The sequence below is a fragment of the Apodemus sylvaticus genome, chromosome 20 (genome assembly GCF_947179515.1).
Source record: "Apodemus sylvaticus chromosome 20, mApoSyl1.1, whole genome shotgun sequence".
Classification (NCBI taxonomy): domain Eukaryota; kingdom Metazoa; phylum Chordata; class Mammalia; order Rodentia; family Muridae; genus Apodemus; species Apodemus sylvaticus.
The window spans coordinates 18,890,561-18,953,201 of record NC_067491.1 but is presented as its reverse complement, the minus strand read 5'-3'; the positions used below and the strand labels follow the sequence as shown (position 1 = coordinate 18,953,201).

Here is a 62,641-nt window from a genome sequence, read left to right as displayed (position 1 = left end):
AAGAAAGAAGATTGAATGGATATTGGGTAAACATCATGCTACAAATAGTATACCCTACGAACAACTGAGATTTAAATCTGCATAGGAAATTGCACTCTATTAACCCATTATATACCAAGCCCTTGCCAGCTCTCACACAAATTGGTAGAAACTTCCTTGTCTACCTACCTACTTGATAACTTCCTTATTCTTTCTCCAGGATGAAGCATAAGATCTTGTATCCTTTCTTTTCTCAGTTATGACCTGTCATTGACTCTAAGACCCAGCATAGATGATATAAAGTCTGGGCTCCTTCTCGGTCCTAATGGTTCAGCCTATATTCCACCAGAATTTTATATGTTTACAACCCCAATTGAGCTCTCTCTCTTTGCTTATGAAGGCTCTTCAGTGACCTTCGCTATGCACTCAGAAGCTTAACCTTATCAGCTAGCTAACAGTTCAGTCAATCCTGGGCAGGAGAGGTGACTCAGTGGTTATGAGCTTTACTGACGTTCCAGAGGACACAAGTTCAGTTTGCAGCATCCATCTCAGGTAACTCACAACTGTCTGTAGCTCAAGCTCCGAGGAGATCAGACGCCTCAGGACTTTGTAGGCACATTCACTTCGGTGTGTATATATATCCACACAAACACATACACATACAACTAATTAAAAATAAATCTTTTAGGGCTGGAGAGATGGCTCAGCAGTTAAGAGCACTGACTGCTCTTCCAGAGGTCCTGAGTTTCAGAGGGTCTGAGTTCAATTCCCAGCAACCACATGGTGGCTCACAACCATCTGTAATGGAATCCGGTGCCCTCTTCTGGTCTATCTGAGATAGCAACAGTGTACTCGTAAAATAGATAAATAGATATTTTAAATAAACAAACAAACAAATCTTTTAAAAAGTAAACCCAGATTAGGGATTTGGTGATACACAACTGTACTTGGGAGGTAGATGCACTGCTGGAGTTGGATCAGAAACCTGGCAGCCTTACGAGCTGAGCTTGGCCACCACAGAAAGCACTCGTGAAAAGCAGAGAAGGGAGTTTTAGTCAAAGTAGCTGTATTAGGAAGAGGTGCAAAGAGGTCCAGAGATGCCCAGATTCCTTCTTCAGGGTTTTTAAACTTTTTTTCCCTTTGTGTGTGTGTGTGTGGGGGGGTGTTTGTTTGTTTTTATTTTGGGGACAGGGTTTCTCTGTGTAGCCCTCATTGTCCTGGAACTCACTCTGTAGACCAGGCTGGCCTCGAACTCAAATCCGCCTGCCTCTGCCTCTGAAGTGCTGGGATTAAAGGCGTGCACCACCACTGCCCCTCATTCTTCAGGGTTTGATGTGAAGTTTCCATCATCTTCTTACCTATGTAAAGTGGTCTGACAGAGTTGGGGGAGGGCGAGAATTCACTTTCTGGAAGACCAGCTCCTCCCTCTGCCCCGTGGCAGGCAGCCCTAGGCTCTGACCCCTTTCCTTATCCCAGGAAGTAACTCATTTCAATGTCTTGGCATCCATTATTTCAATAGATGGATAACCAAAGGAAGGAGAACAAATGTCTCTTCTCAAATGCCCGTGTTTCTGCCAGGACAGTTACAGACCTGGCAAGATCAGGTCCCATAGTCAGTGCTCACAGAGCAAGCTAGAAGGCAGCCTGAGCAACAAATGATGCTGTCTCAAAACAAACAAAAAGAAAAAGGGAGGGAAAATTAGCCTAGATCTGGGTATGGTAGTATAAATAAGCTCCTCCTGAACCCAGGAGGCAGAGGCAGGAGGATTCCCTACAGTTGAAGCCATCCTGATCTAGATAATGGATTCTAAACTAGCTAAGACTACATAGTGAGATCCTGTCTCAAGGGGAAAAATAAAGATTAAGTTAGAACATTGAGTCTTTCTCTTGGCCTCTGGCAACAGATTATAATTCTGGATGCTCCTTCTGAAAGGCATACCATACTTGAATCTATTCTTTATCAGTAGTGAGGTAAACACACAGTGCATTTAATGACCCTCTAGTAAAAATATTTCAAGTATTAGAGTTTCCCAACCATACAAATGACTCTGAAATAAAACCACTGTTTTTCAAAAATTTAAATTATCTCTTTTTTTAATGGTTTCAAAGCTTTTTTATAGAAAAGTAGGAAAAGGAAAAGAGATAGAGAAGTAAAGAGAGAAAGAAAAGATAGTGGGGTGAGAGCTGGTCATGACCATGTGGAAAGAGGGGAGAAGAAAGGAGAGGGGGGAACAGGGGACAAGGGAGAGAGACAAGAGAAAGGGACAAGAGAGAGGGGGCAAGAGCTAAATTATCTCTTCAAATGAGAATGAGATGATCCCAGTAAATTCTCAGTTACCATATGGAAAATGAGTGGGTTAGAGTAAGGTGTATGGTTAAGAATATGATTTGGGGGAAATGTCTGCAGCATCTCAGTCTTCTTTAGGAGGAGATTCATTCTACACAATCCTTCCAGAGTAACAGTGACAGTCTCTACTGATAGAACTATAAGACAAACAAGAAAATAAAATGAACAGCATACTAATGTTTTGTTTTAAAAGTTCAAGCTAGAGGCATGGTTTAGTATGTACGTGAAATTTGAATGAAAATGCTTTTTACTTAAAATTTTTCGGGCTGGAGAGATGGCTCAACAGTTAAGAGCACTGACTGCTCTTTCAGAGGCCCTGAGTTCAAATCCCAGCAACCACATGGTGGCTCACAACCATAAGTAATGAGATCTGATGCCCTCTTCTGGAGTGTCTGAAGACAGCTACAGTGTACTCACATGTAATAAATAAATAAATCTTTTAAGAAAATCATACAACATATATTGATCATATTCTCTTTTTCCCCAAGATCTTCCCTGACCTTCCATGTTCTTTCTTCAAAGGCAGAAAGAAAGGAAGGAAGGAAGGAAGGAAGGAAGGAAGGAAGGAAGGAAGGAAGGAAGGAAGGAAGGAGGAAAGAAAGAAAGAAAGAAAGAAAGAAAGAAAGAAAGAAAGAAAGAAAGAAAGAAAGAAAGAAAGAAAAGAAGGCAGGAAGGAGAGAGAGAAAGAAAGGAAGGAAGGAAGAAGAGAGAAAGAAAGAAGGAAGGAAAGAAAGAAAGAGAAAACAAAAAATTAAAGCAAACAAATAAAAAACAAACAAGACAAAAATGCTAAACCAAAGTGGAACAAAAAGTATACACATATATAAACACACACATGAACACACATACACCTTCACACATGCATACACACTAACACACACAGGTCCACATTCATACACACAAACACACACACAAATATATACATGGACCCGTGCATACACACACTCACACACACATACACACATGCACCCATGCACACACACATACTCACACTCACACACATACACACACACACACACACAGGATTCTGTTTTATGTTGGCCAACTGCTCCTGAGCATGGGGCCTGCCCTGGAGTGTAGCTGACAGGCTCAGGGTCACTCCATTGGAGCAAACAGATTTCCCTTTCCCAGCAGGAATCCATTGCAAGAAGATTCTTGGTTAGGAACAGGACTTTGTCTCTACTTCCCTTTGTCAGTACTGGGATTCCCCCCCCCCCCCCGTCAGAATGTACACATTGAATGGAGATAATTTTCATGGCAGCATCTATGTACCATATGTCTCCATGATGCTGTAACATTTAGAGATGAAATATCTATTTGGAGATCAAAGAAGTAGTTAATCATTCATGAGATGCTTCCTTCCTCTCTGAATCATAGCAAATAGAACTGTTGTGATATAGAGGTATCTTATTTCTCACCACCGAGCACAGAGATGTCTAGAACCAACACCTTTTCAATTTCATTGCTGGCCCACCCACACTTCCTCTCCTCCCAGGACCTCAAGCTTTATTCTAAATGTCTTTATAAACAAAGAAAAGCAGAAAATTATAAGCTATTTGGAGTGCAAAGGAAATATCTATGTAAATACTTTAAAAGTACGTTGGCATAAATTTATGGCATTTTTGCCCTGATGGAAAGGGAAAGCCAGCAAATGCAAATATTTGCATAAACCGAATCCTTGAAAATAACAGCTATTAAATACAATCTCATGAGTCCTCCCAACATCTGACAATGTTTCTTTTCCTACAAAAGCCGTTTTGTGCGTTAGAGATATGAATAGCCTCTAGTTAGCAAAGACTGCATGCCTAATTAATGTAGTTCTCCCTAATCATGTCTGTAACTTTGGGTCAATAGTACACATTAAGAAAGGAGGTGAAATGCACAGGAAAGCTGATTCCATTAGCTGATAGGACACACAGCACATATGAACCTGATCCAATCAGCTGATAGATGGAAGAGCTTCACCTCATTCTGTTACTGGAGACTAAGCTTGGGAACCAACCATTTAAGTGAAACAGTCTATTTTTCTGCACACCATGTTTTCCTATGTGATAAAGACAAAATAATATAATAGAGGTAACCCATGAGTCTACAGTGTAGACTCTATACCAAACTCTAAACTTATGGGACTAAAGGAATTCTATTGCTACTTTAAACAATTGATATAATAAAAAGTTTCAATACAATAGGTATTACTTCCTTCAGTCCTATCTCTTTCTAGAAAGTTCTTCTGGGTATTATACTGAAACAATAGTTCTTGTTGGTAAGGGAAGGTAGCCAAAAGCAGTACTATATAATCTTAGGTGACTCATTACTACGTGTATAACTATACACAAGTGACTTACTTTCATGGCATTTGAATTGAAGGTATGAGTCAGTAGGCCACCAGTACCATTAAGAAGTCCAATGAGGCAGCACTGCCATTAAGAAGTCCCAACCAGAAGCCTTGATGAATCCCTGGGAGGCAGGCATGTTGTAGGCTCCCGTGTGTAGACCCTGCCCCCAGTTAATTGTGATTGGTAAATAAGGATGCCAACAGCCCATAGCTGAGCAGAAGAGACATGGGTGGGGCTGAGGTTTTGTCAGCTTGGGGAGAGGGGACCACAAGGAAGGAAGGAGAGGAGGAAGAAGCAGCCCTGGAATAAAAGAAAAACATGAAGGAGAGGAGAGAAGAGAGGAGAGAGGGGGAAAAGGGGAGGGCGGAGGGGAGGGGAGGGGAAGGGGAGGGGAGGGGAGGGGAGAGGAGAGGGCAGATTGTCCAGAGGGATAGAAAGAGGAGAGCATGGCTCTGAGGCTGCCCAGTCGGAGCTAAGAGCAGCCCAGATAAAACACAGCAAGTAATAATTTGGGGTCATCATTAGGAAATAGATTCTAACAGCATGGAGGATGGGCACCTGCCCAGCTATTGTGCTGCCAAAGGCACATTGTAAATAGAAAGGCTGTGTGCATGTTTTTATCTGGGAACTCAATAACCAAAGGTGGGGTAGAAACCCTGGACTGGGATTTTTAATATTTTTTTTACTACAACTGTACCACTCCTAAAAGCTATAGCCATAGTGGATATTTTACTCCAACCCTGATGGCTTTTCCTACAAGAAAACCACCATATTCCTTAGGGTTGTAGAATGGAAAGACTCTTCAGAAAGCTTAATATATTACATGACTCTCAAAGTCATCACGCAATAGCATATGCTTAAACCATTGTGCTCAGTGGTTCTGCCGGTATCTTCTTTTACGAGAAGTGTGGAAAGACTGAGGTAACCCAACCATGTAGACCACTTCTCCCATCAGCATTTGGCAGGGTAGCTCTGAGTATCTCACTCAGAAAGGTGAGAATACAGCCATCTATCCTAATGTGTTTACTTAGCTCTGTGTCATGAGAATAGTTATTCCTTGTATAATAATGGCATGAATATTATCGGGATAACCACCCACTCTCTACTTTAATTTGAGGTCTGCTCCACAGGAAGTGTCTCATACCTGGTACTGTATATATCTAGTCAAAAGTGCATGATTGGAAAAGTCATAGACCCTACAGGAGAACTACTGTCATTGTTTTACTAAGTAGATATGTTGAGAACTTCTTTCTATACATTTATATTGATACCCATAGATTAAGTGCTACTCTCAGCCTTGGTTAAAGAAGCTGTTTTGCAGTAAGAAAAAGTCCTAACTGATCAAAGTACAAGAAGAAGTGACTTTTGAGTCCTCAGTCTTAAAAGGGACACCCATGCCAGCCAGGCTCGGGAACATTGGAAAGAACACAAAAGCCAGAGGGTAGGGAGAGGGCCATGAGATGCTGTCTTTGCAACAAGAACAGGTGTTGGGCCTCATGAACTCACAGCAGTTGTGAACCAGGTCATGCCAGTCAATATTCCAACTTGGATAGACCATCATGAGGCCCCAACCCTTTAGGCCACTGAAGGCTTCTGGAGGAGAGGGATCATTTCTCTTCAGGGGTGGGACCACTGCGCTCCAGAGGATAACCCCAAAACCTGCTCAAGCAGGCACTACAAACTGAACTCAGCCAGTTATCAAACAAAAAGGAGGACAGGGAAGTGGTGCAGGGAAGAAGTGTAGACAATGTCCCAGAGGAGCAGAAGGAGGCATTTGGGAGTGAATGTGGTCAAGATATATTGTATACATATGTGTGGAACTGTCAATAACTAAATTTAAAATATTCTATCTAAATGTCTATGTAGACACTCATAGACACACAGCTGTTTCTCCTTCACTTGTCAGCGCCTACAGTATCAGTTGTGTTACTGTATCAGTTGTGTTACTGTGCTAACAATATAATAGGAATCAGGAACTTCTGGAAAAAACACTGAGTGGCACAGCAAGGAAATTAGCAACTTAGCAATTGCTCTCATGCAACCTAAGTCGCACAGAGGATGAAGGAGGAGAAAGCATCAGGAGGGTACTTGTTTTCTTCATCTGCTCATATAATCCAATGAAAATGTGTGTGTGTGTGTGTGTGTGTGTGTGTGTGTGTGTGTGTGTGTGTGTGTGTGTGTGTGTGTGTTGGGGGTTAAAGCCTCATTAGGTACAATACTTACAACTGATAAAATACACTTTTTACAAAAAGATTTGTCTCAAATTTAACACAAATGAAACAATTACTATGGTTCGATTTTTTTTCTCACTCCATTAGATGTAGAAGTCACTAAGAATGATCTACCTTGGCCATAATGAATTAATGACCCACTAAAGAAACAATTAAAATGAGCTGTTAAAAAATTATTTTAGCCTAATCTTATTTAAATGCAGTCTCATTTTTCCATGTCCTGATCTCATTCCTTTACTACCGTGTCTAGAATGAAGGGCAAAGTCATAGTGGGTTTGTTTATTTTTATTTACTGACTTGTATGTTAAAGCAACTTCTTTTAATAATCACTTAATATAGGTCATGTACCATCTGCTAGTGAGAGGAATAAGAATGATGAGAAAAACAGATGTGTTGTCATTGGTTTTGAAAGTTAATCTCTTCTGTACTGCATTATGTAGGATGCCTTCAGAGTTAAAATATGTAAGTACTCAGAAAATGTAATTACAAGAGGAAAAGAAGTCAATCTTTGTAAAACATTGCAGGCAAATTAACTCCAGAAAGAAATAGAGCTTCTCTGTGGTTAATTTGTTTCTACTCCTAAATTAATACATATTGATTGTAGAAAATTTGAAAAATGTAGAAATGGATACAAAGGAAATAAAATCACCTAGAGGCAAACAATATTAGGATTGTGATCTTGAGAGCCATGTATTATTATACCTCATTATCACAGTAGATACTAATTCAGCCTGTCTTTCGCTTTTAACTTTGGAATTTTATTCACCTCCATTTGTTAGGAAAACACCTATTTATACATACACACCAAAATATAAACATTTCTTCCCTCCAAGAACAATTTGAAAACAAGTTTTCCTTGCCTTGGAAAGAGAAGAGCTTATATTAACAGTCTCTAAGAGTTTGGAGTAGGGCTGGAAAGATGGCTCAGCAGTTAAGAGCACTGACCTTTCTCTTCAGAAGGTCCTGAGTTCAAATCCCAGCAACCACATGGTGGCTCACTACCATATGTAATGAGATCTGATGCCCTCTTCTGGTATGTTTGAAGACAGCTACAGTGTACTTACATATAATAAATAAATCTTTAAAAAAATAAGTTTGGACTAGAAACACTTGTCTGTGACCTACAGCGTAGTAAGATTAAGAACTAAAATGGAACAACAGACTACTTGGCAAAGCCAGAACTTGGGACAATGGGTTGTTTAAATAGACAAAGCTCTCATTTACCAGGCCAACATTTGCTTTTAAAGACTTTAAAATTCTTACTATGCTATATCCACCAATAATTAATCTATTTTAAGATAATTTTCCTCTATCCTATTCAGGATACTGATAACCCAATCAAATTAGTAATATCTGCCTGTAGCTTCTCCATCCCAAGATCAAACCGTTACTCTTTCAAGGTTACCTTCCTTACTGGACCAGCAATTAACTTAGATTTGCTTAATCTACATGCTGTCTTGTGAAAATGGGGGAGTTGAGCCTGAAGTTCTGATGGACGGATAAGATCTAGAGTAAAACTGGGATTGAAAAGATGGCTTAATGGTTAAGAGTATTGGCTAATCTTCCCGAGGACCCAGGTTTGATTCCCAGTACCCACATGATGGCTCACAACTGTCCTAACACCAGTTCCAGGGGATCTGACTCCCCTCTCCAGGAATCTTAGGTCACTGGACAATCAAATTGTGCACACACACATGTGCAGAAGATATATACACAAAATTTAAAAATAATTAAATAATATGATTTTGAAAGAGATCTATAGTAGAATAAAAGAATGTGGACTTATAGGATTGAGAGATGAAATTTGGGCACAATTTTCATCAGATTGTGATAAATATTGATGAATAAGAACTCAGATAAATATTGATGAATGGTTGAGAGGACTTGTGGTTGCGATAATTACACCAAGAAACAGAGCCTACAAAATTAGCAAGACAGAGGGTTTACAATGTCTGTGAGGTATCAGGTAAGGTGTAGTATTCAGTTGAACTTCTAGATGTGGAGAAGCTTTCGTTTGAGTAAAAGTTTCCCATTGCTGTATCAAGAACATAGGACAGTTGCCCTTCAGCCCACTCACTGGAGAGAATTTGTTCCACTTAATTATGTGTGACTGGCTCATGCCTGAGTGGGATGTCAGGAGTTTGCTCCTTCTGATTTAGTCTGTCTCATTAGGGGAACCCTCTCTTATGATCCAGAATATTTGAACACATACAATTTGTCACCAGTCCTCAGGATATTGTACCACTGGCAGAGAACATAAGGAGGCTTGTTCTTCAGGTTTTAATTTGGGGCAAAGATATGCCAGAGCTAGCTGGTCTACACGTCTGCCGGAAGGCATATGTGTCCACTTGTCTTTCTTCTAGAGAACTAAAATTATTGATTCATTTGTTTTTGGCTACTGTGCATTATAGAACTCTCCGTCTGCTCGCATCTAATAGATCTAGAAGCATTTCCTGTTGTTCTAAAAAACATAAATCCCAACCATTTGATTTTCTCAACGAAGACTCTGGAGCCAGATGCTGGGGTAAAAACCTGCTAGCTTAAAGAGGAAAAGGCTCTTTCTCGCCCATGATGTCTTAATTACCGTTCAACTCAGAGGCTTCCCCTTCTGTTTACTTGTGCTCACTCTCTGTGAGCCTGTTACTTGCTCTGCCTTTTGACCTAGGATGACTATATTTAGCTCTTGGATTAAAGGTGTGTGCGAGGGCTGAGTAACACCACTTCACGATTTTTCCAGCTCACAATGTTGGGGTTCACAAGGTGATCAAATATCCGGCAACACTTTGCCAGAGCAATTACTTCATTAGCGACTATCAGCGGGTCTATTTAACCTGTTCTTTCTTCATCATGTAATAGCCAAACACTTCAAAATAAAACTTGCTTTCATTGAATAGTCAGAGTTGTTGTTGTTGTTGTTGTTGTTCTTCTCCTCCTCCTCCTCCTCCTTTCTTGATCTTCTGGCCCCACGTCCAGTGTGCTGGATTTAAAGTGTTCCCCACCGTGCTTTGTTTATTCTGTGCTAGTCATTGAACCCAGAGCATCTCAAAGCTTTTGTGTTTGGGGTCTCAGAGTGTTGACCTTAGTCTGATATCCTTTCTGTATTTTGTTCATTTCCCAAAAGGAAGTTGTGCCATTTAGACTGACATGACATTGGATATGTCATTTCTCTTCATTTCCTTCTGAACCTGGTTAATCAGTTCTCTGGATTTCCAAGCACGTTTTAGCATCCTAATCCTACAATACTATTTGTAACAGCAATAACATATGATCAACTTAATGATCAATAAAGAAAGAACTGGATAAATAAGCTGCAATTCAAATGAATAAACTAGAGAGATTTGTAAGAGTCTGAATGGATTTTTAAAATGATATTTATTGGAGCTGGAGAGGTGGCTCAACGGTTATGAGCATTTGCTGCTATTCCAGATGGTCAGAGTTTGGTTCCCAGCACCCAGGTGAGGTGCCTCATAATTGTTTAAAACTCCAGCTCCGCTGGGTGGCGGTGGTGGCACACGCCTTTAATCCCAGCACTCAGGAGGCAGAGGCAGGTGGATTTCTGAGTTCGAGGCCAGCCTGGTCTACAGAGTGAGTTCCAGGACAGCCAGGGCTACACAGAGAAACCCATCTCAAAAAAAAAAAAAAGAAAGAAAAGAAAAGAAAAAAGGAAAAGAAACTCCAGCTCCAAGAATTTAGATATGTTCTTGATCTCCTTGGACGCCAACACTCACATGCACATAACCATATGCAGACACACACCAGACATAATTAAAAGTAATTCTTAAAATCTTTAAAAATAATATTAATCTATAAAGAATTTTGTAACACTTTCTTTTTAGGATGCTTTTAGGGCCTGGAGAGATTTCTCAGAGATTAAAAATACTGGCTACTCTTCAGAGGACCTGGGTTCAATTCCCAGCACCCACATGGTAGTTGACAGCCATCTGTAATTCCAGTTCCAGGGGAATCTGAAATCCTCTTCTGTCTACTTCAGACACAGCCTGCACATGTGCATAGACAGGCATGCAGGCAAAACAACCATGTACATACACTAAAAACAAATACATCTTTTTAAAAAATGATGTCAGTTCAGACAGAGTTGTAACATGCCTTTAATCCCAGCAGTCAGGAGGCAAACGCGGACAGATATCTGAGTTTGAGGCCAGTCTGGTCTACAATTAAGTTCCAGGACAGTCAAGGCTACACCAAAGAAACCCTGTCTCAAAGAACAAAACAAAACAACGCAAAAAAAGCCAAAACAAGTTGTCAGACTGACAAGATGACTCAATCAGTAAAGACACTGGTCAGTAAGACGAATGAGGTGCGTTCTACCGCCGAACCCACATGGTCGAAAGGAGAATCTGTTTAGTTGTTCTCTGACCTCCACATTTGATCACACACTCCCAGCCTCTTGCCAATAAATACGTAGAAAAAGTCTTTTAATTGTTCTATAAAAAAAATGCCTGCATCCCTTAGTTTATTCATTCTAGAAAAACTGAAGTCTTTTATCATTTTACCATCTCTTCTTTTCAATTGCTAGAAAATAATTTCCGGCTGCTATTATAGACAAGAACAATACTTGTTTCTTGGCCTGTTACAAGATTGTATTTCCATTCACAAATTGGTCACGGTGTATTAAAACGCAAATGAGGTAGCCACAATCGACAGCGGTGGAACTCTGAGATGCGATTACAGTGCTTCGGCTTTGACTGGAAATGACAGATTGTAATTTGGATTACAGAGTATTACAATTAATTCTAAATTGCCAGCCGTGAATGCATTTAACCCTTCTTTGCCCTTCTGTTTAGTGAAGCACAAGAGAAAGCATTTCCAGGAAGAGAAGTCATGACAAAAGTGTAGGCACTTGTGGAAGAAATGCAACATCCATTTCTGTTTTAACTTTCATCTAATGCTGCTGCTTGGGGATTTCAAATGCAATTCTCATAGCACACTATTTTACGAACTGGTTAACTTGAAGAGAACAGTTGGCATAGAGTTCACAGAAATAGTGTTATTCTTTATAACAAGCCAGCTTAAAAGAAGTCATTTTTTTTTTTCTTTGTGGTTTTTCGAGACAGGGTTTCTCCGTGTAGCCCTGGCTGTCCTGGAACTCACTCTGTAGCCAGGCTGGCCTCAAACTCAGAAATCCACCTGCCTCTGCCTCTCAAGTGCTGGGATTAAAGGCGTGGGCCACCTCCACCTGACCTAATTCATTCTTTACATGAGTTTTTGTAACTGAAATGTATTCTTCAGAAATAAAGTGCCTATGACCAAAATTTTACAACCTTTGATCAATCACATTTATCCTTTAGGAGGCAACATACAGCTCCATTTGTTTGCTTGCCTTGGCGGTATCAGAACTGTATATTTACCCTGAATCATTATGGAATCAGAAACCACTGGAGGTTCCTCTGAGAAAAAGAATATGATACCACGAAACCCAGACACTCTCTTTCCAGGTACAAGACCTCGCTTTATGAATTTGAAACTGCATTTCAAGAACAACGAATTCTTTTCCGCCTCGGTTTGAGGCTGTCCTAAAGATTCTCCTTCGACATGTGATTATCCAAAATTGCTCGGTATGCAAGCTCAGAACAAGGATTAAGTTAGCCATTCCGGGGTGAAAAACGAACAACAGGGCGCCATTTAATAAGAATTAATGTCCAGAGGTAGCACAATCTCCTAATGGGATTCGGGCCCTCTTTCTAATTTACTCTCAGAAAGTAATTTAAGGGTTGAGAGAACTGGTTGATAATTAACCTTTTAAAATCCTTCAGGGAAGAAGGATGTTTCCTTGATTTTTCTCAGTAGTTATTCACATTCCGTAAACTAACCATTAAGTATGTATGTCTTCTTCTCGTGTCCCTTCAAGTGTCTTGATCCAATTAATGGTTATGGTTACAAAAAAAAAAAGAAGAAGAAGGAAGAGGAGAAGGATGAGGGAGAGGAGGAGGAGGGGGAAAGAGGAGGAAAAGAAGAAGAAGAAGAAGAAGAAGAAGAAGAAGAAGAAGAAGAAGAAGAAGAAGAAGAAGAAGAAGAAGAAGAAGACACTAGCAGTGACTGTCAGTGCCCCAATACTACAAAAGAGAGCCTTAAGCAGTTGTTTGAGATTCTCACGTCTCCATCAGATTTGCTTCTGTTTTACAATGTAGTCCACCTCATTTCTCAAGGATTACCTAGTCTACTCATCTTCAACTGTGGCTGCTGTTGAAGCCCGCCCCCTCTTCTTTCCCCCCCCCCCCCAGCATAGCTGCAGCCATTTTGTTCCATGTTTGCTAGCTATTTCATATTTTTGCTGTAATATGCCTGCCAGTCATTGACACAGAAAAATAACTTGACTCAGAGCAGGGTCATGACCACATACCCTGTTATGTTCTGCATGTTATGAGGTTTGTTAATCTTAAGACATTCCACAATTATAAGCTTCACATACGACCCATCAAATTTAAGGTCAATATGAACTGTTATGTCTAAAATGGCTTGAGTCAGGGCTGACCAGCAGGCAGCCCTTCCAGCCCCTGTGTATGAGCTCTTTGTGTGTGTTTGTTTGTTTGTTTGTTTGTTTGTTTTTTCCATTTTCCAGTCTGAGATTGGTGTTCCTGTGACTTATGGGGTGACTCCTGAACCCCAATAGCTGCAAATTAGGACCGTCTGAAAATTTATAAACTATATATAGGTTTTGTTTCTAGTCCCAGCCAGTATTTCTGAGAGTCAGGCACCAATATCGCTGACTCTAGAAGTCCAGTGTGTGGCCCAGTGCACCGAGAGCTACCTGGCCCAAATGACTCCAGTGCACACTCCGCACGGAGAACTGTGCCCTGTGCTCTGTGGGTGCATTTCTTTCCTTTACCAGCTTTGGTTTACACGGTCACTTGGAACTTATTTTAGATGTTGAACTCTTAAAGAGATTCCAAGAAAATGATATAACTTAGATGCATTAACCGTTACTTCAGCACCTTAAGCCTTGCCGTTATCAAATTCTATTGCTGGGCTCTTTGGAGATCTGGAATTACACTGAATTTAAAAATCACTCTTTATGCCTTTCAAGTTATTAAAGCAGTGAGTGATGGCTATTCTTGATTGTCAACTTGATTACAGTGGAATTAACTAAAGCCCAAATGGCTTTGCACGCCTGTGAGTGATTTTCTTTTTTCTTAGTGAAATAATTTGAAATGGGAAGAACTGTAGAAGAAGCTGTATGGAAGCTTCGCCTGTCAGATAAAGCTGATTGGCCTATAGCTGAGGCCGGAAACAGGAAGTGGAAGTTCCCGTAGGAAGAAAGGATGCTGGGATAGAGTTAAGTGCAGAGAAATGGCCCTGGGAATCCTAAGGAGAACGGATGTATGGAACCCAAGCAGAGGAAACCAGCCACATGACAGAACATAGATTAGAATAAATGGAGTATGATTTATGAACTAGTCTGGGAATATGCCTAGCTATATGGCCTAGCTATTTGTACGGAGAACCGCTTCTAATGCAGATCTTTTGAGGTGGTAAAATCCATTTTTAATCTGGGCCACACCTTCGGTAGGAAGCCTATAACAGATATGGAAGAAGGAAGCTTGCTTCCCCTTTGGCTTCTTGCTCTCACTGCCAAAATCAAGCCCGTTCTTTCACTGGCATTAGCGCTTACAGCTTCATGATTCTGACATTTGCTGAAGACCGGGTAAGACGTCCAGCTTTGCAGAGTGGACAACTACGGGATTCTTGGATTTTCTACTTGTAGACAGCCATTGTTGGACTAGGTGCTGGGCCAAAGCCTGTAACACACACACACACACACACACACACACACACACACACACACACCTTCTATTCCTAATACATACACTTGGCACCAGAAGGAGTTCTGGAGCAACATAAATGGAAGGAGGTATGTTTTAGCATCTGGAATGGGCTTTGCGATTTGCCAACACCTACAGTTAAGGAAGCCTGTCCAGTTACTGAAGTCTCTCCTGTGAGCCCGGAGAGCACTGAAAGCCCACGGTGTGAACTATTTTACAAACTTAAGGAAACAAATGAATTTGATTATCCTGATTTACGGATTATGAGAGGCAACAGATCAAGGGATTCTGTAGATAAAACTTTTGACTGTTTGTAGGAAAATAAGGAATGTGATGCTGCAGCTGGGTGGATGGGTGGGTCTAGCATCTTTGGATGAATTGACACAGGAAGAGAATCAGCTCTGTGGTAAAAATTAGCCTATTCCTAGCAAATCAGAACTCAGTGAGGGACAGCAATGAACTTAGTGATAAAGCTGGCAGATGTGTGTACCCAGTCTGAACTGCCCTGGAAGAGCATCTTCTTCCCGGCGGCTACAGAGCTAAAGCTGTAGAACATCAAACCGAAGTCTTCATTATAAGTTGGCTGAATTACAGCAAATATTCAAGTCCTGGCCTTGGAGGGCATCAGTGTTTAACGAAAGGGCATTAACAGGTGAAATGGGATTCTGGGAATTAGCATGGAGATGTGCCATGACCTTTGAACGTCAGATTCTCAAGGGTTTCTGGCACCCAAGGAAGTCTCCACCCTCAGCAGATGTACTCCCACTCTGATCCTCTGAAATATTGCTTTTCCCACCTTTGATTAAGGAAATCCTTCATTGTCTGCTAAGCCAGCAGTGGCTTTCTCTGAAGGAAATGCCAGGCAACTCAATATTGATATCCCTCACAGCAAGAACCAACACTTGCTTCTAGACTTATAACCAGACTTAAGGTGTCCATCTTTTAAAAAAAAAAAAACTAATTAAAATCCTAAGTTCTACTTTGATAAATCAGGTGCTCATCTTCCATGTCATTTTCAAATGTCATCAAAATGCTAATATCTGTACATCTTTCAGAAGTGAGTAAAAGCTAGATGAACATTCAAGGGAATCCGGACAGGAAGCAGCTGTTCAAACTGTCTAGAAAAATGGCTAACGCTGTGTTGACTCAACACCCCCCCCACACACACACACTGTGAGATATCATCCTGTAGAGTGACTTTAGCTGCACATGCCCTTTTATAACTTCAGCAAGTCATTCTTCCCTGCCCCTTAGAGCCCTTGAATGTCATACTGCGTGCCACTTCCAACTCTTGGTTGGCTGGTTGGTTGATTGGTTGGCTGGTTGGTTGATTGGTTGGCTGGTTGGTTGGTTGGCTGGTTTTCCCAAGATAGGGTTTCTCTGTGTGACAGCTCTGGCTACTCTGGAACTCACTTTGTAGACCAGGCTGACCTCAAACCCACAGAGTTCTGTCTTCCTCCAAGAACTGCAATTAAAGGCATGTGCCACCATGCCCAGCCTCACTTTCAACGCTCAAGAGAGGCATACATTTCCAAATGCACTGATTTGAAGATTAAAACCAATTCATTAAGGGCAGATAACTGAGATTAGGAGTTCTGATGAATTCATAGTACCATCTGAATGTTACTTCTCACTATGGTTCTGAAATGAAACATGTAGCAGAAGTCCCAATTGTTCAATTAGAGATCTGTGTCTATCCATAGGGTTCAGTGTCTGGGAGTAGGAATAAATGTGAAAGGTAGTGAATGGGCCCAGTGGTAGTTGTGGACTTTAATATTGGGTTAAGTTAAAGGTAGCTGAGAGGTAGTCTTGATAGAGTGCCTACACTTTTATAGATAATAAGTCTTGTGTCATTGTTCAGTGGCTGGAGGGGGTGTCCAAGAAAGTCTGGCAATAACATACTATGATTTGCCTCTGATATCCTATTTGAAGTGTTAAATTATAGTTGTCCCATCGGGAGCTGAGCATCCTAGACTGTTATTCACTGCAATTTACCAGTTGTGCATTTTGTATCCATCATCATCTACTGCAGAAAGAAGCCTCCCTGATGTGAGTTGAGAGATGGATTACTCTGTGGGTAGGCTAGGCATGATGACACACGCCTTTGACGTTAGCACTTGGGAGGCAGAGTCAGGAAGATCTCTGTGAGCTCAAGGTTATAGTGAGTTCTGGGCCAGTCAGGGCTACAAAGTCAGAGGTCCTGTATCAAAAAAGGAAACAACTACTATAACATAGGGCAGTTTATTAATATGTCTATTAGCAGAATAATAGTAGAGGTTTTTCCTTAGGACCTATGACTTAGCCAGTCACAGTCTTGACCCAGTTAATAAGTATTAGGCATGAGTTACCTCCCATGTAGCCTTAGATCTTCCCGGAAAGTAATTGGTTACTCCCTTATCGATTTTGCCCCAGTTGCACCACTGGGCACATCTGGCACTCATTATTGTAGCCCACTGAGCTCACAAGTGGCTACGGTTGTTGATTGCCCTTCTTGCCGGGCAGCATAGGCAGAACATCCCAAGAGTGTGAAGCTAGCTAATAAAGATGGCGATTCCAGGCCAGTTCCAACTTGACTTTTCCGTGCTCTTTCATACAAGTGTGTGGTTCTTTAGCAATAGTTACTTACCATCAAGTTCTGGAGAGTAACCAAAAGCAGTAGCAATAGTCCTGTAAGGTTTGGGGGAGGGGGTCTGTGACCTCATTGATCAACAACTTGAAAAGATGTAGCCTTGAACTTGCTATGTATACCAAAGCCCTATCTAAACAACAGTCAGCCTCGGGCCACATACCAAAAAAATAAACAATCTAAGGCTTTTGCTAGCCTAGCACCTACAACTGAAACCTGCCCCGTGCCCTGGAACCATCCTCTGATGGCCTTCAGTAAAGCTCCTTAAACGTTATACCTTTACTACTGGACAAAAGCATCTAATGCTGGCCAATCATACATACCAATTGTCCAGTTAAGGAACGTACTCACGGTGTAAAAGAGCAATATGGTTCAATAGAGTTGTAGTAATGCTTTTTCCAGGATGAAACATTTCCCTGCCCAGGAGATTGCCAGTCTACCAAAGGTCTTATTCTTTCTTTTTTTTTTTTCAAAAGATTTATTTATTATATGTGAGTACACTGTAGCTGCCCTCAGACACCCCAGAAGAGGGCGTCAGATCTCATTATGGATGGTTGTGAGCCACCACGTGGTTGCTGGGATTTGAACTCAGGACCTTCGGAAGAGCAATCAGTGCTCTCAACCGCTGAACCATCTCTCCAGCCCCCAAAGGTCTTATTCTTACTGGTTTTTCCCTTAGAAGGGGAAGGATTCTAATCACCTTGAAGGATTTAATTTAATGAGATCATTTAAATAATTTGCTGTTTTCAATTAGTGAGAACAAAAGTTAACCAAGTTCTCAATAACCAGCTCGCAGAAGGCATTAAAACAAACAAAATAAACAAATGAAACAACAACAACAAAAAAAAACAAAAGAAACTATTGTCACTGCAGCTCCTCCCCTGAAGAACAAACACTTGCACTCTAGTGCTCCAAGTATTTTATGCATGGAGCCATCTCCTCGGCTCCTTAAGGGTACTTTTTTATTACAGTATAATAAAGTTAAGTCACAAGGTGCTGTATTGGTAAGTTCTGGGTAATTGAGATACTCTATCTTGTGCAAAGTGAAGATACCCAGTGATTATAGAAGATACCCAGTATCAACCTCAGGCCTCTACAAGGCCACGAACACCAACACATGGAACTATGCATATATACAAAATCACTTAAAAAAAAGAACAGCTTTTGGAACGGGGACAGCTCTCGGCCTTGTTCTGATCAGCTGCTTTCTGCAGTGCACAGCCGTTAAAGCAGAGACTCAAAACTGGTCAAAGTGCATGGATGGAAGAAGAGGCGAAAGAGTGTAAAACCCAGAGGAACGCTACTGTGAAACTGCCTCCCGGATTTGACATGACCCTTGCACTCTTGAAAACTCTGTAGCTGTGTGACGTCATAAGACCTGGCCCAGGTCAAGGTCAACAGTACTCCAGGCAGTTGTGTGACGTCATAAGACCTGGCCCAGGTCAAGCTCAACAGTACTCCAGGCAGCTGTGTGACGTCATAAGACCCGGCCCAGGTCAAGCTCAGCAGTACTCCAGGCAGCTGTGTGACGTCATAAGACCCGGCCCAGGTCAAGCTCAACAGTACTCCAGGCAGCTGTGTGACGTCATAAGACCCGGCCCAGGTCAAGCTCAGCAGTACTCCAGGCAGCTGTGTGACGTCATAAGACCCGGCCCAGGTCAAGCTCAGCAGTACTCCAAGCAGCTGTGTGACGTCGTAAGACCTGGCCCAGGTCAAGCTCAGCAGTACTCCAGTGTGAAGAGGAAAGGCGAAGGAGGTCCCACTCTACCTGAGGATCCATTAGCAGGTGGTGGCCGCTCGGGGAGGCAGGGTCATTTTTCTTCTTGGGCATGACCCCTGAGAAGTCGCCCACGCTCCAGTAAATAGCCCCACACTGACGCAAATGCAACTCTAAATAAACTCAGTAGGTTAAAAAAAAAACAGAAAAATCCAAGAATTTGTTCAACTATTTCTCATCTACATCTTCAATTTTAGGTAGGAAAGAGATATCCACATTTTAAATTAGAGAATTTAGAAATACTCAAATTCTTCAGTGTTACAATCTCCAGAAGGGCTTACTAGACAAAAGGGTGGTTTGTGTTCTGGGTTACCGTGTGGCAATAACAAGGAAATATCTTTTTTTAAATTTTATTATTATTATTATTTTTTTTTTTTGGTTTTTTTCGAGACAGGGTTTCTCTGTGTAGCCCTGGCTGTCCTGGAGCTCACTTTGTAGACCAGACTGGCCTCGAACTCAGAAATCCACCTGCCTCTGCCTCCAAGTGCTGGGATTAAAGGCATGCGCCACCACTGCCCGGCTGAAATATCTTTTTTTAAAAAATAATGTTTTATATATATATATATTTTAATTATTTTTATATATTAAATAAATTATATATTATATATAATATATATAATTTATTTTTATGTCAATTGGTGCTTTGCCTGGGTGAGGGTGTCAGAAGCCCTGACACTGGAGTTACAGACAGCTGTGAGCTGCCTGCCATGTGGGTGCTGGGAACTGAGCCCAGGTCCTCTGGAAGAGCGACCAGTGCTCTTTACTGCTGAGCCATCTCTGCAGCCCAAGAAACATCCTTTAAAACAGAAAAAACAAAATAAAGAAACCAAAGCCCCCGCCATGGCTGCTTGTGTTCGTGAGGTGGCGTCTAGTGGTTCTAGGTGGCCCTGAACACCACAGAGCCAAAAGTGGCTTTGAAGTTCTGATCCTGACTGACAAGGTGGCTGGGTGTGGGGCGATGACACTGGGCGACCGAATGATGACCTGAGTTCAGTCTCCAATGCTCACATGGTAGAAGGCACGGACTTGTGCCGGTCATTTCCTGGCCTCCCCACATGCACCTTCATGTGTGGACATGTGTGGACACTTGTGCACAATTAATACAAACATTCTGGGCTCTGCCTCCAGTGTGCTGTGATTACAGATATATGCTACCATGCCTAGTTTAAATGATACTGGGGCTCAAACCCAGGACAATGTGTGCAGTAAGCAAGTACTTTACCAACTGGATCACATTTTTCTCAGGATAACACCTACTTCTGTCTTTGAGACAGGCTAGTCTTGGGACTCAGAGCAGTCCTCCACCTTCCTGCTATGATTACTGGACTGCTATGCCTGGCTGGACTTTTAAGCTGTGTTTCTTCTTGGTTTAAAAAGATTCTACAAACTTAAAATAAAACTGATATTTAAACAAGCAAGATAACAGTTTCCTCACTCTAACCACAAAATTTGGAAAAGCCGCTAGAACCAAGGATGATTACCCTCTTGAATCTAGAAAAGGACTTTATTCTAATGTCTCAAAGGGTATTGACTGCAGGGTTTCAAAAATTCTTCCCAGAGCTAGATGTTGGGGTGTACACCTGTGATTCCAACACTCAGCCAGAGGACACAGAGACCATAATAAAAAAGAAAAAAAAGATGTCTATCTTTACCTCGAATTTGTGATCAGTTTTACTATCATTCTATTTATTACCATCCCCCAAAGCTTGGTACATTTTCATCACATAGAATGTCAATACAGGGGCTGGAGAGATGGCTCAGTGGTGAAGAGCACTGACTGCTCTTCCAGAGGTCCTGAGTTTGATTCTCAGCTACCACATGGTGGCTCCCAACCATGTGTGATGGGACCTGATGCTCTCTTCTGGTGTGTCTGAGGACTACTACAGTGTACTCACATACATAAATAAATCTTTAAAAAAAAATGTCAATACGGGTGCAGGGATGATGTCATATCCACAGACGTGCATCTCAGACCGTGAATAATGGTTTTTAATTCCATTCTCTTCTAAAACGAGGAGAAAGAAAGGAATTTGGCCGAGTCCCTTGTTGTATGCACAGTACACACAGGGCAGGCATTCAAGTGAAAGGGACAGGATGTCAGGGTTGTTGGATCTTTAAACATCTTTAGCAGGATACAAGGACACAGCCATTGTCACACACCTGCTCCTGGAGTTTCCACTAAAACAGTACGTTTGCCTTTTCCCCAGCACGTATATCATGTCTGACCCTCACGTGACCCATGTGACCCACAGCCTTGTCAACCGCATTGCTCCCGAGGAAGGAAAAAGCACGTCGAGGCCAGACGGACACAGGTACACAGTTCACAGATGCACTCTTCTCATCCAACTGTTTCCACGGGGAACGGCACCTACTCTGACTTTGTTCTTCCAGAATACTTCTTTTAAAGCATGACTTACATAAAACATCCTGAGAATCAGGTAAGTAAACTTTGAATTCCACTGATAACTTTTTCAAAAGCACAGCTCCTGTTTGCTCTCAGAAGCAGGTCAGGTGAGGGTGGAACTCGACATCAGGCACACAGCACACTCAAGAAATCAACATTATAAAGGTTAAGTATAGAAGATGGATATGTGGCTGGATGGCTCAATGGTTAAGAGCACCGCCTGCTCTTCCAGAGGTCCTGAGTTCAATTCCCAGCAACCACATGGTGGCTCACAACCATCTGTAATGGATTCCGATGTCACATTCTAGTGTGTCTGAAGGCAGTGACAGTGTACTCACATACATGATATAAATTTAAAAAGAGAAATAAATCTTAAAAAAAAAAAAAAAGATGGCTATGTGAGCCAAGCCAATCCTTCTTAGAGGTAAGATGGCATCTATTCCTTCTTAGAGGTAAGATGGTGGAAAGTAGAAATCTCAGGAGAGGGCTCTCATCTTTTACTTCGTATTGAAGGCAGGGGTCAAGCGGAAGTAGAAATGGGGGTAGCATGCAGCCCCATTTCAGGAGCACCACCCTTTGCTTACCCTCCACTCTTCCCCCATCAACTATATGTTCCCCTCCCCCCACAGATAAAACCATATTCCAAGGAAACCCTAGGCCCAGAGTCATGAACTGCAACCAAAGTGTAGGCAATTTCTAGCTTCCTGATTCACACGCTTAAAGGAAACACTTTGAAGAGTCGCTTGCATTCAGAGTGTGTGTTATGTGACACTCAGGGACTGGAGGTCTGAGGAAGGGAATCACACAGCCCTAGTGAAGGACCTAGGTCCAATTCCCAGCATCCAGACATCGGCTCGCACTGACTGTGCCCAGCTTCATATCTGACACCCTCTTTTGACCTGCATGGGTGGGTACCAGGCATGCATGCGGTATGTGGACATACATGCACGCAAAACACTTGTACACATTTGAAAACAAACTTCGAGAGAGAGAGCGAGGTATGTGGCAGGACTGCTCAGAGTAAGCCTCACTGCATAGGCCTACCGCGGCCTTGCACTGTGGTCAGGAAGTGTTTCCCATCTACCTGACCCCCTGTGGGGCAAGGGGAGAACTGACTTTGGCATACAGGTGTCCACAAAACTATACACAAAATACGCAAATAAATGCAAACATACTGAGAGCACCTGTAAAGGTGGATCACGTGGCTTCTCGTGGAAGATGGCACACACATCCTGGCCAAGCACAACAATGTTCAGGGTTTGTCAAACTCAAAAGCATCTGTTTACAAGACAAGCATATCGGCTTGAAACAGGGACCTCTTGAAAGAATTCATAATTTGGGGATTAGTGATACTCAGTTGAAGTGTCGCACAAAACTCCAAGTTTGGATCCTCTGTGCCACATAAACCGAGTGTGTGGTGTACCGCATTCAAGAGGTCCAGGCAGGAAGATCCGGAGGAATTCAAGGTCATCCTCAGCTACACAGGAAGTTTAGGGCATCTTTTTTTTTTTTAACTTCAATATTATAATGCTAAAATGCAATTAGAAAAATTATGTTCAAAATTGTAATTAACTGGCTTTCTTAAAAAGAGAAAGGCCTAGCCGGGCAGTGGTGGGTGGTGCACACCTTTAATCCCAGCGCTTGGGAGGCAGAGGCAGGCAGATTTCTGAGTTCCAGGCCAGCCTGGTCTACAGAGTGAGTTCCAGGTCAGCCAGGGCTACACAGAAACCCTGTCTGGAAGAAACCAAAAAGAAAAAAGGGGAGTGGGGAAAGGCCATCAAATCCAAGACATAAATGTAGCATGTGGTCCAAACATGTTACTCTGTTACAGGTGTTGATGAACAATAGCAACGTTGTAGCATATGCTGAAACCAAGTACATGCAATTCAGTGAATTAACATTATCACTTTAATTATGGAAACGCGCCCCCCCCCCCCAGTGCACTGTGTAACTTAGCAAAGTATGTAAAGATCTACTCAGGCAGTCTCTTTAGACAATTTATGAGTCTCTGGGCAATCTTTCTTTTGCTCACTATTGTCTAGTCTTTCCTAGACAATCTCTAGATTCAAAATGGTCACAAAGAAATCAAGATGAATAAATTAAACTATGTCAAGTGATAATATAATTTACCTTTGCAAATGCCACCCACAACATCTACAAATAAATATTGAAGACTCAATGGTGTAGAAGCCTGACAGCATTTATAAAACAGGAAATGGTGAACTATATTATATTCTAAAAGAAACAGTATCACATCGACTTTGTAAAATGCTCTAATTATTTGGCACATAATGTGTATCTTGCCTTATCTAGGAACTTCAATAATTACAATATATCTGCCAACATGATCATAAACATTGTTGGGGTATAGAGTTCTAGCTCCTCAACTTTATCTTTTATTACTGGAAACCAAAGTAGAGAGAGGAGGGAGGAGAGGGGAGGAAGGGAAGAGAGTGAAAGAGATATGAAGGAGAGGGAGGGAGGGAGGGAAGGAGGGGGAAGAAACACTATTCTCTAACACCAAAAAAGAAAATTAAACTAAAAAAAGCAATAATTTAAAGCTAATATGTAAAAAAAAAAAAATAACAATACAGTAATCATAATTTTAGGGTATTCTTAAGGAGACACTACAAACACAACAGGCATATATTTTGTATAATATGATACTGGTTTCTTTTCAGATCAGTTTGCCCCCAAACTGTTGCAGAATACATTTTTAAAAGTATCCTCCTTCTTCCATAATCATAGAGCAAAGCAAGCAGCAGGATACGGATTACAGACACAGTGACTGTATCCTTTAACGTAACAATGATAGCAGTGAGGGCCTGTAAGTGACAGGACAGGCATATACACTTGAGGACGGAGGGCCTGCGCCTTTCTCCAGGAGCAGAGCTGTTGGGAACGCAGGAGGCAACAGAAGGAAGACAGTACCAGGGAAATCCCATCACTCTGTCTGACTTGGCTGTGTCTTTCCTTAGAGAAGCCTGCAGGGGACTGGTCCTGGCTAGTTTCCTTTCTCCTTATTTGACTTAAAATCTTCTATGCTTCGGAGCACAGCAGGTACATTGTATCGTTTATCTTTGTTATTGAATCAGCATGGATCACAGAGTTTTAGTTAGAGAGAGGGGGTGGGGTGGAGATGGTTTCCACCCCAGCAATGCTTACCCGCGACTGCACACAGAGGCTCCGATGTGGAACAAATATAACTGAGCATAAGAAACTCCAGTCCAGCTCTCCAACAGTCAAGTTTAACTTACTTTACTTTCATCTCTAGTTTAAAAACAGTATTCTACTCCAACGAGGAGAGTATAGTTTCCATCTACAACAGCAGGATTGGCTCCTGAAAAGGCCAGAGGGTAGGAATGAAGTTTCCAGCACTCCTGCTTTCTGTTGCCCCTTAAGCTCCTGTGTGGACAGTAACTTCACAAGAAACCTAGAGTAGCAGCTATCTCATAATGGAACACAACCTTGGCTCATTCTCCTGTTTCCACTCTGACCACTGTTAGGCACACAGCACAGAGGTCAGCATTTTGAATTTGGCAAGGTCAATAAGTAAGTAAACAAGTAAATGTAAAGGGAGGGCTCAGAGAACACAGAGCTAAGCTCAATTCCTATCACTGAGACAGTGAGGAGGAAGCCAGCCACCTGCCAGCCTACCTGGGAAGGTTTAAGCTCTCCTAAGAACCTGGGAGCATCCGCTCAGTGACCATCATCACCTCCTTGTATCTTCGGATGCTTACTAACTGCATTCTATGTTCTACTTCCTAGAATAAGGACATCAGGACCATTCCATCTCATCTTATACACAACATTTACTAGTTTTCCAAGCATGACAGAAATGGGAAAGATATATATTATTAGAACAAGAACAATTTAATTTCCACAATCTGTTTTTTTTTTTTTTTTTTTTTTTTTGTGAGTAGTGCCTGATTCTTTCCTAAATGAACAAATTTCAGTCCAATGGAAAGGAAAAAAAAAATCTAATGTGGGACTAATTATAAATAAACAAGATTATGATTTTATAATAAAATCTTTCCAGTTTGCGGTAACAGCGTTACAAATGCTTCTTCCCATAGGAACTCAGGAAAACTTATAAAATGAAATACAACTTTCTATATTCATTTCTGACAAGCAATAGCCACACAAGGGGCCCAGGAAAGCTGCCTTAGGAGCGCACCTCACCACTCACGCTCTGTATAAATAAGCCTTGGTCAGTGGCTACTACAGGAGCCTTCTTCTCAGGCCTCGGAACCCATCTCCTGGAGAGTCCTACAGAAAGCTTGAGTTGATGTAGAAATGAAACGTAGCAAGTGGCACTCAAATTCTTCTAAGGTAACCATTCTAAAACAACATTGGCAGAAGGAATCTTGTTTAATGATAATAAAAGGCAAACTCTGCTTTTGCATCACGGTGACATACAGAAAAAAAAAAAGAAACAGAAACAGAAAAAAGGGAAGAAAGGGGAAAGTGACAGCAGCAGTAAGTCAGGTAAGGACGCGAACATTTAAACGCGCACTTTCATGGTAGGACGAGTGAAAGGGTGACGAGCTAAGTTATAACAGAGTCCAACGCTTAGGTGTTATCACCAACAGTTAATTCACCTTACAGTCATCAATAAGACAGTTGTATATATTTTTGCACCTTGCGCTTGTAAAAGCAGACAAAATATTTAATATGTAATTTACAATGTATTTTACCAGCTCAGCATACAGGATGTTTATAGATTATATCAAAGTAGTAGACAGTTAGGGGCCTGTGCAAACCCTGCAAAAATAGAACTTCACGTATCTGCTAATCAAAAAACAAAAACAAAAACAGTATGCTGTTTAGAAATGATACAATTCAAACTACCACAAAATACAAAGGACTGCAAAAATGTATACCATTCCAACATCATATATAAGTTATTAAATAAAGATCTGATTTAAAAGAATATAAATGAAGCCTTTAAGTAGGTCTTTTCTACATGCATATTATTCCTCATTAAAGAAAAATATGTAAAAAGGCCATTGGTAATTGCTTTGTTAACATTTGTAGAAAATGCCAATTCTCTGGTCACAAACTCCACTAAGTTTAGCACTTAAGGTCTCTGCAGTGTTATAAACGTAATTGAAAATACTGTTAATTCTATAACTCCATTGGTAAAATGATGTGACTTGGAACATGGCAGTCTTCATGTTGAGGGCAATGATCCACAGTTCGGTTTTGTTTTGAGTGTCACAGGGTGGGCAGTTATCCGGAAGAGCAGCACCCGCCGCTGCCGCTCTGAGCTTGAGGCTCGTCGTCGATGATCTGCACGCCTCGCCTCGCTGCCCCGGCTTGGCTCGAGCCATTGCCTTTTGCCCTCTCGTCCACCTGGGCTGTCTCTATCATCCCTGAAACAGAAGGCAAAGGTGAGCGGAGCACGCCCTGGGATCTCTCGCTCTGCAACGCCAAGTCAGCTGGAGAGTCAACCTCACATCAGCAGTCTTCCAAGGCACACACTGAATGCTATGGAAACTCAAGAAAACAGCTTTCAAAACTCGAATGTACAAAGTGTAACACACAGTGCTGTAATAGCCACAAAGAGAGTAACAGAGAAGAACAGTTGTGCTTATATTTGAATAAATATACTAAGTACTATCCTCAAGATTTTCCAAAACTATCAGAAGTAGATAAAGTTCAACTTACTCCTAATGCAAGGAGATTAAACTTAGGACACAGGACTTATTTAAGAAAATGGTATTTGGGAGCTAGAGAGATGGCTCAGCAGTTGAACCACTGACTACTCTCCCAGAGGTCCTGAGATAATTCCCAGGAATCACAAAGTGGCTCACAACCATCTGAAATGCAATCTGACACCCTCTTCTGGTATGTCTGAAGACAGCTACAGTGGACTCATATACATAAAATAATTAAGAAATAATAGAGTAAAAATAAGTAGAAAAAAATTGGTATTTGAGGGGCTGGAGAGCTGGCTCACTGGTTAACAGTGTATACTGCTCCTGCAGCAGAGCCAGCAGCACCCACATCTGGAAGCTAACAACTGCTCAACGGATTACAACTGCCCTGGCTTCCTCCAACACGTACACTCATGTCCACATCGCCATACAGACACGCAGGCAAACACATAAAATAATACATGTATCATTTATAAAGCCAATGGTATCTGAACTTAAGGGATGGAGACATGGTTCATCAGTTACAGTGCAGGACTGGAGTTTGCACCCCACGTGAAGAGGTAATATTCCAGAGGCCCCACTGGCTTCCAAGCGGATGTAGACAGGAGGATGGCTCAGGTTTGCTGGTGTGTAGCCTAGCCAAGAACATGCAGCTTCAGATTTAGAGACTCTGAACTTGGAAGAGAGGGTGGAGGAACCGTTCATTGGCCTCTTTTGGCTTCCTGCACACACACATACACAGATACACACAAAAATGAATCTTAAAAAAACAAAAAAAAAAACAAAAAAAAAAACAAGGTAAAAAAAGAGAACGATCCATGTGTGGTACATAATATCCAATGACATGAACTGGGTACAGTGGTCCAAGCACTCAGGAGTCAAAGGCAGGAGGATTTCTCTGAGTCCCGGGCCAGCCAGAGTCCCATGGTGAGAACCAACCAAGATGGAGCCACAGCACGTCCAGCGCACGGGAGCCGTGGCAGGATGCCGGGAGCCGTGGCAGGATGCCGGCAGCAGGTGCCTGCAATCCCACTGGGATGTGGAGGCAGTACGATCGAGTTCAAAGACAGAAGCCTCTGCTATATATAGATTCAAGGCTAGCCTGGGCTAAGTGAGATTCTACCTGACACAAGTGGACAGAGGATGATGCATAGAGGATTTTGTGATTTTGGCTTAAAGATTTTTCTCTGTGTGTTTTCTCTGTCTCCATCTCTGGCTTTTTCAGATAGAGCTGTCCTATAATTCACTCTGTAGACCAGGCTAGCCTGGAACTCACAGCTCCATCTGCCTCTGCCTTCTAAATGCTGGGGTTAAAGGTGTGTGCGGCCAACACCCCTCCAGAGGCAGCTGCTGTCAGAGCATTGACAGTCATGGTGCCACAAAGCCCTGGAGTGTGGCGGTCTGAGCAACCTGTCGTGCGGATCCCAGACCTGCTGACGGTGAAGTCTGTCACGTATAAAAGTGGGTTCGTTCCATGTTAAGTGAAAATGGCCGATTCTTTACAAGGAGAAGTACTGACTCTTTATAAAAATCTGCTGTATCTTGGATGGGACTATCCAAAAGAAGCAGACTATTTTAAAAGGCATTTGAAGAACGTTTTCCTTAAAAAACAAGGATGTGAAGGAGCCAGAGGCCTTAGACTTCCTTAGGAAATACAGAGCTCTGAAGCAACGTGACTATTCAGACACCAAACCTGACCGATCATTGCCACCAGCCTCCTCACAATCAGTGCCAGCTGTTTGCCTATACCAACTATTGTAAAATAATTCAATTTAAAAGGGCAAGATGTATGTTTTAAAAACATGAGTTGCCTGACTGTACTAAAATATGTTTCAACCTTACTAATACTGAGAGCTTTGCCCATTATCTTTTTATTATTCAAATAGTAAGTAACTTTAGCACCTTTCATGAGAATACAATTTTGAAAGAAAATACACCTAACTTTTAAACACGTTATAGCCAATTATTCTGTCTACTCTTCCCTGCCTGATGAGCCTGTCACTGGCACACGTGTCTGACAGGCCTGCCCTCCAGCTTGTGGAGTGTCTTTGTCTTTGTCATTTTGTTTCCCCATCTAGTATACTGAAGTGCATATTCAAGGCTCTCTACAGACGCCTCCAAATGATTTAAATGCAATTATCAAAATAACACATGTGAAGGTGACTTCTGTCTTGAGATGCTCAACGGATTACTAGCATTATGTAGCTCTTATTCCCATTATTCTTTGTGCTGCTGGCCTCCCTCAAGTTCTGAATCACTTCAAGGAGCTTTCCTAAGGAGTGGTAATGGTCCTCTATTTCCGCCATTAAAGCTGGTGTGTACTCTATGTCTGCATATAACCAAGTTCATGTGGCAGTGGACCTAATCCAGACAGGACTGTAAGTTTAAGCAAACACTTAAATGTTTACATAATGTTCTTAGCAACATTATAAATAAAGAACATTTCTAACTTAAAAAAAAAAAAAAAAGGTGTGTACTGCCACCGCCAGGCAAGATTTCTTATTAAGACAAAAGTCACAAATCCATTAATAAAAATATATATATAAAAAATAAAAACAAAAATCCTGACAGGTGGTAGTGTAGCCTCTGATCCCAGCATATAGGAGGCAGAGGCTGAGGCAGAGGCAGGCAGATCTCTGAGTTCTGAGGCCAGCCTGGTCTACAGAGTGAGTTACAGGACAGCCAAAGCTACTGTTATACAAACTGTTGCAAAAAAACAAAAACAACAACAACAAAAACAACCAATTAAAAACAAAAAGCCTGACAAATCTTATTGAAATGTAAAGCATCTCCTTTTTGGTAAACAATTTACAAGAATGAAAATTCAAGACTGACTGGGAGGAAACAATAGTCAGTCAACAAGATGAAGGAAGGAGAGAGAGGGAGTCTTTAACAGAAGAGTTCTCCGTATATGTCCAGTCTGTATCTCGGGGAGAACAGTTCTCAAGCTGGGCTACGCCAGACACCACAGCGAGATGAAATAAGGAACCATTAGATTCTGCTTCTTATTTACTGAGACTTTTAAAGTTTTCCGCTTCTGGGTGTGTTTTAGTATGTATGAAATAAATTTATATTAGCATTTGCATGTTTCAGGACTTTTAAATATGGAGCATACTGTAACTATTCTTAAGGCATGAGACTCATCACACAGGTTAGTAATTGATGTACAATTTGAAGTATGTCTGAGAACTGGAAGCTTGACCCTTGCACTGCAGCAGAGCGTCCTGCGGCTGGGCGGCAGCCTCCCTGGGTCTCAGCTCCTGTGGAGGGCTTCTACAGAACAGACCCTGCCCTCCCCAGACCTTCAGATTCAATAGGGTTGGGATCCGACCAAGAAGCTGCACTTCTGATAACCTCAAGTAATGCTAATGCTGATACAAGACCTTATTTTCCTAGATGAATTATGAATAACTTCAGACTCTTCAAGTAAAATTTACAAAGTTGGTGTACACATATTTTTCCCTTGAGTGCAAAACCAGTTTCATCAAATTCCCAAGAGAATGAGGTCCGTAAGTTTAAAGGCTGCAATTTGACAACCACTCACTATTACTCCACAGACTGGCATTCTCCTAAACATAAGCACTGTATTGGCAACATAAGAAATGGACTTCTTAATAAGGCCATACTTAAGAAACTTGCTTTTCTTTCTCCTAGAAAACCTTTTATCATGAAAACTGCAAACATGTAAAAGTAGAGAAAAGCAGCCCAGTAAAGCCAACCCCTCCTTTACCCGAGTGCCTCTGCAGTTATTTGTAACCAAGCGCCAGAATGATCTTACTCGTGGAGTGCGTTTATGTGCGCCTGTGAGAGCCCTGGGTACACGCCGTCCTGGCGCCTGTGAGAGCCCTGGGTACACGCCGTCCTGGCGCCTGTGAGAGCCCTGGGTACACGCCGTCCTGGCGCCTGTGAGGGCCCTGGGTACACGCCGTCCTGGCGCCTGTGAGGGCCCTGGGTACACGCCGTCCTGGCGCCTGTGAGAGCCCTGGGTACACGCCGTCCTGGCGCCTGTGAGAGCCCTGGGTACACGCCGTCCTGGCGCCTGTGAGAGCCCTGGGTACACGCCGTCCTGGCGCCTGTGAGGGCCCTGGGTACACGCCGTCCTGGCACCTGTGAGAGCCCTGGGTACACGCCGTCCTGGCGCCTGTGAGGGCCCTGGGTACACGCTGTCCTGGCGCCTGTGAGGGCCCTGGGTACACGCTGTCCTGGCGCCTGTGAGGGCCCTGGGTACACGCCGTCCTGGCGCCTGTGAGGGCCCTGGGTACACGCTGTCCTGGCGCCTGTGAGGGCCCTGGGTACACGCCGTCCTGGTGCCTGCACAGTCTTAGTATCGAGCCTTCCTGCATCCATGCACCGACAGTTCTCACAATGTTTTCTTCACTAATCTATCAACCAAGATGAAATAAGATCTACCCATTGTAACAAACTGTTACAGCTCTCAAAAGTGGGTTCTTCTTTTTCATTTAAAACGTATGTAATTCAGAGGTCACCCTCCAGTGTACCCACCTTATTCTTTGAAAAGGGGTTTTCACTGAGTTTGAGATCTTGCCTATTGAATCAGGTTAGGCTAGCCCCAGGGATCCAACGCCACAGTTGGGGCGGGGAGGGGCTTATAAAATCTTGCCACCACCTGTGGATGTTGGGAATCAAGCTCAAGTCCACAGTGCTCTTACAGAATAAGCACCTTACCAACAGTGTGATCTCCTCAGTCCCTTGAATGTATTTTAATACACAAATTTTCCTTGCTTTTTGAAAAAGCCACATAGACATTTTAAATACATTAACACACATCAAACAAGTGACTTCCAAACCATCAGTTAATGCTTAAAAAAAAAAAAAAAGTCCTGAGATTTTAAAACAAGAATTGAAGGGTACCAAGCAGTGACAGTACGGACAGATCTTAAATTTTCTCCTGTTTTCATTAACAGAAATTGGCAAAATATCACTTTAGAAAAATTAATAATACTTTTTTTTGAGGCAGGGTCTGGATCTCACTATACAGACCAGGCTAACCTCAAACTCAGAGATCCTCCTCTCTCAGCCTTCTGACTCCTGGGATAAAGGTGTGTGCCACTATTCCCGGCTAGAACATTAGTAACAGTTTTTTAAAAGCCATTTTTAAATGTACTAATATGTGAATACGTACTTTTACAAAGGTCAAGAAAGAGCTCCTCGATGCCTTTGTTCTGCTTGGCGGAAGTGTGATAGTGCTTTGCTCCCACAGACTCTGCGTACCTTAAAGGAAAAAAGGGCCATTGACAAAAAGCTTCCTACAACAGCAATTTTAGTGATTAAATTTACCTTTTTGACTTACTAACTTATTCAATTTTAGTTAAGGCTATTTAGCTATTTAATTTCTCTATATATTGAACCAAATTTAGAAAGAAAAAAAACAGGATTGAAAATTTTATACACTAATATGGAACACAAAAAAGCCTTTGTGATCCCTTGATAGCTCCTCCCCCCCGCCCCCCCGCACCCCACCACCACACAGTCCTCATTCTTAGTGAAATCAAGAGAAGTTGCAATAGAAATACCCTACTCTTGCCAGCTGCCCACCACTCTGAAGTGCAAACACACTTTCTGAGAACAAGTGTCCAGTCCTTCCTAAGGGTTTGTGTAAAAGAACCATCAAGGTGCACAGCAAGTGTGCTCCCACTGGGGAGCACTGCCACCAGGGAGTTCTGTCATCTGGGAGCATGACACTTACGATTCTGCTTCTTGAATGGAGACATGTCTCTCCTTTTCCAAGTCTATTTTATTACCTAATGTGAAAAAAAGAAAACACAATACTTAATACTGATTTATTTGTAATAAAATTAGACAATTCTAAATATATAATTGTGACTAATTATTTGAAAAAATAACAGTAATCCCCATCAGCTTTCCAAATGTCTCATCACAAAGATGTGAGAACCTGCTGGGTGGTTGTGGCGCACACCTTTGATCCCAGCACTTGGGAGGCAGAAGCAGGCAGATTTCTGAGTTTGAGGCCAGCCTGGTCTACAGAGTGAGTTCCAGAACAGCCAGGGCTACACTGAGAAACCCTGTCTCGAAAAAACAAACAAACAAACAAACAAACAAACAAACAAATATGTGAGAGCCATTCATAATCCTACCTCCTGCACACAGGTCAATGTAGCTTCCACAGAGAACATAAGGCTCAGCAGGGGCTAAGAAAGTGTGTGTATGTATGTGTGTATATATATATACATATACATATATATATATATATACATGCATACATGCATGTATGTATTTTTTTAAAGATTTATTTATTTTATTTATATGAGTAAACTGTCACAATCTTCAGACACTTGAGAAGAGGGCATCAGATCCCATTATAGATGGTTGTGAGCACCATGTGGTTGCTGGGAATTGAACTCAGGACCTCTGGAAGAGCAATCAGTGCTCTTAATCCCTGAGCCATCTCTCCAGCCCGTATGTATGTATTTTTAAATACCATATTTATATATATGGTATTTTTAAACAAAATCTTTATATCCCAATCAATTTAAAGCCAATCAATAATTAAATATAATTATTGGCTTACTAAACTATAGTATGCTTACAAGATGCTCTAAAATGGAACTCTTTTATTTGATAACATGAACTAGTTAAAGTAAAAATTTTAATGTATGAATTTTTAAGTATTCCTCCACCATAGGGAGGCTTTAAGTATACTGTTTATAAAAATAATTTTAGTGATCTTTTATAAGGTAATATATACATGTCATGTAGATTTGAAATTACTGAGAGTACATTTAGTTTTCCTTAATCAATGGATCTAAGTAAAGATTGTGCTTTAAAAAAAAAAAAAGTAGAGCCAAAATTAAGGTACTGAAAAAGAAAACAATACAAAAATAAAAAGTCTTTTTATAGAGTAGTGGACAGAAGTTGGCCTGGCTGGGCAGAGGGTAAACGTCACAGAAACAACAGATGAGAATGGAGAGAAGCAACCTGAGGAAGCACACTTTATTTCTTTTTTTCTTTTCATTACATCTTTGGGGAAGATTTACTGATTGATTATGAGTACATATGTATGCCTGTATTAGTTTATGTGCACCATGTATGGGGGGGGCAGGTGCCCCTGGAGGTCAGAGGCCACTGGATCCTCTGGAACTGGAGTTACAGGTGGTTGTGAACCTCCTGACATGGGGTCTGGGAACCAAGCCTGCCACATCTGCAAACACAGTCACGTGCTCTTAACGCTCAGCCATCTCTCCAGTCCCTCTTTTTATTGCATGAGTAGCAGTATTTTCTACTATCATGTTTCTACTTATCATATACTATCATATTCCTGTTCATTCTCTTCTACATGTGCCATCTATTCTGGTTCATACATATCATTATTGGCAATATAACCCACCTCTTTCTGCTCCAACACACATGCACTATTATACTTCTAGCTTTATCTTACTGGAGGTTTTATTTTGGAGTTGGGTTTTATTTTGGAGTTGGGTTTTATTTGCTTTTACAAATAAAAAATTACTATCATATATGCATAATGTATGTGTGCAAGGACATGAACATGCTCCAGCACACGTGTGGAGGCCAGAGGACAGCTTCGCAGAAGTGGCTCACTCAGCACTTCCCTGGGCCCAGGGGTACCCCCCCTTTGGCCGTGGGGACTTGTGCCCGCGATGGGTTCACGCGTGATCCCTCCTTACTGTTAGTTACACTTGTCTTCACGCTGTTCACTCTTGGGATCTTTTCCCTGGTTTCTACTCTTCCTAATCTCTTGCTCTTTTCTCTTCCCTGACATTACATTTTTCTCCTTTTTTTTTCTTATACTAGCACACTGTTATATTAATTTTCTTATTATTACAGTTTAATGCTGCAGTTGTAATTGTTTGTTTTGTCAAATAGTGGTTCTGGGCATTAAACCCTTACATACAAGTGCCCAGAAAGATTCCAAAATATAATCACAAGAAACAAAGGACTTTAAAAATAAGCCAGTACTAATACTTACCAACTATACACAAACAGATTTCATTTCCCAACATTTTCCGTAATTCTTTGACCCAGTTTTTTACCTGTGTACACAACAGAGCAAACATGACAACAGATCTTTATTAGATATTTGCTTTACTTACATTTCAAATGGTATCCCCTTTCCGTGTTACCCCTCCGAAAACCCCGTCCCATCCCCCCCCCATGACAATAGATCTTATTGGAATTAGTTCCACAACATCTAAGCCCTATGAGTGTGTAAAAACACATCTTTAATTGCAAAGTTTTATACAGTTTTCATACATCCAAGTAAAACTATTTGCCAGAAAAAACATTGTGAAGTCCAGTATCTGGTAGTAAGACCTCTATAACAAGTCACTTTGGACTTAGAAGAGTATGACCATAATCTTTCTGATCAAGCCTTAATTGATTTCTATGTTAATAGCCTTTAGACTTCTATGTTACAGCCTTTGGAAGAAAAAAGTGTGCATGGCAAAATAAGATTTCATTACTTAGTATCTGACAAAAGCTTTCTGTTGGCACTACTGATATTGTGGCTGATAGAACCTTTTGCTGTGAACTTGGTTATGTTATATGGGACTGGTTAATGGAATCCCTGGTCTCTACCAACTGACACCAATATCATTCTCCCACGGTGTCAGCTAAATATGTCTACAGATTTCTGTCATCCCCAGGTGAGATCCTCAGGTAGAGGACAATTACAGCAACAAGGACCGTCCACTGTGTCCAGCTGTGGACATAAACTGGAATTAACAGTACTAATCTTAAGTATTACAATAATGAAATCATAATCAAACAACATGATAAAGAACAAAGCAGGACATCTGCTTTCAATTCCAATTCAATTTCAACTTCTGTAAAATTTAATCTATACAAATCAAGTCTCACAAAGTATATACACCCACCTTTAAAAAATACACATCTGTAAGTTGGAAGAATTCCACTACTATGTGGTAAACATTTACCTCGTCTGCACCTATGACACGAATGTTCTATGTGGCTACTCTCTACAGAAAGGCAGAGGAACTGTCTTTGTAAACCCTTATAAAAGCAGAGATGATTATTATCATCCTATAATAAAGCACAGGTTGATATCAATGGGAAATATATGAGAGAATGGAAAATGTGCATCTTCATCACCATAACTACATTTCTCCCACACAGATAATAAGACCATCCCCCAATCCATGTCTTTTTTTTTTTAAAGATTATTTATTTATTATATGTAAGTACACTGTCGCTCTCTTCAGACACTCCAGAAGAGGGCATCCAATCTCATTATAGATGGTTGCGAGCCACCATGTGGTTGCTGGGATTTGAACTCAGGACCTCCAGAAGAGCAGTCTGTGCTCTTAACTGCTGAGCCATCGCTCCAGCCCCCCCAATCCATGTCTGAAAAAATGACATCACAGCTCAGACCACTCTCCGTGGATATCCTAGTCTTTGTCCTCGTGAATTCTGAGATGAGGTAAAGCTGGGCCTGTATTCTCTTCCTTCACCAGGTGAACCTCTGGCTGGCCCTGTGACTCATCTGATCCCGAATATGTGACTGAGGGGACACTATGCGCGTTCCAGACTCAAGGTTAACAAGGTCTGGTGGATTCGGCTTCTACAGGAATCTAATGCTCCTGCAAAAAGCTTAGGCCTTAGTGCAAAAAAGCAAGAAGATATGGACAACGGGCATATGAGGAAGAGCCAGGCCTGTTGGGCACTCCAGCCTCCATCAACCTCCTTCAGTATAGCTCTGAGTGGCTCTAACGCCATGACAAAGAGCAGAGGACCTGCTGGCCAACCCACAGAACCATGAGAAGCGATAAGTTATTGTGCTTAGCCAGCCTGCCTTAGGGGTTCTGTCATATCAGTAACTGGCCACTTTTCCAACAAAAGAGACTCAACTTGCTCTTAATCAATGAAATGCTTAAGCCACTGCTCTTCATGCAAAAATCCAAGAAATGGCACAGGCAGCATCAAACAGCAGCCTCAAATAACTACAAAGCAAACAAACCCTAGGCCAGCAAGCATTTGCTGCATTTGTATTTCCTGGGCTGTTTTCCTACAACATTAATAATCTAACAAAGAAACTATATATTTGTATTTGCGTCATTAAATTGACAGATGTGGGGGAGGAAGAGGTAAACAGAAAAAAGAAACAAAAACAAAACTAAATTGAAGTCATTTCAATAAGCACTAACTTGTAACTCAACAAAAGCGTCTGCCTTATGAATCTCCTGTTCCCTCACACATGCAACACACTACAGACCCGAGGAAGGTCACACAGGAACTCATCACGAATATGGGGAACGTTCACAGGTGACTTATTTTTGTTTCCAAATAAGCTTAAAAACCCTACATTTGGCAAAGGGCTTGCTCCTTTAATCCCAGTTCTTGGGAGGCAGAGGCAGGGACTCTCTGTGAAAGCCCAGCCTGGTCTACATAGCAAGTTCCAGGCCAGCTAGGCCTAGATATGAGATCCTGTCTTGAGGAGAAATATTCTACATGTATAGTATAAATCCAAAGAGGGATTAAAAAATTAGGAAAGAATTTAAAGGATCAACACTATGTTTCTCCAGCTCATCCCTCGGGTGCGTACGTGGGCGGGCCCCGGCCTCAGGCGCTCTGCTCTCCCTCTCCTCCTTGAGGAGGACGCAGCCCAGGCACACACCCCAAGCTGTAGGTGCCCAGGACGTGTAGAATCAAATGCAAGGTTAAAAAAACAAAGTTTCTACATTTTTCTTAAGCTTAACTTTAATTTCCCCATTTCTAATATTTGAGAAAGTCATAATAAACCATTAATACTCCAATATGAACTAATTATGTTGATAAATAATGGTCATGTATGCTCAAACTGCATGCTTTACTGTTAAAAAACTAGTCATTGGAGAATGCAGACACATTAATGAGGGATCAATCAATCAATCAGTCAGTCAATCAGCATGGTCCTTCCCATTAAGTCATCTATAGAAATGAACAGAATACCTTCTGAAAAGAATCTTCATCTGTTACATCATAAACTAAAATCGCCCCGTTCGAATCTCGGTAGTAAATGGGACCCAATGCATGGAATCTCTCTTGACCTGCTGTATCCTAAGAAAGAACAAATGCTTAGTAGGTCACAAGGAGGAGCACACGGCTGCTAAACAGAGAACCTAAAAGACAGTACGAAAGCGACAAAGCAAGGTACAGAAGACCCACCCGGGTGTTTCAGGTGGTGTGATGCTTGACTGTTCCACAGACTACCCTTCCCCCAGCCCCTGCTCCTATCCTCGCTAGCAGACAGTCAGGTGTCCCATGGTTAGGACACACTCTGCCCTACACGGAGGCTCTTCGGAATGCACAAGGGGAAGGAGTGCATCCGGACCACTGCTAACACGTGTTGATCTCCACTAGCTACTCCAGGTGCGTGGTGGTGGGGGGGGGGACAGCGAGCTAAGCACGGTGGCTCCACCCTCACCCTTCTGCAACTGGAAAAATGGTAACAGCAATATTAGATATAAAGCCATTCTTCAAATAGGTGTCTTTTCTTTTCTTTTTTTTTTCAAAGATTTATTTATTTATTTAATGCATATGAATACACGGTAGCTGTCTTCAGACACACTAGAAGAGGGTGTTAGATCCCATTACAGATGGTTGTGAGCCACCATGTGGTTGCTGGGAATTGAACTCAGGACCTCTGAAAGAGCAGCCAGTGCTCTTAACCATTGAGCCATCTCTCCACTCAACCCCAACTGAAATAGATTTCTTAATTAGATTTTAGGAAATTTTTAATTAAGGAAATGGTTTGGGGTAGTTATTTACTTTAAATAAAACAAATATGAAATCCAAATTCTATTCCTCAAATGAGTTAGTTATTAGAATATTTCTGAAGTCAGGCACAGTGGTGCATACCTTTAATCCCAGCACTAGTGGGGCAGAGGCAGACTTGATCTCTGAGTTCAAGATCAGCCTGTTTTACAGTGAGTTCAGGACACCCAGAGCTACACAGTGAGACCCTGTCTCAAAACAAACAAAAAGAAGATTTCTGAATACTTACCCATATGGCAAGGTTTACTCTTTTCCCACCAATATTTAACTTCTTTGTTAAGAAAGATGCCTAAAAAAAGAAGGAAAAGAAATATGTGTTAAACAATGTTTCCTATAAAATAATAACATCCTTCCCTCTGACCACACATGAATGAAAGACTCATCTCCATGTCAAACTTAGATGGTCTGAAAGAGAAAAGGCAATCACTGAGTTTTTAATTTATTGCCAACTATTCACTAGAGACAAAATATTACTCTAAGATAAACCTATCTTGTTCTATGAACACAAGTTATACAAACTCTTAAGAAGTGCTGAGGGCGGGCTGGAGAGATGGCTCAGCGGTTAAGAGCACTGCCTGCTCTTCTGAAGGTCCTGAGTTCAAATCCCAGCAACCACATGGTGGTTCACAACCATCTGTAACGAGATCTGATTCCCTCTTCTGTAAAGACCACTACAATTTACTTACATATATAATAAATAAATCTTAAAAAAAAGTGCTGAGAGCTTCTTAATGGCTCGGTGGGTAAAGCCCTGCTTGTGTGGTGTGGGGACATGGCATGACGCTGAATTCTTGATCCCAGAACCCACTTACACACATGCACAAGCAGAAGCATGCATGTCTGCAATCAAAGCACAACTAAGGTAAGGCAGGCTGTAGAAACAGGAAAATCCTGTTCTCCTGGCTACCTAGCCTGGCCTACACAGTAAGCGCCAACAAAGAGACCATCTTACGTTGAGGGAGAAGTCAAGGATGATCTAAATTTGTCTTCTACCTCCCACACATACACTGTGAGACACACACACACACACACACACACACACACAGCATGCATTCTAAAGAAAAACGAATCTGAGACAGTGTCCCACTGTATGGCCTAGCTCACCTACAACTCATCATGTGCATCAGCCTAGCATTTAACTCATAGACATCCTCCTGCCTCTCTCTGCCTCCCAAGGGGCTGGAAGGAAGACCTGCTGAAATTTAAGGCATGTGCCACCATGCCCAGACATGCATACACATACACACTTAACAATTAATAAAATAACCCATAAAAACATATTAAGAAGATGGTGCCTGCTTTTCCTTATGCTTTTTCCTTTCCGTACATGCAGACTTTCCCCAGAGCATTTAATCTCATGCAGTCTTCCTTATTTCTGATTAAACTGAGTATCAGGAAGATCCCTAAGGTCCCAGAACTGCTAAAATGGTTCTGTGTCAATACAATTCAACAGTTTCACATGGAACTTGGTCACAGAAATGAAAGGCCACGCGCCAATCTTTCAAGGGGAGCTTGCAGGCTGCTGGAGACTGAGGAACAGAGCAGTGTTGGGTCAAGGACACTATAAGGGACAGTTGAGACGGGAAGCCCAGTGCTCGCCTGGCAGGAAGGAAGGAGATGGCCGATCCCTCCCTTAGGAGTAGGTGGAGTTTCTCCTACCCATAAACAAAGCCACTGAAGCCTATCAGGCAGCACTGAAGCTGCCCACAGGGGAACTCCAGTCAGCACGGTCAGTGCCAACGTGAGAGTACACGACAAAGCTAAGTCAAAGATCCTAGGATTGTGGCTCAGAGAGACAGCTCAGGAAATAAAAGTGCTCACCATGGAGTCTGCCAGCCTGAGGTTAAACCCCAAGATCCACACATAATTTTTTTAAGATCCTTGAAGGGAGCCGGGCAGTGGTGGCGCACGCCTTTAATCCCAGCACTTGGGAGGAAGATGCAGGCAGATTTCTAAGTTTGAGGCCAGCCTGGTCTACAGAGTGAGTTCCAGGGCAGCCAGGGCTACACAGAGAAACCCTGTCTCGAAAAAAACAAATCCAAAAAAACAAAAAAAACAAAACAAAACAAAACAACAACAAAAAAAAAGATCCTAGGAAGGGGCTGGAAAGATGGCCTAGTGGTTAAGAGCAGTTTGTCCTGACAGAGGACCTGGCTCCTATTCCCAGCACCCACATGGCAGATCACAATCACCTGTAACTCCCACTGTAAGGGAAAGGACCCCTCTTCTCACCTCCATGGGCATCAGGCATGCATGTGGTACACAGATTTGCATGTCAGTAAAATACATATAAAAACCCTGAGGAGTGCGACCTTACCCCATAGGTCTTCGCTTTTCCTCCTTCCCTTCTGAGACAGGAGTCTCGAGAATTCCAGGCTGGCTTCAAACTCACTATGCAGACAGGATGACCTGGAGCTCCTGGTCATCCTGCCTCTATCTCCCATGTGCTGACATGTATGCAACAATCACCCTGGCTTAGACAGTGATTACCCTACCTCTTGCTTCAAGCATGCCAGGCATGCACGCTAACAGATGAACCACATCCTAATCCCCAGCCCCTTTGTAGGTCTTAATAAAACCTGTTCCAAAATTACCAGACCTTCCCCTCCCCCCCACACACACACTGATCAGGTATATTTGGAAAATCGTACATACTGCTTTCTACATATCCATAATCCACATGAACATACTACAGTTCTATCAAAAGGAAGGCTGGCGAGACGCATTGACATAAGCACTCCCCTAACTCATTTACCTTCTCCCACTCCTGGGTTTCTTGTACACAGAACTAAGCACCTTCTCAGGGAAGTGCCTAACTCCTAAGCAGCACTTGCTGAGACAGAGATCTGAGGGCGTGGAGCATCAGTAAAGGGTTTAACCACTGGAAACACACTTATCTTTTAAGAGAATGACTGTGGGACTGAAGGTTATATTAAGGAAGGGACCAGACTGGAAAACACAACTCTACTGCAAAGTTAGGACAGGGCCACGCAGAACTAATCAAGACGAACAGAGCATGGGAGCACATGCCTGAAATCTTGGTTCTTGGGAAGGCAGGAGGATAAATTCAAAATTAGCATGGGCTACACAGTAAGAGCCTGTCTCTAACAAAACGACTTATCAAACAGAAAACACACCCAGAGTCCAGAATTAGTTGATATGTTTGTAAAAGGAGAGGACTGGAGTTCAGAGCTGTGGCAAAGGAGTCACAGGACAGTGCGCCTACGGAGGGAACGCAGGGGAGGCAAAAGGGTGAGCTCGGGGCTGGAGAGAGATGGCTCAGGGTTAAGAGCACTGTCTGCTCTTCCAGAGGTCCTGAGTTCAATTCCCAGCAACCACATGGTGGCTCACAACCATCTGTAATGGGATCTGACGCCCTCTTTTGGTGTCTGAAGACCGCTACAGTGCACTTATTTATAATAATAATCTTTGGGCCGGAGAGAGCAGGGACTGAGCAAGCAAGGTTAACTGGAGCGAGCGGGTTGACCAAAGCCAGCAGAGGTCGTAAAGTCAATTCCCAGCAACCACATGAAGGTCACAACCATCTCTACTGCTACAGTGTACTCACATACGTAAAGGAAATAAATAAATCTTTAAAAAAAAAAAAAAAAGGTGAGCACGGCTAACTTCTGGCAAGGAGAGGAGATGCACATCCAAAGTGTGCCGTGGTGTACTGAGGAGGATGAGAACCAGTGGACTGAGGTGTCCAGAGAGGACGAATGGAATAGCTGCGGCCAAGGGACACGTATACCACTGCAGATGGCTAAGTGAAACATAGCCTGTATTGAAAAGGACAAAAAAAAAAAATCTTAAATGGCAAAACAGCAAAACTTGCACAATAAGAATGTCATAAGTTAAAATAAAACAACTTAACAAAAGATTTTTCCTCCTCTGTAGCACAGAAGCCAAAAAAATGATTTTTCATTTGAATCTCCGCTTTGCTCCTTACTATATATACAATTTACTTGAATTTAATCCTTCCTGATATGGTTTAAATATATCAATGCCTTATAGAAGAAATGCAAATTCTGTGATTCTTTTTCAAATATATCTAAAACTAAATTAATTGATCTTCCCTGCAAACTTTGAGTTCCATCTTTAGTATTCTGATCACATTCTCAAGTCACATTTCAACCCCCGACCTGGTGTGTGCGGCCATGTGCGCATGTTTAAGGAGTGGGTCTTCCTATACTTGCACAGGTTGGCATTGACTTCCAGAGATTACCTGCTGCCCCTGCCTCAGTTTCCTCACAGGCCGTGACCACAGGCTCACACCACTAAGCCTAGCTTTCTCTAAGGTTTAGAGTCTTAGAATTATCTTCCTCGCTGCCAGTCAATATCCCTCTGCAGAAAACTTCCCAGCCTATTCTTCCTGTTTTCTATGGGGTTCTAAGACAGCCTTGCCTCAGAGTAAGTCCTTGGTCTCCCTTTACAACCTGACGTGCCCTGGATGTACTGTATATCTTTCCCCATGCCTCCCGATATGATATACATATTCTATACTGAATTTCTCTATTCTATAATTTTTGGAAACATAACTTGCAACAGATAAAATATATTGTCTTGTGCTATAACATATCTTCTCAGGATATAAGAATTCTACATGCTAGATTACATTTTTTATTATTCAGTCTTTTTAAGACTAAAATAAAATAGGCAATATTTAATAGCTGTCCAAATATTATTTAATTCTCAGAACACTCCGTGAGTCAGAAATAATCATCACCCAAATATCTTAGGCATGGAAATTGAGACTCAAGGAGAGTGTCTTGCCCTACGTCAGACAACAAGTCCTAAAGCAGGATCTATGGTCCAGACTATCTAAGAACAACTTACAGCTACGAGACTTCAGTTCATGCTAGGCTAACATCTGAACTGGAACTGCTCTAGTACAGGGGTTGGAGGGAGGCTCTTAGCAAATGCCCCATCCGTCCGTCCTTCCGTCCATCAGTCTGTCCATCCGGTGTTACTGTAGACAAGCACCTCTACAGACATTCCTAGAAAACTGGAGGAGGTGTAACAGAGTGCATGGAAGAGGTGCTCCTAACAGTTTCATTATAGACAAAGCTTTAGGTTTCAAATTAAATTTTACTTGCATATACATGGTGGGGAGGGGGCATGCATGCCACGGCGTGAGGGCCTCTGCAGGGCCTCCCTCAGAAGCTTCCGACCTTCACTAAGCTTAGGACCACATTCAGGCTGCAGGGCTTGTGTAGCAAGTGCCTTGAGCTTTGGGTCGCCTCCCTGACCCACGGACTAAACTATCTTAATTCAAATAAGACATGCACTTCTAAAGCATGTACCCAAGTGATCTGCTTCCCCTTTCAGTCAGCCCCCTCGTGGAAAGAAAGAGTCTCTCTGGAACCTGTCTTCTCACTTCACCACACTCTTAAGTTTTCAATATGTTTTAAGTATTTTTAAGAGCAAACAGTTTTTAAAATACACTTACAGGTTCAGTGTACATCAGAATAGTAGCAAATAACCAGAGTCATGATATTTGTCTGTTTAAATCAGCTTTACAAAACTATGCACTTAATTTGGCCAGATTATTAAATTACCCTTTGTGGGTGTAAAATGCTGGGCCAGTGTTATTTTTTTTTAATGACTTGTTTTATGTATATGAGTACACCATTGCTCTCTTCAGACACACCAGAAGAGGCATCAGACCCCATTGCAGATAGTTGTGAGCCACCATGTGGTTGCTGGGAATTGAACTCAGGACCTCTTGATGAGCAGTCAGTGCTCTTAACCACTGAGCCATCTCTCCAGTCCCAGTGTATTCTTGATTCTGTTATATCGTAGCAAAGGTAAGAGGAAACAATCACAGATTTGAGAATCATTCTTATGCTGAAACAATTTCAACATTTGCAGGGAATTATACATCTTAAGTCCTCAATAAACCACCAGTACCATCTGTCAGAAAGGTATTCAACAGTAGTAATTTGGAAGGTTCTAGGCCTGAGGGTGGGACTTAAGGATTCTGTCAATCTTTGTGCTTTCCAGTTCTCATTTAGTGTTTGCATCAAACTTGTGAGGTAGATGAGCCCTATTTTACAGTTATAAATTTGTGATTTACAGAAATACAGTGACTCAGTCAAGGTCAGATAATTAGGGTGGGTGTGGTGGGCAGAGCCCTGTCTGCACCAGAACGCCTTTCCCATTGCACAGAGTTGTCTAGCCAAGAAAGCACACGTGTCTTAACCTGGCAGTTCTCCATTTGGACTGTGTTCATGGACACCAAGTCACCTACCTGAATCTCATGGTAGGAACAACACACCAAAGATCAAAGTCATGGCATATTTCCCATCCCCTTCCTTCATATTCCATGAAATCCCAAGTATTTCATCTTCCAAACTTCAGGGATATTAAAAATTAGAGATCTCTAGCTGGGTGGTGGGGGCATATACACTTTTAATCCCAAGCACTTGGGAGGCAGATCTCTGAGTTTAAGGGCAGCCTGGTCTACAGAGTGAGTTCAAGGACAGCCAGGGCTACACAGAGAAACCCTGTCTCAACAAAGAATAAAAAAACCCTGGTCGATCTCATTAGCTCTGCTTGTTACATTTACCTGGTGCCTATCATCCCACATCTTACCCAAAACCTAGTGGATGAAGAAAGACACCAACTGTAGGCAGGAAGTCACAGGGACAAATAAAATCTCAAATGAGGATCTTTCTTTCCATAACTTGTCGGCGATGTTCAGTTCTTTACTGTCTACTGACTTCTGGAGGTCATCCCAATGAGCATGAACAGGCTTTTGAAAGCACGGTACCGAATTAAGAAACGCGATCCTGTTTCTATTTGCTGACTATGCGACACTGAAGCAACCACATTGTTTTGCTATCCCTAATATGGTCGTAGATCTCAGTGTAAATGTTCTCACTCCCGATCTTAGATAGGCTAGAATTCAAACAAGTAAATTATATAACTTCTTTTCTGTAGCAAAAGAATAAAAATGACCAGAGACCTGGGTTCTTCAGTACTTTTACATTCTTTACTTTCTTTCTTTAAAAGGAAGGAAAGAAAGAAAGGAAGGGAGGGAGAAAAGGAAGGAGGGAAGGATAGGCTAGATACACCTATCTACTCCTATACACCAATAGGTACCCACTAGGTCTCAGACATCCAGGACAAATCACACACAGCAAATGAAGAGTGTTGAGTGGACTTTCACAGGAAAGTCAGTTACGTCTACAGGAGACCATGGCGCAGGCCTAGAATCCCGGCACTAGGAAAATTGAAGTGGGACTGCAAAATTGAGGCCGACTTTCAGAACATAGCAAGACCCAGTTCAAAACAGAAGAATCTGAAAACAAGTAGTGTCTAAGAAGCAGAGAATGACAGATGTGCTAAGAATGTCTGACCACAAGACAGAAAAAAGCCATTTCTTTTATGTGTATGAGCGCTTTGCCTGCACATGAGTGTCAGGTCTCTTGGAATGAGTTACAGGCGGCTATGAGCTGTCTCGTGGGTGCTGGGAGCGGGACACAGTGACAGCAGCAGGGTTCCTCACTGCAGAGCCTTCTCTCTGGTCCCTAACTTAATAAAAACAAAACAAAGAGCAGCCTGGGCTTGGTGGCACACTCTAACAATCCCAGCATTCAGAGGCAAACCCAGGCCAAACAGGCCTGTACGTGCTGTAGGTGAAAACCCATCTCACCAATAAATAAAGAAGTAAATTAACCCCCCATCCTCTATGGCCTTCATGTAGCTAGTAAAACAGTAAAGAGGTAGTAACTTTAAATATTGCAACTATTGTGTAGATACTATAATGGATTGGCTAAAATATAGCCATGTGACTTTCAGAGCCATTTAAAAATAAATTCACATATTCTCAACAATCTCAAAAACAAGCAAACCAGACTCCCAGACAAGACCGTGATACAGCCTAACACTGCAGAGCCAGGTGCCGCACTTGCTGAAGAGCCGACGGCTAAGACAAAGCCTTGGCCTAACAAAAGCGGCATATCATTTCCATTGGTTAGTGAGACATTGGTTGTCTCCATCGCTAAACTCTCAGGCTCAGTCTCTGAATAGCCAACCCAAGAGCACTGCTTTGCTAGTCAAAAGCCAGGGACATGGTACAGGTGGAATTCCAATTACAACCCAAAAGGGAAGATGGCGGCTCTGGTTATAAATATAAGCATTGCTCCTTTTTAGAGATTAGTTAAAAATGATAGCAACCACTTAAGGTGCACGATCTTCAATAAATACCTTCAGTGAGGACATACAGCTAAAAAGGGGAAACGGTCACCCAGGAGTGCAGCTGTAAAGACAGACAGACAGACACACACACACACACACACACACACACACACACACACACGCACGGCAGACATAATCACCACAGGAATGTCGAGTTCTGTGGAATGGCACGGTCCAGTGCAGCACCTTCTCAGTCTCTCCCCAGCCAGTACAATGCTTTAACACACACAGTAGGTGCAAAATAAGAACATCTGTTGAGCTGCTAAGATGGCTCAGGAGATAAAGGCACTTGCTGCCAAGTCTGATGACCTGAGTTTGGCTGCAAGAATCCACACTGTGGAATGAGAAAACTGATTCTGGAAAGTTGTGCTCTCCACAGGCACAGGCATGCATACACGCAAATGCGCATGTGCACACACATACCTTTTAAATTCCCAAATACAATTCGTCAGAGTCAACACCATTATTTTAATATGGTTCATAGGAAAAAAAAAAACACACAATTTTCTCTCTCACCCAAAGTCTATGTCAACTTTACTGAAGACTCAAATCATTTAAACACTTACACACACACACACACACACACACACACACACACACACAGAGCTTGGAGACTCTGGATTCAGGTGCTGCGGAGAATGTACCCTACAATTACTCTACAACTCTAAGTAACCAAGGAGCAGCTCTGGAACAACCACACTGAGACAGTAAAGCATGGCCCACACGGAGATTCAAAACAGAACAAACAATAAATCCCTGCATCTACATATGTCAATCCCAGTCAAAATTTTAGAATGGAGATAACTTAAAAATTTAAAACATGTATTTCTTTTCAATCAATCTATTATCGTTGAGAAACAGTCTGGAGTCTGGATTGGCCTCAGTCTTCCTGTGTAGTTGAGGATGGCCGTGAATTTCTGCTCTCCACCCTTTCCAGTGCTGGGAGTATAAGCTTGTGACACCAGGCCTGCTTTATGTGGGGATGAATGCCAGGACCTGAGGGTACGAAGCAACCCATTTACGCCAACTGAGCTACATAGTCCTAACCTGTGTGTCTGTGTGTGTCATGTGCGCACGCGCATGACAGAGAGGCACACATGCACACACACACACACACACAGAGAGAGAGAGAGAGAGAGAGAAATTCTCATTTAACGCCCAGGCTAGCTTAGAACCCATAATCTTCTTGCCTTAGCCTCTGGAATGCTGAGATCCAGATGTGTGCCACCATAATCAGCAATGGTGGTGAAGGCACCCATGAGGCCAGAAAAGCGAGCAAATGCCTTCCTTGGAGCTGGGTTACAGGCAGGTATGAGACAGCTGACCTGAGTGCTGGGGACTCAACTCCTATCTTCTTGCAAAGCCAGAAAGTGCTCTTAACACTAGAGCTACCCTTTGCCCCCTTTACGTTACCTTCTGAGGCAGGGTCTCTCATGGTGCCTGGAGACTACTAATTCAGCTACACTGACTGTCCAGCAAACTGGGGAGCCTCTAGCGTCTGGCTCCCCAGCTCTGGGATTACAGGTGGATGCCATCAAAGTGTTAGGATCCAAACTCAGGATCTCCTGCTTGGCTGAAGCCCCCTTCCCAGATCCTGCAAATGTAGTGACTCCTCAACATCTTATCATCCAAGTCAAGTCACTTTTCTGGTATCCATTCACTTTTCTGCCTGAGTTATCATTAAAGAAGCATATAGTAAGCACTGTGATATACATCCAACAGCATGCAGCAGCCAACATTTATTAAACGAACATGCATCAGAGATGAAGCTGTGACAGTACAGCCCTGGTTTGGTCCCCAGATCCAGTGTTTAGGACACCGTGCTAGGAGAGCTTGGCTGTCTGCCATGTACTCCATGCTGAGAGCTATGAAGAAAGCGTTCCCATTTTATCGGTGGGTCAGTTTACAGCCACGACCATTGCATAACTCAGTCTAACTTCTGAGTCCTATTGCTTCTTTCCACCGTTATCATACGACTTCCTGACAGAACTGGGTGCTGTTCACATTTTGTTATCTACATCTGACAAAGCATCCCATGACAGTCCTTCTGGGCAAGGCTAGTGCACTGAGGTAGGAGAGCTTCAAGGCTGGGCTAACTGGCGAGGTTTCACTGTAGCAGCCCAAAAAAGGAAAACTACATTAGCAAATGCTTTCCACTCAAGAGAAGGAGGGAGTCATGGATGTTCTGAAATAATCCAACCCTAAAACATTGCACGGCCAAAGAAAACCTAATCTCTGGCCATGCGTCACCAGAGTATACTGGAGCTAGCTACCAAGCTTTATTTTTACACCACCCCCACTTCCCATCACTTTCCAAAGTCTTTGTGAACTGAAGAGAACATTGAAGGTCTTCTAAACAAATCAAGTAAAGAAATTAAAAAGCAGCTACTCCAGACAGTAGGTTCCATATCTTTGTTTTTTTTTGCAGAACCCAGCACAGAACACTGGCCTAAACAGGCCCAAGGTTTGGGTTGGGGGGGGTGCCAAATCAAGACTTAAAGACTATTAACAGTTCATTTTTGTCAGCTTCCTGGCTGCAGATGTGATGTGACCAGCTGCTTCCTCAAGTTCCTGTCACCATGTCCCCTGCCATGACTGTACCACCACCAAAATATGAACTAAAACTTTTTCATCCTTAAAAAAAAATAGTAAAATAAAACAAAACTGGCAAGCTTTAAGCACGGGTACAAATCAAAGCCAACTTTAACAGGTCAAGCATGTCGAGAAAAAAAAATGCCTTATTACAAAGTCAATGAATTGAGAACCTGAAAGAAACACTCGTTTCTTGAAGCATCTAAGATAAATTAATACTTCCGTCGGCAACAAACCCAGTAGTAACCAATGCCACAACTTCCCCAGAAACTCAAAGAATATTTACAACTTCAGTGTCAAAAGAAGGGGAAGCAACTACCTGCACCTCCCTGCTCAGTCCCAGCCTGTCTGGAGTCACTGTCAGTTCCCGGCTCAAAAGCATCCCACTTCAACAAAGGAGGACGTCAGGAAGGGTGACTGCTGGGTTCCCTGACATCCCTGAGTGCAGAAGATGGTAAATGCCACTAGAGATCCAATTAAAGACCCAGAGCTGTTTACCTAAGAGAAGACAAAGACTCGGGAGGTCAAGAGCGCCATCTCAAGGAATGTCATATGAGACCAAAGTTCCAGAGGGCAGAACTGAGACTAAAACAGATTCTGGCGCTACAAAGAGAAAAACTTGTTTGACACTAGACATAAAAGGACATGGAACACCTCCAGGCATAGTAAGTTTTCTGTTTTCAGTGGTATCAGTTCATTTCACCTCCAAATGAACCCAGTGCCTTTGGCAGGGTAAGCAAGCACTCTACCACTCAGCTCTATTCTCAGTCTGTGACCTCCAAGATGTTTAAAAGGGGGATGGGAATCAACACGTGACTGAGAACAGTGGATCACTAACTATCTATGGTTCCAGTCCAGCGTCTTTCTTTTAATGTTTCATGTACACTTGGAAAAAGAGTTTTGAAAACAAAGTACTTTAAAGAATTCTTTGAACACAGAACTTTAAAGTACTTGAAACACAAAGCACTTGAAAACGATAAGTAGTTTGTGAAGGATTTCTCTCCCACCTCTGATGCAGAATCTCCTTTTGGAAATTAAAGCGACTGGAGGTTGTGTCTTATAGATGATACCAATCAAACTTCTCTGGGAAGCGGGTTGAGAACGAGGTGAACTCCTAACCGCAAGGAAGGAATCAGAGTGCAGTTTCCATGTGTTAGTTAGAAAACAAAACCTTCACTTCTGTAATGTAATCCTCATACTGTTTACAATGTTTACATAAAAATCTAAGCTGTGATGCTACTGGTACTAAGATCAACCACAGCCCACTTTCCCTGTGTGGTTCACATGGCTTCTTTCCACAGACTTAAAAAAAAAAAAAATCTTTCATCACTTTTAGCACTAAGGGCATCTTAAGAAATATATAATCTAAACACAATTGTCTATTGTTTTGAGACAAGGTCTCACTGAGCAGCACTAGCTCTGGGACTTGCAATGCAGATCAAGTTGGCCTCCAACTCCGAGATCTGCTTGCTCTGCCCCTTGAGTCCTGGGATTAAGGACGGATGCCACCGCTGCTGGACTCCATAGTGCAATTTCGAGGTTGAAGAGCTAAATTAATTTTCCTGTTAAGCTTTCAACTGTAATCCCTTTTCCTTTTCTCCTCCAGTGTGGAACAACGAGAAGTGTAAAGTGGGTTGTTTATTAATCTCCAGAGGCAGTGAACCAAAAGGGCTCAAATTCTAGCCAAGCCAGAGCGTGGGCTCCGCCAATCCATTCACTTGGGTGTTATCACTTGATATTTACTTCTCTAGGTGTTATACTTTATATGGAGTTGAAAACAGAGGAGTAAAAAAAAAAAAAAAAAAGCATGGACTCAGAACTGGAGCATCCTTGTAAACTCTACACTCAGTCGTTTATTAATAGCACCTGACATCAAATGTCACACCCATTAGATTATGCATTCCAGTAGCATCTGTGCTAATTAAGACGTATTGTACAAGTCAGAGTGGTAATAACAGTGTTTACCACATTTCAGGTGCTAAGTGCATTTCCATATTTACCTTGACAACTCTTGTGTACTAGATATAATCATTATGGGAACAGTAGCAATAGAATCCCAGGGATACAGAGGTTAAGCAATTTACCTAAGATCACAGCAATAAATGGGGGTAGGATATGAATTCAGACGACCAAACTCAAGCCCACTAATTTAGCCTCTGGACAGTCTGATCAAGACGGTTAATAAATAAATTCCTAACACATGCACACTGATTTTTTTTTTTTTTTTTTTTTTTTTTTTAGGAAAACAGGGAGATCCGCAGATCCTTCAACGGCCTGGTTTCACTTTCAATTACATTGTAACACTTCCACACTTCCAATGTAACTGTAGAAGAGAGGCAGTGTTTTACGGCATGACAGTTAAAAAAGAAAAAGAAATGTGTAGCAGCAGTGCCTAGATTTTTTAGCTTGAAAACCAATTGCCGGTCACTACGCAACATGATGTTTCAACGTGGATAGATCAAACCTCAAAAGAATAAGGAAGCCACACGTCCGACTCAAGAAGGCTGCAAAGAAAAACTGCAAGCAGCAAGCGGTCGTTTCAAAAAAAAAAAAAAAAACCACCCTGCAACGACGGGTGTCTTACCACTCCATTTACCGTTGAAAGCAGGACAAAATGGAACTTGCATAAACACTTAGTCATCAGTACGCTCTGAAGTTACAAACCACCCCGTTCGCAAATTCTAATCCGCATCTAAGTTCCTAATTCGCAAGGAAAGGAGAAGGGCTGATGCCCAGAGACTAGAGAGAGAAAACACCTGAGGCCCCAGCAGAAACCCATCAAAGGGGAAAACCAGCCCACAGACTGGGGGACTCCCCGACCGGGGACTTTTCCGGGTCCTTTCCCTCCCCACTGTGGGTCTTGACATCTACAGGCTGCTGGGGCCCGCGTGTCCGTCCCCAAGGCAATTGCAAAAGGCAATGGGTGTGAAGGCAGCAGGGTTGACAGGCCAGAGGCAGAGGAGGAGGAGCGGGCGCGGGTCCCCAGCCCGGCTCCCCGGGGTCTGCACCTGCAGGGTGGTGATGTGCTTGTCGTTGAACTTGTTCTCGCAGTAGCGCAGCACCAGCGACGTCTTCCCCACGCAGCCTTCCCCGAGCAGCACCACCTTGAAGGAGTAGGCTCGGCCCGCCGCCGCCCCGCCGCCGGCCGCAGCCATCCCGCCGCTGCCCCGCCGCCTGAGCCCAGCGCCGCGCCGAGCCCCGCACTGCCGCCGCCGCCGCGGCGCCCGCTCCTCCCGGGCCCGGCTCTTTCACGCCCCGCCGAGCCCGGTGCCCGCCGCGTCCTCCCCCGGGCGAGGCCTGCGAGAAGGTCCCAGAATGAAGGGCCCCGGCCACCACGTCAGGGACCCGAGGCTAGGGGAGAGCTGCCTCTCCTCCCTCTAATGGCGTCTCCTTCCTCCTACGTCACACTCCGCGTCACGTGACCGCGGGGGCGGAGTCGGCGGCTGGCCGGCCTGGGCCTGTTTCCGCGTCCGCAGCGACGGGTCGGCTCAGTGTTCCGGGAATCCTGCGGTGGGAAGGAGCTGCTCCTCTTTGGCAGCAGACCCCACGCTGATGGGATGGAATAGAGGACGCGATCGCCTGGCCCGAGGCATGGTCTCAGAGCGGACCGCCATCACCCCGGGGGTCATCACACACCAAGTCCGGCCAAGGTGCCCTTGAGTCTCTACCTGGGGCTCTCAAATCCGGGCTCTTGAACGCTGCTTCAGTCTGTCCACACGGCCAGGGGCCAGGTCTTCGAGTCATCGTCAGGTCTCAGTTGAAACCGGAAAGGCTTCCCTGACCACCCAGTCCTTCCCACATCCTTCCATCCCTCCTACTCACTTCCTCACTGAGCTATTTCCTAACAATGGTGCGCCTTCTTTATCACTGCTTACCACACTCGGTGGAATTCCGATTCCCATTCGGTTGTAGGTTTAAGGGCAGGGATTGCAGAAGACTCAACCTCCCTAGGTTCCCAGCTCTAAAAGTCAAGCTAAGAATGAGTGCTGTTGCTTCAGTCATTTAGCCCTGCTTCCCCAGGATTTCTGTCGTCTATGAGTCCACGTTGATAGGTCTGGTTTATTGCATGATTGCTTATTTTTCTTCCCGTGCTTCCACTTTATTTCATGAAATACACTTTCTCCAGAAAGCAACCTGGTGTTTCTGAAATTTTGTAATTTGGTGTCGTTTAAAATACTCTTTCGTCTCATCAGACTAATTTTACACTTCAACTTAAATAACGGCAGCCCATTCATTCATTCATTCATCAATGAGTGTACCCAAGGCTTGCGGTTCTCTGCATTGCATTAGTTACAATGTCTCTGTCCTCAGAGAGCTTACGTTTTTAACCAAGGAAACAACACATAGGCAATTACACGATGAATACTTTTAACGGGAAGCTGTTCAGAATGTTTTACAAAGATTCATGGGAAGCGAGCTGAGTTAGCAGTCTACAAGCGCTTCCTGGAGAAAGTTGCCTTTTGTTAGGAGTGTCAAAGGCAAAAAAAAAAAAGGGGGGGGGGCGTGAAGTAGGAAGAAGTATCTGACATCGAGCAACTGACAAAGAAGTCGAACAAGAAATCAGAAACATCACCTTTAAGTTCAAGACCAGCCTGATATTTACAATTATAATAATGCAAATAGGAAAAGAACTTATGATGTAACTTGCAAGGAATCAAGGATTCAATTAAAAAAACAGCCTTTAATCTGGTACAGAATGTTATCGGGTCCTTTTATAAAATTATCTCTAATTAGAATATTAGACAAAGGTGAAATTACTTATGCCTATCTAGAACCAATAATGTATAACATCATCTTGTCAATTATTTTCATAAATGAGATTATATTATATATCTACCTTACTCCTTGTACTGGCTAGTTTAATGTCAACTTGACATACAAACTAGAGCTATATGGAAGGAGGGAACCTCAAATGAGAAAATGTCTCCATAACATCCAATTGTAAGACATCTCAATTAGTGATCAAGGGGGCAGGGCCCAGCCCACTGTAGGTGATGAGGTCCCTTGGCCTGGTCATCCTGGGTTCTATAAGAAGGCAAGCTGAGCAAGCCAAGGGGAGCAAGCAAACAAGCAGCATCCCTCCACGGCCTCGGCATCAACCCCTGCTTCTAGGATCCTGCCGGGTTTGAGTCCCTGCCCTGACTTCCTTTGATGGTGAGCAGTGATGTGGGAATGTAAGTCAGATAAACCCTTTCTCCCCAGCTCACATTTTTCATTGCCACAATTGAAACCCTAACAAAGACACTCTCCTGTCTATCTCCCACAGGGACTTTACACAGTCATCTCCAGAATTAGAAAGCGCCTTCCTTTGGAGAGAGCGTCTTCTGTTGTCCATTGTAAATCATTCCTCATAATGGATTGAAATTTGTATTTCTCAGCCTACATTTAGTTGTTCTAGAGAGTAAAGTTATGCGATCTACATTTAATTCCCTGCTCTCTTCAAGCATTCGTTTCCCTCTTCCTTTGGATAGCCATTCAAATGACAGGTATCCCACAGGTTATTTAACAGTGGTGCACTTCTTTACACCTGTAAGTCAGGTAGTGGAGGTGCATTCCTTTAATCCCAGTTCCGGAAGCAGAGGCAGGTGGATCTCTGGTCTACAGATGGAGTTCCAGGACAGCCATGATCACACAGAGAAATCCTGTCTCAAAAACAAAACAAACAAAACAACAACAAAAAAAACCCCAACAACCTTATATGTAGCAATTTGCATTCACCTAATCAAAATTATTTAAACACTATTGTAAAATGAAATACAATTGAATATCAAGATAATTGTTTCAGTTTAGCTTACAGCATAATTTAGGGAGTGCATATAGATTTTTACAGATTTCATTAAGTATGTCATTTTTTAATTCATGTTGGCAAATATAGATGTAAATTATTGTTTGGCACTGACCCCAACATAATAGACCTTAGTTCCTAGGGCCTATAAATGCCTTTTTAGATATAATTAAGTTAATGGCGTTGAGGTGGAAAGATTATCTGGTATTTGAGGTAGGCCTAAAAGAGAGGCAGATTCTACACACCCAGAAATAAAGGTAAGGTGACCCTAGAGACAAGTAATATTGCTACAACTCAAAAGTTCTGGCAGTCAGCAAAAGGTGGAAAACACATGGAGCCTTAGATTCTGTACCGGGAACGCAGCCCTGCCAACATACTGATTTGGGACTCCTGAGTTTTAGAATTGGGAGAGAATTAATGGCTCTTGCTCCAAGCGACCAAGTTTATAATTGATTATGGAGCCAAAGCACTAATATAGAATTTATATTGGAGAGAATCAGCAACAACCCCCATTAGTCCAAACAATGAAAGAAATGCAAGACAATTCTGCGGCCACATGCTGTATGGAATTTAAGTCATCCTTGGTGTTGGCACTGACTGCTCTACGTAAACATGGTAAGGAATGCCATAAAGAAGTGAAACTCTAGGTCTTCCATAAATAGGAAATGCTGCAAAAATGTGAGCAGATAACTGGGGCTAGATTCCTGACTAGAGAGAGTAGATCAGGGCAATAATGCACAGATGGATGCAGCTCCTGTGCACCCTGTGACCTCTTCCCACACATGGAAATAAGGAGAGGGAGAGAAGGGGAGAGGAGGGAGAGCGGAGAGCAGGAATAGGAGAGACGTTTACACAAGCATAGCATATCAAATGGAGAATATTGTCACAGAAGAATAATACACATCTCCAGTAGTTTCTGTCACGGGAGAAGAAGTACCTTTATTTCTGGGTGTGTAGTGATAATAGTAACATTGGGATATGGACTACATTCACTGTATGTGAGCCCTGCTTTTTAAAAAGTGTCTTATTTTTAACTTGTCCACACACTAGTCTTGTGTACTAAGACCAAACTTGTCTCTAGCATGGCCAGCCAAGGATCTTGACTCGAGGTTTGAGAGAATGCCTAGAACTGAGGAGTCAGACAGCCATTGTTTTTGGTTTTGGTTTTCATTTGGGAAGGAGGATTGTCAATGGTTGTTGTACATCTTTGGCTCATTCCTTTATCATTAAAAATATTTATCTGGATGTTACTATCTGCCAATGACCATACTGTGCATGTCACTCAAGTAGATGTGGCCTCTGTTTGAATATAGCTCAATAAATGAGAGCCACAGGTTATTAAATAGTTACGATAAAGTGTGGTAAATGAGAGCATAGACTTTACCCATGGAAGTCTGAAGCGTCATAGGAGCCACTCCGAGAGAACATAGTTCAGATAGCATGAACACACCTTTTTTCCATTAACTTATTTATTCATTCACTTTACATTCTGATCATTGCCCTCCATCTCTCCCTCACACAGTCCCTCCCTCTGCCCTTCTCCCCTAAGAAGGTAGAGAGGCCCCCTCCCCCCCCAGTATCCCCAAATCTGACACAACATATCTTTTCAGGGCTAGACATATCCTCTCCCACCAAAGCCAGACAAGGCAGTCCAGTGAGAGGAACAGGATCCACAGACAAGCAACAGCTTCAGGGATAGCCCCTACTCCAGATGTTGGGGACCCACACAAAGACCAAGTCACACATCTGCAGGTGTTGAATAGAAAGTTTAAATGCACCTCCAGATTTTTACAAGCTGTTCTTCCCACGGTGTCTTAGCTAGGGTTTTACTGCTGTGAACAGTCACTATGACCAAGGCAACTCCTTTTTTGGGGGGGTGGGTGTTGAGACAGGGTTTCTCTATGTAGCCCTGGCTGTCCTGGAACTCACTCTGTAGACCAGGCTGGCCTCAAACTCAGAAATCTGCCTGCCTCTCCCAAGTGCTGGGATCAAAGGCTTGCACCACCACTGCCCAGCAACCAAGGCAACTCTTATAATAACAAGATTTAATTGAGGCTGGCTTACAGGTTCAGAGGTTCAGTCCATTATCATCAAGGCAGGAGCATGGCAGCATCCAGGCAGGCATGGTGCAGGAGGAGCTGAGAGTTCTACATCTTCATCTGAAGGCTGCTAGGAGAATAGTGACTTCCAGGAAGCTAGGATGAGGGTCTTAAAAGCCCCGCCCACAGTGACACACCTACTTCAACAGAGCCACACCTTCTAATAGTGCCACTCCCTGAGCCAAGCATATACAAACCATCACACATGGTTTTTCTTGCCTTAATATTAGTTCCATGAGTGTGTTTACTACAGATAGAATTTCCGGGAGGATCAAACCAAGGTTTGCACGTGCTAAGAAAATACCAGCCCATATGCAGACACTATGTTCTGCACAAATATGTCAACCTCCTCTGCCTTACCTTTTTCTGTTATGGAAATAAAACAAGAAACACTTGAATTCATATTGTTGGAGAAATTTGTAATGCAGAGGGTTTGGGGAGAGAAACAGGCCTGGAGAGATGGCTCGGTAGTTTAAGTATGCGCTTTCCTGGTGTGAGAACTGGGGGTTTGATTCCCAGAATCCCGTGTAAATATTTGATGGGGTTTCTAGCCTGCCTGTAATCCCAGCATAGGAAGATAGAGACCAGCTTCCTCAGAACCTGCTGGCTAGCAAAACCAGCCATATCGGTAAGCTCTGGAATTGATTGAGAGGCCTTGCCTCGATGTGTGAGGTAGAGGAGCAACTGAAGAAATTCCTGGCATCCACGTACAACACACAGGAGCATAGTGAAGGAAAGAAGATGAAGTCACCCAGGGATGGTATGTGGGGGTTCAGAGGGGCCTAGATAACACTGACCTCTTAGGAAGAGGCACAGGACCAGGAGCTGTGGAGAAGAAGAAAAAAAAATCAACGGAAAGCGGAAGTTAGCACCAAGGAATTTTTTAAAAGGCTTTGAGAAGAAGAAAGGTCAGGCAAAATGGTAGATGCCAAGAATCCCAGCACTCAGGAGAAAAAGCAGGTAGAGCTCTTCGAGGGGCCCAATCTAGTCTGTATAGTCCATTCCTACACAGTGACACTCTGCCATTACTCCCCCATCCCTATACCCTCCCATGCCCTGGCCCCACCCGCTGCTAATTCAGCTCAAATCCAAATGTCAGGACGAGATTAAGAAACCCTGCTTGCAGGCTGGAGAGAGGGCTCCAGGGTTAAGAAGGCAGACTGCTCTTTCTGAGGACCTGAGTTCAGTTCCCGGCACCCAAGTGGGCAGTTCACGGCCTTCTGCAACGTCAGCTCCAGCCGATCTCATACCTTCTCGGGGCCAACCTTGGCTCCTGCGCTTATGAGCATTAACCGCCCCATCACAATTAAGAATTAAAAAGAAATCTTAAAAAAAGGAAACCTCGCTTCTATCCAAGGAAGTACTCATGTTTTCCAGTTTACCACAGTTATAAACCCCAGAGAAGTATTAGAGACAAGAAGAAGAAAGAATAGCTGGGTGGTGGTGGTGGTGCTGGTGCAGGCCTTTAACACCAGCGCTCAGGAAGGAGAGGCAGGCACATCTCTGTGAGTTCAAAGCCAGCCTAGTCTACACAGTAACTTCCAGGCCAACCAGTTGAGAGAACGAGAAATTGAAGAATTTAAGAAACTAGTTCCAACTTTGGCATTAATTAATATGCATGTAGTCCTCCTTTCTCAATTCTGTTTCCCTCTGTAGAAGTATCCTGTACTCTCAAGGCATTTATTTTTAATTGAAAATTAATTCTCCCATACAATATCCATACATATCTCCTCCTCCTAGCTCCCTCCCCCACCTCCCCTATCCCCCAGATCTACCCCCACTCCCTTCATTTCCTCTTCAGGAAAGAGCAGGCTTCTGAGAGATGACAACCAAACAGGACAAGGCAAGATGCAGTAAGTCAAGGCAAAAACCCTTATGTGGATGCTGGGTGAGGCCGCCCAATAAGAGGGAAAAAGTCCCCACAGCAGGACAAAGAGTCGGAGAAACACCTAGCGCTCTGCTAGGAGTCCCACAAAAGCAGCCGGCTGACAGCCACAGTGCATACAGAGGACCTGGTGCAGACCTTTGCAGGCCCCAAACTGCTGCTGGCCTCTTCGGTGAAGACGGTTCTTTCTTTTTGTTTGTTTTTTAAAGGCAGGGTCTCTCTCTCTCTCTCTCTCTCTCTCTCTCTCTCTCTCTCTCTCTCTCTCTCTCTCTTGTTTTTTGGATTTGACTTTTTCGAGACATGGCTTCTCTGTATAGCCCTGGCTGTCCTGGAACTCACTCTGTAGACCAGGCTGGCCTCGAACTCAGAAATCCACCTGCCACTGCCTCCCAGAGTGCTGGGATTACAGGCCTGTGCCACCACCGCCTGACCTGAAAATGGTCCTTAATCCTCCATTGAGCACTATTTCCTTTCAGCAAATGTTACAATACCCTTTAATCCTAACTAGGCTTTTTCTCAAGGAGAATGGGAGAATTGAAAACATTTCTGTAATTCCTTAGGAAGATAGCACATACAGATGTTCTGTTTCTATGGAATTCTTCAAATTCAAGAAGTTGGGCTTACAAACAAAATCATATGTAATCATTTGGAAAATAAAATTGGATATTAGGAGGTACGGTGGCTTTTAAAAAGGGAGTACAATAAGAGAAAAGGGAACCTGCACAAAACCAAAACCAAACAAAAGGTGATACCTACAGCTGCCCGTTTCTACAGCTGGCCTGGGCCTGCCACTTGGCACTCACCAGTAAGGTAAGGACTTTGACTATAAACCGATGCATTTTCCTTTAGGAGCTTCTGACGACTAGGAAGCCGAGATAAATGTCTTTGCACCCCGTCTAGGGCACTAATAACAGAACAAAGAAATGATCCTGCCAAAGTGTAGGTTGGTGAGCTGATGACCTTTCTGGGGTTACCTATAGCCACACGGATGAGGGGTTACAGGCAGGACGGTGGTGATGCTCAGGCAGACAGGTCTCTGAAAAGCCCAGCTCAGCACGAGTTGAGAGTGTATGGAAGCTGTCCTCTGTGAATCTCTCACTGCTATATCACCTTGGGAGAGACTTCATGACGCTTGGACCTTTCTGAATGTTCTGTGTCCTACGAATTCCCTAAGGTGACTTTTGTTAATCTCCTGAGTCTTTCGAGCCTCTACCTACCTCCAAAGGGGAATTTGCTTTCTTTTTTTTAATGGAACAGGTTCTCACTGTGTGGCCCTGGCTGCCCTGGAATTAACTGTGGAGACCAGGCTGGCTTCAAACTCACACAGAGACACTTGTCTTTGCCTCCTGAGTGCTGGGATTAGAAGCATGGGCCACATGAGCAGTGGGGATTTTTAATTTTGAGAAAACAGCTACATACGAAGGTGTACTGGATAGTTTTGCATGCCAACTTGACACAGGCTGGAGTCATCAGAGAGGAAGGAGCCTCAGTTGAGGAAGTGCCTCCATGAGATCCAGCCTTAAGGCATTTTCTCCATTAGTGATCAAGGAGGAGGGCCCATTGTGGGTGGGGCCATCCCTGGCTGGTGGTCCTGGGTTCTATAAGAGAGCAAATTGAGCAAGCCAGGGGAAGCAAGCCAGTAAGCAGCACCCTCCATGGCCTCTGCATCAGCTCCCACTTCCAAGTTCCAGGCCTGCTTGAGTTCCTGTCTTGACTTCCTCCTGTGAAGGACTGTGATCTGGCAGTGTAAATTGAATAAACCCTTTCCTCCCCAACTTGCTTTTTGGTCATGGCGTTTCATTGCAGCGGTAGAAACCTGAAGACACAGGGTTAGCACCACAGCTAACGAATGTTTGCTTCTATGAGTTCTGCAATGTAGTGCTTAATTTGTATAGGACTAATTGAAGCTGATTAGTGAAGGACTAGTCTATAAAAGGCTGTGTATTGGACATGAGATTTCAGAAACTCTCAGGCATATAGGATTTTGACAGATAAAGATTTCACAAAGCATTCTCCATTAGAAGCAGCTGGTAAGGGTGACAGTAACAGTAACAGCTGTGGACAGACATGAACTTCCCCCATAGGAATCAATATTTTCCCTTTCTTCATACAGCTACTCAGCAACTTGTGTTGACTGTTAAGACTGTTTCTTTGTGAGTTCATACTCTGGTGTGGGAGGCAACAGGTAAAGAATTAGAACAAGGTATAGTAGAGGTGTTTAATGCCAACCCAGAATTCACATCCTGTCGGCTTCCAAACAGAACCAAACACCTGTCTGTATCTTTCCTTTCTGGAGTAGCTCAGAAAGCTACAGCTTCTCCTCTATTTGAATCTTCTCTGAAGCTCTTCCTGGCTTAGAGCTGCATCTCACTAGCAAAAATAATTAAGCTGTAAGTGTAGACAGTGACCACGAGAGGGCACCATCAGCTCAATGAAATTTACTAGGTAAGGGCAAATCCTTCCAAGACTGCAACAGCACTGCCACGCAGTTCTTCAATAAAAATAAGATAACAGGCAAAGGTTTTCCCCTGAGTTTTAGAAAACAAGAATATTATAAGAGACATGGGGAATGTAAGAAGGAAGAAACTACAGTTCATAAGGTGCCAGATGTTCACTACAAATGTTCCAAGAATCTTAAAAGTATTTCTTCTTAAAGAATTCTCAACATTAGAATTCTCAGATCTTACCAGTTTCTACTAAAATATATCAGGAACTATAAAGAGAAGACAAAGAAAGCTATCGAAATGTTTGTTTTAAATATGCCACCTTTAGCGTCTATTTTGAGGGGCTTGGAGAGATGGTTCTGTGGTCATAGCACAGAGGTTGGGTACTTTGATCTTTGGAACCTCTTAGCAAGTGGCTCATAATTACTTGTAACTCCAGCTCCAACACATCCACTGACCACAGCCTTCTTGGACACATGTACCTACACACAGACACAGACACACACACACACATGCACAAACACACACACAAACACACAGAATAAAATGATTTTTAAATAACCAAAGCATCAAAACTAGCTGGTTATTTCAGATAGAAACATTCATTATATTGCCTATTCTGTGGTCAAATTATTGGTAACACTGTTGCAAATAGGCTGTTTCCAAATGACTGAAGTCGGTTCAGAACTCAGATAAGTCTCACTAAGTCAGTCTGAAGTGT

At 42.8% G+C, this 62,641-nt stretch overlaps 1 protein-coding gene and 1 pseudogene across 1 annotated transcript; one reads left to right on the top strand and one right to left on the bottom strand.

The window, feature by feature from the left end:
• Nucleotides 1–23,970: 23,970 nt before the first annotated feature.
• Rab21 (RAB21, member RAS oncogene family) lies at nucleotides 23,971–53,117 on the bottom strand. Its single transcript, XM_052165735.1, has 7 exons — nucleotides 52,716–53,117; nucleotides 39,143–39,202; nucleotides 38,089–38,196; nucleotides 35,111–35,174; nucleotides 32,849–32,903; nucleotides 32,285–32,373; nucleotides 23,971–26,856 (listed from the first exon to the last, which is right to left on the bottom strand). The coding sequence occupies exons 1-7, from the start codon at nucleotides 52,860–52,862 to the stop codon at nucleotides 26,714–26,716; spliced, it is 666 nt and encodes a 221-aa protein (XP_052021695.1). The 5' UTR covers nucleotides 52,863–53,117; the 3' UTR covers nucleotides 23,971–26,713.
• Nucleotides 28,510–28,902, top strand: LOC127671260 (electron transfer flavoprotein regulatory factor 1-like; annotated as a pseudogene).
• Nucleotides 53,118–62,641: the final 9,524 nt, after the last annotated feature.

Coding starts and splice junctions, on each gene's coding strand:
- Rab21 (XM_052165735.1), bottom strand. CDS start 52,862: ATGGCTGCGGCCGGCGGCGGGGCGGCGGCGGGCCGAGCCTACTCCTTC. Junction 39,203..52,715: donor AGCACATCACCACCCTGCAG/GTGCAGACCCCG, acceptor TTCTTTTTTTAG/GCATCTTTCTTAACAAAGAA. Junction 32,904..35,110: donor AATCTGTTTGTGTATAGTTG/GTAAGTATTAGT, acceptor TTTTCACATTAG/GTAATAAAATAGACTTGGAA.